This window comes from Eucalyptus grandis, chromosome 5, assembly GCF_016545825.1.
Source record: "Eucalyptus grandis isolate ANBG69807.140 chromosome 5, ASM1654582v1, whole genome shotgun sequence".
Taxonomy (NCBI): domain Eukaryota; kingdom Viridiplantae; phylum Streptophyta; class Magnoliopsida; order Myrtales; family Myrtaceae; genus Eucalyptus; species Eucalyptus grandis.
The window spans coordinates 29,293,850-29,354,797 of NC_052616.1; the positions used below are offsets into that span (position 1 = coordinate 29,293,850).

General features: G+C 40.0%; 3 protein-coding genes and 1 pseudogene across 4 annotated transcripts; 1 reads left to right on the plus strand and 3 right to left on the minus strand.

Annotated features, from left to right (window-relative positions):
• Nucleotides 1-24,390: 24,390 nt before the first annotated feature.
• LOC108956672 lies at nt 24,391-27,248 on the minus strand. Of its 2 annotated transcripts, none has more exons than XR_001982971.2 (2): nt 27,021-27,248; nt 24,391-25,613 (listed from the first exon to the last, which is right to left on the minus strand). XR_001982971.2 is itself a non-coding variant. In XM_018866450.2 (2 exons), the coding sequence occupies exons 1-2, from the start codon at nt 27,189-27,191 to the stop codon at nt 25,239-25,241; spliced, it is 507 nt and encodes a 168-aa protein (XP_018721995.2). In that variant the 5' UTR covers nt 27,192-27,248; the 3' UTR covers nt 24,391-25,238. The 2 variants fall into 2 exon arrangements, 1 of the variants encoding a protein (XP_018721995.2); XM_018866450.2 differs by having other exon boundaries at nt 24,391-25,574.
• Nucleotides 27,249-36,822: 9,574 nt separating this feature from the next.
• On the plus strand, nt 36,823-43,569 carry LOC104427573 (annotated as a pseudogene).
• A 1,118-nt stretch (nt 43,570-44,687) lies between these two features.
• On the minus strand, nt 44,688-48,133 carry LOC120293358 (putative disease resistance protein At3g14460). Its single transcript, XM_039312488.1, has 2 exons — nt 47,051-48,133; nt 44,688-44,876 (listed from the first exon to the last, which is right to left on the minus strand). Exons 1-2 carry the CDS (start codon nt 48,077-48,079, stop codon nt 44,802-44,804), a joined length of 1,104 nt encoding a protein of 367 aa, XP_039168422.1. The 5' UTR covers nt 48,080-48,133; the 3' UTR covers nt 44,688-44,801.
• A 1,546-nt stretch (nt 48,134-49,679) lies between these two features.
• LOC104430353 (TMV resistance protein N-like) lies at nt 49,680-51,556 on the minus strand. Its single transcript, XM_018867064.2, has 2 exons — nt 50,899-51,556; nt 49,680-50,199 (listed from the first exon to the last, which is right to left on the minus strand). Exons 1-2 carry the CDS (start codon nt 51,390-51,392, stop codon nt 49,881-49,883), a joined length of 813 nt encoding a protein of 270 aa, XP_018722609.2. The 5' UTR covers nt 51,393-51,556; the 3' UTR covers nt 49,680-49,880.
• Nucleotides 51,557-60,948: the final 9,392 nt, after the last annotated feature.

The window sequence follows — 60,948 nt, forward strand, 5'->3', positions numbered from 1 at the left end:
CAACTAATGTCATGCTGCCTTGTGCATATTACTAAAATAGGACGAATTCCCATGAATTATCTAAAACATTTTGCCGGTTACATTAGTGAGTCAAAACTATAGTCAGAAAAGTTTACAGTTATCCACGTTTTTACTAAAAGTAATCCTTATGTCTATATGAATCTGAATTGAAACTGTCTATGCGATTGGTGCTAGGGGGTTTGTAAGAGAGTAGGTGCAAGCTATGGATCCGACATGGGCATTTGGTTGTCCAGATTTGAGTCTAAATAGAATTATCTTGTCCCGTGCATGGCGACGACCTCTAGACTGAATAAACTCATATATACCTGGAGGTACGAGGACAATCTAAGAGAGAAGATATTCAGAGGATTTTCAAAGATTTTCAATTCAGGTTACTCCAAACATATAATGAGATTTTTTACAATGCTTAGAATATTCAAAGGATTTCTAATACCACTTTATCATATCCAAATCTGGATGACCAAACGTAATTTACATTAGTCACAGAGTGAAGCATAAGGATGAATGGAGTGAGCAAGCACGGAGTGAGCCATAGAACAAGCTAAGCCAACTCAAGAGAGAGCAAACTAGTGCACAACTGTGAGTGAAGTTACATTGGTAGTAGCATCTCAATAGTAGGAAACAGCCGGCATGACAAGACAAGGCGTGGATAGATAAGGCAATTCAATAAATAGAGTAAGGTAGCAGATCTCAAGCTAGAGCAAATCAAGTATGGAGGTTTCGATGTGAAAGCGCCTTTCTCTCTATAATAAGGATGCATTCCGAGGTGCGAAGTGGGAGAGAAGGGACGGAACACAAGATAGGTTCTAAGGTTCTAAGGCAGATATGTATGTATGTATGTATGTATGTATGTATGTATGTCTGTATGTATGTATGTAGTGATTTTTTTTTCTCTATGAAGTTTTTCATGTTCAGATATGAGAAATGGCGGAAGGAATATTTATTATTTGTATATAAATTTTCTTAATGTCTTAAAATTATTTTAACATTAGATATGAACATGTCCTTTATTATAGAGTCTACCAGTGTTTTTGCATCAAATGTTGATGCGTTAATATTTAGAATTGTGGGAACTTTTATTAATTTAACTTTTAAAAAATAATAGACAATGAAATTCGTGGAATTGACCAATTCCGGGTTTTAAGGTAGTTGTGTGACCCTAAGACTACAGTCCAGCTTCTAAAAACTGGGATTCGATTCATGTAGGGTGGGCTCCATGGAAGAGCAAATACCCTACTTGTCTGGGATCGGTACACGCCTGATTACTACATGCAACAAAATTAAATTTGATGGGCGTGCCAATCTGATTAAGCACATTTATAAGTATGGGAACCACCCAACTAACAGTTGAGTTTGACTTTGGCACTTTCAGAAGATTTCGAATGGAAATGTGAGGAAAGCAATTAAGTTTTCGTTGAAATTATAGATACTAGTTTTTTACTAAAACAAAGTACGGGGACAAAAGCTGTTCTTTCTTATCTATATAGGTAGGGGTAGTCGGCTCTAGGCCTAAAATCAAGAATCGGCCCAAAGCACAGATTTGACTTAAGCCCGGCACTTCCTCTTTGCCATTCTCGCCTTCCTCCTCAACCATATCCTGCACGATCTCTTTCTTCACAAGCATAAAAATCGTATGTTTCTACATAATAAGCTATCTTTGCTAGATTTTCACTCATGCTCTTTTGCTGATAAGCTCTCAGTTCTGAGAATTCCTGCAACTTACCCCCCTAATCAGACACCAGCAAAAGATAACACAGAATATGAGAAGCCGATTGGTATAAGAAATTACGTTCTCATCCTGAAGGTCGAGGGATGAGAATCAACGTTTTCCAGCAAAATTGAGATCCTGACAATATGGCGTAGGAATTGAGTAAGAGTGGTGAAGTGGACAAGAGAATGGAGTATCTAGGAGAGGCGGTCAGCCTATTTAAAGGTAATCAATTTTCAATCCGGTCCAGTCCCACCCAAGAACTGGGAACTGAACGGGGAGGACCGGTTCCTAGTTTCTAGTGTGGTCTAATGGAACTGGTCACTTTGCAATTCCACCTCCAAATTTCAGCATTCTGAAAGTAAATCTTTCCCCTAAAAATGACACATAATGGACCAGGTAAATCTTTTCCCCAAAATAATATTGGTTTGTTGCCTTTTTAATAATTTTAAAAAGTTTCAAAAAAATTAGTCGATCCTATCCCCTCCCATCCCCCACCCCCGCGGATTTAGTAACCGGGCTCATGCCCCCTGGAACTGCCCCGAACCAGCAGGTCCTGACTTTTCTTGATTCAGTCAGTCCGATATGCTCATCCTTAAATCTACTTGCTCAGCTCGGAGCACTCAGACAACTCTGCCTCGTTCGCTGCCAAGCAAACTCGCTAAACCAGCAGAAACAGGTGTGACATCACCTTGCTTCACTTCTGGAGTAGCAATTCTCAGAGTTCGCAATAGCGATTCAGTACTTCGACTGGGACTAACAACAAATCTAAGGCGTTCTGTTGAGGATATTCATCTCTATGCATGAGTTTGTTATTAGTACTTATGTCTTGGGGTAAAATACCGGTTCTTCTGGTCTTGGAACCGAGAACCAAACCTGTCCTTAGCAAAAAGAAAAAAGATTAAAAGGAAAATCTAAATCTAAATCTAAATATAATTAAAAAATCGATTTTTAAAAATATAAAATTAATTAAAGATTTTATTTTAAGAATAAAATAATAAAAAATTGAAAAATAGTGCATGAAAGAAAAAAATTTCCTAACCAAATAGCATCAAATATTTTCTACTTCTTTTTTGGTTTTTGACCGAATACAAAAAAATAATTACATTTTTCTAGAAAATGGTTTCTTGGAAAGTATTTTTTTTTTTTTAAATGCTACATTTTCCACAAAACGAACGGAATCTAAATGTAACACGATTGTACCAATTTGGAGTTTTCGTTGGTATTAGCCCGTTTTTCTATGAAGGTTGTTGCAAAAAAAAAAAAATCAAATTTTAATATTGGCTCGTAGGCAAGATCAAATTAAACTTTTCTTACGCATTATCCATGGACATAATATTTGTAATATAAATAGTTAACAATATTTTATTTTTTTCCAAAAGTTAACAATATTAGAAGAAGAAAAAGAAACAATGGAGAGTAATTTTAAGGGTTAATGTCACAAAAAAGTACATTTATGATAAACTTATCCCAAACTAATTTTTTAACAACCAAAAATCTCAAATCGGTACATCTATAACAAATTTACTTTCCGTTAATTTCTATTAAATTTTACTACCAAATAACACGTAATAGTTGATGAGTATACTAGTTTAGGATGGTCAATTTTTGTGACATTCCAGATTTTCACTACTGTTTTCTATTGAATAAATCGGGCATTTCATCAACACGCCTATAGGGCCGTTCTCAGAGCTAATCACTCTTGAGATAACTAGACTATCTGGGGAAGTCATTAAGGAATTTTAATGTAATAAACTTGAGAATTCGATCAAGGATCGATTACTCAACCGTGCTCATTTGCCAAGATCATTACGGCACAGATATAAATCGATTAGAGATCAGAGCTAGGTCTGTTCAACTGAGATATGTGACTAATCATGGGTGACACCACTAAATTGGAAAATTCTTGTTGACTGACCCTAGACTGATTCTTCTATCGTTTTGGTACCCTGTGTCCGTATTTGAATTCTCGAGATTTTCACAACAATCGAGAGTCGCAGATGTGTCTAGTGGGTTTATAGTGGTCCACGGGTTATTTGCACTAAAAATTTCTAAAAACTACATAGTAGCCTAGGTCACTCTAAAAATGCACCGAATGGAAATTAATCGCCAATTCATGTTCGATTTTAGAAATTAAAGATTCCGTTATGTCACAAAGTCTCAGAAGATTTTTCAGAAACCCGAGACTTTTTGGGAAAAAGTCAACATAGGACTGTGTTTGTTCAAAAAAAGGCCGGGATTATTTTTTATTGCTAAATTGAGATGCAAGATGGATTCATGGGTGAAGAAAAATGTCAATTGAAGCGTTGGGGTACCAATTAATTTTATTGAAGCCAATTAAGGTTGAATTCAAATAGACCAAGCATCCAATTGAAGCCAAAGGTTGCAAATTCGTGTGCCCCCTTTTCCCTAGCTATTTTGGACAATTTCATGAGTTGTAGGGAGAGTGTGGGTGGCTCAATGATAGCCATAGAACTTGGCTTGATGGACAAGCCTTTGAGGAGACAAAAATGTGGAAAAGTGAGGCTAAGGGACCCTCCAACTCTATCCCTTCTCTCCCTCTCTCCCTCTTGCCGTCCAAGCCACCTCCCTCCTCCCTCCAAGCCGTGCAACGCCTAGTAGACCAAGGAGGAGCCGCTGGAGCAAGTTGCCCGTCGCTATGTGCCGTCACAATGCCGCCGCTGCCCCCACGTTGGTCCACACAATCCCAACCCCTCGGCCTCACCTCTCACCACCTCCCAGCTACTGCTCCGGATCTATTGCAGCTCATCCAAAGCCGTCCCGAGCTCGTTTAACCTCCGTGAGTCTGCATCTAGGCCCAATTTGGCCTATCTCTCTTTCCCGAGCAATTCCCGCCTTGAATCAAGTTGTTTGGCTTCTGTTTTCAGCAGGATCAGGCCAGAATTTTGTGGGTTTCTAGCCACCTTGTGAGGCCGTTTTAAGGTGTTTCCGGGCCCCGGAGCCTAGACCCACTTTGGAGAAAAATGTCCCCTGCGACGTTCCCGACATTTCGATCTGAACGAATTGTTAAACAGGTGAGTTTTGCTCACTAATCTCTCATTAGTATGCTAATTATGCTTAGGGATTGATTAGGTTTAATTAAGTGCAATTAGGTGGATAGATTAGATTAGAATAATTAAATTAGGGATTTACCTATGCATATGGTTAGTGTAATTAGCAAGGAAGCTCTATTATTTATTGAATGAGTTTCAGTAATTTTTCGGGCTCGTCCCAGCATCCAATTAGGTATTACGGACCTAAATTGGATTTATTGCTATTTAATAATTAATTTTTGGAATTATTTATTTATTTATTTATTTTCCGAAAATTAGACCGGGATGGTTGACGACCAGAATTTTATGCTAATTATCGTGATGCGGTCTGTTTAATTTATTGAGTGCTAAATTGTGTTGAATTGATTTATTAATGCTTTTATGATAAAAATGGTACTTTGATTGTTTACTTGGAATGGCATGTATATCGGCTCGGTGACTCTATCTGTCATCTTGAGATAGGATAGTATGATCTACCGGCTTGTGACTCTACAGATTATCTTGAGACAGTATGGTATGATATACCGGCTCGATAATTTTACAGATCATCTTGAGACAGTACGATATGATAAATTGTGTGTATACCGGCTTGGTGACTCTATATGTCATCTTGAGACAGGATGGTATGATCTATCGGCTCTGTGACTCTACAGATTATCTTGAGATAGTACGGTATGATATTGATTTACCGGCTCGATGACTCTCTTTGTCATCTCGAGACAGGACGGTATGGTTTGACAGCTCGATGACTCTATATGTCGTCTGGAGATAGGATAATATACTATCTATATATCACCAAGGGCGAGTAGTCTTGGATGTTGATCAGACTTATAAATAGTATAGAAGGGGCCAACCAAGAAATGGTCGTGATGACATGTAATCGACTAAGTCGATTAATCGATAGTTTGATCGCAATTGATTGGTTGATGTGGTTATCAATATTTATTGATTGAACTGACGTGCAAGTAGGGACTGATGCCAAGGTAAGTCCTCTGACTCATGTTGTGCTTAGGCAGCCCTAAGGTGTATTGGCTTCTTAATCGGGTCTTAGAGGATAGAACTTGCTGAGACATAGTCTCATCCCGGTTGTGGGACAACATTTCAAGACCCCAATGAGGAACCTGAAGAGAAAGAACCCGAAGAGGAGTCCGAGGAGGATCCCAAGAATGAGCCGGGAGTATGACCCGAATGAGGACTGAGACCTCACCCCGTTTTGCAAACCATGAGTGTGAAGTGTTATGAGATAGATCAAACTCTTGTTAATGGTATTGTAATATATACTATGAGGTTTGCCTTGTATAAAAGTGTGGTTGTGGTTTTTCAGTTGAGAAAAATATAGCCATACTTTTCTGTGACATCCTGAATTTCTCAACCTGTTTTCTTCTGAATTAATCGGGCATTTCATTTATGCGTTTATAGGGCTATTCTCAGAGCCGATCACTCTTGAGATAACTAAACTGTCTGGGCAAGTAATTAAGAAATTTTAAGGCAATAAACTTGAGAATTCGATCAAGAATCGACTTCTCGACCATGCTTATCTTTAGAGGCCATTGCGGCATAGTTAAAAATCGATCTAAGATCAGAGATAGGTCTGTCCGACTGAGATGTGTGGCCAATCGTGGGTGACTCCACTAAATTGGAAAATTCTCGTCGACCGACACTAATTTGGTTTTACTGTCGTTTTGGTACCCTGTGTCCGTAATTGAATCCTTGAGATTTTCACGACAATCGAGAGTCGCCATTAAGTCGAATGGATTCAAGTGGTTCGAAGAAAATTGACCACAAGTCATTTGTCTTAAAAAGTTCTGAAAACCATCCGGTAGCCTAGGTTACACTAAAAACATGCCAAATGGAAATTAACCATCGATTCAAGTTCGATTTCAAAATTGAAAGTTTTGTCATGTCACAATAAATTCTAGGATCCACGACTCAATCTCGGAAGATTTTTCTATCAATCGAGGCTTTTTGGGAAAAAGTCAGTTTAAGGCCGTTTTCGTTCAGTTGAAGCCAGGGATTGATTCTGATTGTGAAGTTGAGAAGCATGAGGGATTCTTGAATGAAGAAAATAATCAATTTGATATTCGAGACATCAATTGATTTTTGTGAGAGTTAATTGGGAGAAAATCAAGAGGGAATTTGGATGCGGGAAATCGCATCTCGGGGACCAAGTGTTTTAATTTGAAATTTTCTTTGGAAATCTATGAGCTTATTAAAAAGAAAATGGGATGAGAATTTTCTATGTTAGGAAATTCTTTTTAGTTCCCTCCCATTTCCTTTTCTCTTTTTCCATTTTTGGCTAAGCACCATTTGGTTCCTTTTATTTCCTTTTCTTCTTTTCCTTTGGCCAAATCTCTCTCTCTCTCTCTCTCTCTCTTTTCCTTTTTCCCTCGTGCGAATTCCCCTCCACTGACTCCCCTCCTTGCCGGTTTCAATTTTGCTTCTCCATCTCTCCCTTTTTACCTTTGACTTTTCAACTCTTACCTTCTTCTCTCTCTCTCTTATCTCTTCTTCTCTCTCCCTCGACACTCTCTCCCTCCCCCTCTGTTTGAACAGAGACAGAAGACGAAAGACAGAAGCAGCAGCCGCACAAAGATAGGAGCAGTTCGCCGTTGCCGCCCGCGCTCCGCCACCCGCACGCCACCCGCCTTCGCCTCTCCCTCATCCCCTCAGTCATCGTTGCCGTTGTCGCGACCTCTTTTTTTGGCACCCGCGATCGGGTACGAGCGCCTAAGGAGGCTAATGGCTCGGCTAATTTTATTAAGCCCGGACTCTCCCAAGTCCACCAATTCACAACTTTAATAGTTTGAGTTTTTAACCTATAAATAAATTTTTAAAATGAAGTCGCCACTAATCGATTTGGGATGGGTTGATTAGAAACCCAAGTGAAGTATCGGGAGAAATACTCACTCTGCGCAACCGAGAGAAATTAGGATCGGGGACTTGATTACACTAGTTAATCACTAATACCCTTTCGGTACCTAATCTTGTTTAAACCTAAGGATTTTTGGATTTTGAGAGATTTTCCATGCATTTTTGGGAGGAAAAACATTTTTGAGTATTTTTCTCATTTTTGGACATAAAAGGGATTTTTGGTATTTTTGGTATTTTTTGGAAAAATACAAGTCTTTTTGGCTTTTTCTGAATTTTTGGCTTTTTTTTTGGAAGATATGAAATATTTTTTATTTTTTTATTTTTCGAAAAATAAAATATTTTTTAATATTTTTATGATTTTTTTGGAAAATAAATTATTTTTTGATTTTTCTCGATTTTTTTAGAAAATAAAACATTTTTCAACAAATTTTAATATTTTTTGATTTTCTGGAAATTAAAACATTTTTTTATATTTTTTTGAAAATAAAACACTTTTTGATTTTTTTTAATAAAATATTTATTTTTTATTTAATATATTAAGATAATAAAATAAAACCGACCGGGTCGGATCCGCGGGTTGGTTCCGACCGGGTCAACCTAAAGCAAAACGGGCCCGCTTACGCGGGCCCGACTTTTTTTTTAAAAATGACGCCGTGGCCGGGCGTTTAGAGACGCCCGGCCGGCTCGACGACCCGACTCCACAACCCGCTCCCCGGTGAAACCCTACCCGACTCCGGCTCCCCCGCCCGCGGATTGCGAACCCTACCCGATTTTCCGGGTCCGGATTCGCTCGCGACCGGAAAATCGCAAACCCTAGGGTTTGCGAATCCGCGGCGCCGGAGACGGGAACCCGAGCATTTCGGCGGCGACGGTGACTATGGTAGCAGCGGCGGCAACAAGAACGGGACAATGGAGAGGGCTACCTGGTCAAGACCGGCCACCGTGCACGGCAGAGACAGCAACGACGTCGCACGGCACTCGACGCCCTTTTGCCTTCCCGAGCTCGATCTCCCCTCTCTCCCCGATCCACTCCTCCGGCCACACCTCGATTTCCGGCCACGAGCCCTCGGACCCCCCGAAGTCTCTCGGTGGGTCGTCCGGAAATCTGCGACCTCAATCCGCTTCTCTCTCTCTCTCGAGTTCTCACAGATCCGGGTTCGCTCACCGCCGGCCTCCCCCGAAGTCTCGGAGGGAGGTCGTTGAGCTCGCAACCCGACCGCTTCGCCCTTGCTCGCTCTTTGAGTTCCCCGAAGTCTCTCGGGGGATCTCTCGGAGCTCGCAGCCTCTCTCTCTCGCTCGCTCTTCAACCTCCTCCGAAGTCTCTCGGAGGAAGTTTCCAAGCTCGCGATCTTCTCCGTGTGTCCATCAACGACGGAAATGCTCCGCTATTTATAGGCGAGGAGGTCCGGTCGACGGAGAGGCTCGGTCGCCGGTCTTTGGCTTGCCGACCGGACCTCCGTGGCCGAACCGGCGTCCCATCCGCCACCTGTCCTCCAGCTGCCCCCCTTTCTCACGCGCGTCGCCATCCGTCCGCTCATCCGGCGTCGCGCCCTTTGCGCGTGTGTTGCAGAGCGGATGGAGGAGGAAGAAGACCGAAAAGGGCTAGGCCGGAGGAGAAGGAAAGTGGGCCGTAGAGGCCCATGCGGAGGGGGAAGAGAGGGAGAAAAATGGGTTGGCCTTCTTTTTTCTTGCTGTTTTTTTTTTTTTTATTTAATTATCTTATTTATCCGAAATAAAAACTTAATAAAATTAACCTACTTAAAATTGAGGTGTCAACAGCTGCCCCTCTTTGAAGGTGAGCTCGCGAGAGGTTGCATTCAAAGACGACTAATACCTCAATTTTATCCATGCATGCGTAGTAGATTATATTTTACTTGGAACCTATTATTCTACGCAAAAAGGGCAATGTAACATTACATATACTAAGACAGATAAGAAGATACCTGTAGCTACTTACCGGGAGTGAGTGAGATAGGGTGTGAACCCCGAGTTTGGCAAGTATCAAGGCGTCATCTTACCTGGTGATATGAGGAGGTTGCTTTTCCGGGCTCGAACCATTCTTCGGTCGCTGTTAAAACAATCAATGGTTTGTCTAGGACCCGAACCTTTCTTCGGTCGCCTTGACGGGAGATTACTCCTCCGGACTGAACCATTCTTCGGTCGCCTATTGGAGTAGTCAGTGGTTTGTCTCGGACCCGAACCATTCTTCGGTCGCCATGACGGGAGACTGCTCTTCCAGGACCCGAACCATTCTTCGTTCGCCTGTTAAAACAATCAATGATTTGTCTAGGACTCGAACCTTTCTTCGGTCGCCTTGACGGGAGATGCACCGACCTTTCTCAGAGCATCTGTTTTGTTGGGGTGTCTGACTTCTGTCAAAGACACTGGTTGGAACCCGACCTTTCTCGGGAGGATGCACCGACCTTTCTCAGGGCATCGATTTGTGGGGCCTCTGACTTCTGTCGAAGACACCAGTTGGAACCCGACCTTTCTCGGGAGGATGCGCCGACCTTTTCGGGGCATCGATTTGTGGGGCGTCGACTTCCGTCGAAGACACCCGTTGAAACCCGACCTTTCTCGGGAGGATGCGCCGACCTTTCTTAGGGCATCTGTTTTGTTGAGGTGTCTGACTTCTGTCAAAGACACTAGTTGGAACCCGACCTTTCTCGGGAGGATGCGCCGACCTTTCTCAGGGCATCAATTTGTGGGGCGTTTGACTTCCGTCGAAGACACCAATTGGAACCCGACCTTTCTCGGGAGGATGCGCCGACCTTTCTCAGGGCATCAATTATGGAAGATACTTGGATATTTCTGAAGGTGTCCCACCTCTTGGTAATGGGAATGTCGAGGGCATGCCCCGCTTATTCATAAAGGTCTCTCACCTCTTGGTAAAGGGGAATATCGAGGACGTGCCTTGGATATTTATGAAGGTCTCTCACCTCCTGGTAATTGGGAATATTGAGGGCGTACCTGAGATATTCGTGAAGGTCTCTCACCTCCTGGTAATTGGGAATATCGAGGACGTACCTTGGATATTCATGAAGGTCTCTCACCTCCTGGTAATTGGGAATATTGAGGACGTGCCTCGCATATTCATGAAGGTCTCTCACCTCCTGGTAAAGGGAAATATCGAGGACGTACCTGAGATATTTGTGAAGGTCTCTCACCTCCTGGTAAATGGGAATATCGAGGGCGTACCTGAGATATTCGTGAAGGTTTCTCGCCTCCTGGTAATTGGGAATATCGAGGACGTACCTGAGATATTCGTGAAGGTCTCTCACCTCCTGGTAAATGGGAATATCGAGGGCGTACCTGAGATATTCGTGAAGGTTTCTCACCTCCTGGTAATTGGGAATATCGAGGGCATACCTGGGATATTCGTGAAGGTCTCTCACCTCCTGGTAATTGGAATATCGAGGACGTACCTTAGATATTCATGAAGGTCTCTCACCTCCTGGTAATTAGGAATATCGAGGACGTGCCTCGCATATTCGTGAAGGTTTCTCACCTCCTGGTAAAGGGGAATCTTGAGGACGTACCTTAGATATTCATGAAGGTCTCTCACCTCCTAGTAATTGGGAATATTGAGGACGTGCCCCGCATATTCATGAAGGTTTCTCACCTCCTGGTAACATAAACTTGAATGTAGCATGAGGCTTACCTGGATGACCATAGGCACTTAAAAGGGGTGGAACACCTGGATAGCCACAAGTGTACAAAGTACTGGAATACTTGGATGAACACAAGTATTTAATGATATGATCTGGGACCGCTCAGTTGGTCCAAGTGTAAGAAAGCATACCTGGGTAGGCGTAGGCACACAAAGTAGTGGAATGCTTGAACAACTGCTATTATTTGGGGACAACTTGGGCAAGTTGAGTGTCATGAAAAGGAAGTACCTAGACAACGGTGGGTACTTTGACGATATGGGGATACCTAGACAGCAGTAGGTATTCCAAGAGATACTTGGTTAGTCACAAGTATCAATATTCTGGGGACAACTCGGACAGGTCGAGTGTCAGGAAAAGGGAGTATCCGGACGGTGGCCGGTACTCAAAGACAATAGAGATACCTAGACAGTAGTAGGTATTCAACGATAAAGGGATACTTGGTCAATCACAAGTATCAATACTCTTGGGACAACTCAAATAGGTCGAGTGTCAAGAAAAGTGAGTATCCAGACGGTGGTCGGTACTCAAAGACAATGGGATGCTAAGACAGCAGTAAGCATCGAAACTCAAGGGACAACTCGAATAGGTCGAGTGTCAAGAAGAGAGTACCTAGACAGTGGGAGGTACCTGAAAATAAAGGGATACCTGAACAGTCGCAAGTATCAATACTCTGAGGACAACTCGGACAGGTCGAGTGTCAAGAAGAGAGTACCTGGACAGTGATAGGTACCTTAAGACAAATGGGGATAGAGATATGCTTACCTGGCAATATCTCCGCTCTCTGAGAGTATGTGTGCTATTTGCACAATATGCACACATGATTGTATATGCTATAAATTCATGAGTTCAAATGAGATTCATGCATGATAATTTTGTCAGTTCTGCATCTTTTGATTTCCACTGGGGAAGATTTTGAAAAACAACCTTTATTTAGAATGTAGATGTCTTGAGCATGCCAGATGAGGGACTTTCGATCCGAAAGGACTTTTCGCTTACTCTCATGGAAAAGGCTATCCGACCATTGATGCGGGATTTATAAGGACCACACTATCTCACTTGTCATCATGTTAGCGGGGGCCCGAGTATTCTCGCAAAACAACGACTTTACCAATGTGAGAGGTCTTTGTTGAAACCGTGATGAAGTCTTGGTCGGCGGCTCATCGAGGGGGACCATCAAGGTCGAAGCTGATGGACGAAAATGTCGCACGATCATCTCCGGGTTTACAAGTCAAGAACCTTGCGAAAAGAGATAGAGTAATCTTGCTCGTACTTCTTCGAGCGATGCTTATGCACATATGAAATCCTACGTTAATTGAAGTGCCCCTAGTCTGAAGAGACTTTTACAATGGGATGCAAAGTAGGCTTGATTCACATGTAAGAGGGTGAGAGTTGGTGACTGTCTCGGCATTTGTTGCTAGTCTTTCTTGTCATATGGAGGTTCTGTGGACCACAACAACTTTTTCTTGGCTGTATTTTTTTACTGAAGGGCATCGGCCTTGCTTTTACTAGGCATGCTGCTTTTTCATGCCCTTATTTTTTATTCCAGTTCTTCAAATATGGGCATTGACCTTGCTTTTACCAGGTACACTGCTTTTTTATGCCCCTGCTTTTTCATTCTTGTTGCTTGAGAGCTGATCTTGGCAAGCTTAATCGAAGCACCGTTTATTAGACTCTTGAGTCTTCATCTTCAACGGCGCTCGAGCTATAATATCTTCTGCTTTATCTTGATGTGAGGGTAAAATTACAGACTCACTTGGGTTGTACAATGAATACGAGTGCGTAAAGAAAGAATTGCTCTTCATGACTCTAGGGCACTTAAATTAACGCGAGTGCTCATATGCAATAAAGACACTCGAAGATTGATGCAAGTGCAAGCAAGAAAATTTCTATCCCCTTTCTCACTTTGTTATCTGACTTGTTTTCGACTTGCCCCAGTGTGGGGTGGTTCTTTGACGGGAATATGAGAGAAGCTTCACCAGTGTATGGGGCTTAATGGGGTGAGCAACGAAATGCCTCTCACTGTTTTGGTTATCGTACCATTCGCGAGAGAACTCTTTATCTTGCAGCCATGGAATCTTCTGCACTCATCTCACAAGTGTATAGATGGGGGGAACTATGTGTAGGATATGGCTTGCTTTTCATCATTCTGACGTGCCTCACCCAACATGCTCAATTAATCTTGTATTCTTCATTTAGCTGTCTATTCTAATAATTCTCAGTGGAATTAGTGATTTAGACAGACAAAATCATCATGCAGAATTCATCTGGAAATGACATGCAACATTTTAAATATGATGAAGTTTGAACTTTTCAAAACAAGTGAATGGTTTTGACTCAAAAAAGACCCTATTGACAACTTTAGGGGCTAACATAATGGTGTTTCCAAATATGTTAGATTTTGAACATCAAAAGGGTTATTTGCAATGGATGTCGATGGTTGTCCCTATTGATTAGGGATATGACACATGAATGATCAGTCGGGGTTGGGAATCTGATCGGGCATCTCTGCTTTTTGCCCCTGCAGAAGAGAAGATGTACAAGTAGATCAATTAGTCTGGTCAAAATCAAATGTGAGTTGAGGCCTGAAGATTTTCTGTCATTTGCTTTGGCGATTACTCAGGACGCCATTTCGTTTGGGAGAGTTTGTCATGCCTCTCATTGATTTGTTATCTTTGTTTTTGACAGTCAGGTGATCCTGTAACAAACAATAGAGAATGTGTTAGTCATGAACTCTTTCAAGAGTTGAATAACTGGAAGCGATACAACTTTACCCTTCACTGGTTTGCAAATGATTTGATGGACCCTGAAGTGAGATGGGGACACGAAATCCTATGTCCCTCGCTTCATTAGGTCAATTATTCTCTGAATTGGCTCCTAGATGACATGTCTTTTTACACGAAGCCAGGTGAATTTGATGTGGGTCATTTACACGTACTAGCTTGGCCAATATTAATTTGCCTAACCATTGAGTTTGGTTCTTGAGTTGTGATGCTCCCTGTCAAATAGGGAAAATACGTCAAAAGCGGGTTTAGATAGTGGGAGTATTGGAAACGATATCAAATTACCCTTCTCCAAAGTTTGTATTTGTTGATTCCTAATGATGTTTGAATGTCGATGACAGCCTTTTCGTCTTGGCATAGTTTGACATTTCTTTCGATTGGCCTTCCTCACTTGTGACCATATATGCACGATTGCTGGTCGTTGATTCATCTTCAATGCCTTCCTTCTGTGGAATTTCTCCTTGTCTTTAACTATAGCATCATTGGGCAAAGGTCATGTACCTCAAGCTTCTATGGAATCTGAGATGGACAATCAAAACCTCTAATTCTCTTATGGCAATTACTTCTTGCGAGAGCATGCGTCTGAATAGGAAGTCAGGTTTCTAGGTCCTCATTTTGAATACGGGCTAGAGACCGCTTCAACCGTCTTGGAATTCTTTCTGTTGACGGGCCAATTCAAAGAGAGAGAAAAGATCCCCCTTGTGCTTCTGGGCTTGTCGAAGCTAGAAGTCCCGTTGATGGACTCACGACATCCTGCCTCGAGTTATCATGCTATGCATGCTTCAAGTTTGATAATATGCATGTGCCTATTACATCCCATCCTTCGTCTCCTGTAGATGGAAGAGAGAGGATGTCATTTTCGACATTATGTTCAGGGAATAGGACTTACCATTTTGAAGCGTGATGATCCTTTCTGTTTGCCCCCGCTTTCTTGGAAGAGTGCTTTTGAACTTGGCGAGTTCACATGATGTGCCAGGTTCAAATGTCCCTTGGTCACACTAGGTCAAAGGGGTGGGTATGATCTTCGAGACATGAAGTGAGTGAGTTAGAAAGACAAACATGATTTCATAATCTTGTTTTGACAAAAGCTTTTGGCAATAAAACATTTTTTGTTTTCAAAAGTATATATCTTTGGGGGAAGAAAGCATGAGGAAGCCCAACCCTCGGTATTCTTCTTGGATGATAATTTTTCATGGTTGGATAGCATCACCGGGCTGGTTTGGAGTACCGCCTCATGTTCTTAAAACAAAATATTACAACTGTACAATAGAGTACTTGGCATGGAAAATACAACAGTAGCACACTAGACAAGATAAGAAACATGAAATTATAAAAACAAGTAAAACCCATGAAAACTCCGGTGTAAATGAGTGCTTTGATAGTGCTGGTCTTGAAGCTAAGCGTCTTTGAATTCCTCGCCTTGATGGACTCGAAGTATTCGCATGCGATGACTACCTCGTTGAAGTTACAGAAGTGTAACCCATGCAGCCAACAGCGCTGCTTGCAGGACAAAACTTCTATGAACTGCTTCATTAACTCCTCTTCAGCCAGTTGAGGGTGGGTTTGCATCATGAAAGCCCTCCACCTCCCTGCGTATGATCGAAAATCTTCCATTGGTTTTCTTGTGAAGTGAGCCAAGCTCTCACAAGGCAGTTCAGTTCCGATCTGGCTTTGGTACTGATGTAAGAATGTGGAAGTCAGCTCATTCCAATCCTTTAGAAGATAAATGTTGGCTGTGATAAACCATTGCAATGCAGACCCCGTAAGAGTTTCTTGGAATGCCTGAGTTGTGAACGACATCGGGCCATAGTACCGACTCATTTCCGCATGGAGATACTGCAAGTGGGCCACGGGACAAGCTGTGCCGTTATACTTGCGGAGATTGGGTATCCACATTTCTATGGGGCTCATGATCCTATGAGGGCAAGACGGGCTTGATGTATCTTGGTTAGGCCAATGGTTTTCCCACTGCATATCTATTGTAGTGGTGAATTTTTCGATTTCAGGGAAGCTGGACTCTATTGAGATTACCCCATTGCTTTCTTCCTGGTCAAAATTTCCGAATGAGGATGAAGTATTGAAGCTATCCTCATGGTCAGAGGAAGAGCTTAGTACTTCGTTAGGATCGTGGCGGATAAAGACGTATGCTTCCTCTTCTGACGGGCCTTTATCCCCGGATGAGAGTAGGAAACAGTTATACGATGAATCGTCAGTTTCATTGTCAAAATAACGCTGGAAGTCCTTGGGGTTGTATTCTAGGGCCGGGAAGTCTTCAGAGTTGTACTCTTGGGGATGGTAGCCTTCAAAGCTGTATTCTTGGGAATGCTCGAAGCTTTGGTGCGGTGGCTCGTCAGTAGATGCTGAATTGATCTTCTTAGGCTTTCTTTTCTTGGCCCCTGGTCCAGACCTTTTGAGTAAGGCCCTGCGTTTCGCCAGCTCGATTCTGTCAAGGGGAGTGAAAGACACTAGAGCTTCACTGTCTGATTCACTTCCCAAGTTGATAGGGGTTGGTATTCTTTGGACCCTAGCTCTTGGAGTAAGCTTGGGAGTTGTCTTGTCGTGCCCCGGTCTTGAACAGGCTCGTGTCTTGGATCTCGTACAAAGGCTCCTTGCCTTTCCTAGTGGGAAATTTCCCGGTAACAAGGTGTTGTTCAGCTGCCCATTTATCATGCAAGGCTTCATTGACATACTCTTCTCCTATCTCGGCGACTAACGGTTCCTTGTGCTCCGCGATCATCGGCTCTTCGTAGGGCGGGGTGATGTCAAGATTATACTCTTGGTGAAAAACATGAATTAGTTCCCTCCCGTTTTAAGGGGACTAATCTTCCCGACAATGTACCATCGCAAGGCGGGGGCCGTCAAGCTCGATTGGTACGATTGAATCATCCTTCGAACCAGGTAGGCCTGTAAGTAAGTCTCTGGACGGGGGGTATCGGCATACCTTTCGCATTCGGGTGCTTTGAGTTTTTCGGGATCTCAATGCCGGCGTAATTAGACGGTCCATGGGATTACGCCCACTGCGGTGACTTAACTTTTTCATGATCTTTTCAAACTTGTCTATAGTACGCTATTTTCGGCAAATTTACGGTGTCATGACGGTGTTTGAGGCAACTATAGAGTTGGGCTCAGCTTGAGTGGATTTCATTTGTCTTGAGAGTTGTTGAAGGACAATGGACATCTATCCTACGCCGTCTTCAATGTTAATAAGGCGATTTTGCACATCATTCTGATCGGGTCCTATTGCATGAGGCCATTCACGAGCAATTGGTGTTCGGCGATTCATAATTACCTGTTCGTGTTGAAAACAATGAATGAGCACGACAGTAAACAAAGATTGACCCATGGCAATGGTCTAACTGCTTTCTTATTTATCAAAAGAGGATTTTATAGACCGCAGACTTCTGACATCTAGAACTTGAAATTGAAAAGACAAAATGAAATACTAGACATTAAACAAAAGTCCCTAAACAATGGGACAAAACCTTCATAATATTAACACTAAGGGGCACATGATTGCTAATTTATATGTGACGGGGAGCCTTGCTCTTGTGAGGATGCCTGCTTCCTTGGGCTGGCTCTGAGGTGTGCATCCAGTCCATTCCCAAATCCCTCTCCATGAGCTCTACTTGCTCGTGTTGGCTGCTCTCGCTGATCGAGTGAGGGACTAATGGCTTCCATCTTTTCGGGATGCGATGGTTATGGATGTAGGACATGGAGGCGTGGTGGGCTTTTTCTTCTCCCTCAAGCCCTTCGGGTACCACAATCCTTTTGCGATGGCAGCTTGTTCCCGGGTTTCCTCGGCGATAGAAATTTCGAATGCATAGTCACGGCTTGTGTTGAAAAGAACTGGAGGGATCATCCTCTTGAAAGGCGGTGGGATCTCTGAAGGGCTCCATATTGTCGTGCTACCCGATACGGGTAATAGGGAATGGCGCCGGTGAGGCCGAGCAATGGAATTGGGCGGGTGCGTATGTAAGCAAAGCGGGCCCTCTTTTCATGGAACCAACCAGCACACCATTGGAATGCCTCGGGAGCCGGGTCTCTTAAGAAGCTTACCCAATTTAAACAACTTTGATTGGAAATGTATGGTCCTAGAACCATAAATTTTTGTAACGGATTTTCGAAAGCATTTGTTTCAGACGATCGCATGAAGTCTCGAAATTCGCTTAGGTGAGAAAAGAACCAGACTTGTAAAATTTCAGGAGAGGCTTGCATGATTTTCTCCGAGTTGTCTTTAAAACGATTAAATGACAAGAATGTTTCAGTTAAAATCATGTTGACATAATTCCCCCCTCTTAAGATCTGATCAACTATCCATGCCATCTTGGGAGTTATGGCATTTCTTTGATGGGGGAAGATGATGAGCCCGAAAAAGGCTAGGAGGAAAATCTCACTTTTCTGGGTCATAGGCTGATTTTGGAAACATGCATTCATAAATTTCAGTGGGCAGGTATTATGGTTGTTTTCAAGAATTTGCCTCATGACGTGGATTTCAATTCCTAAAAGTCGCGCCAACCCGCGCCACAGGAGGGCGCATGTCGATGGTTTGACGAGCTTTTTCTCAAGAGGCATTCCAGTGATGATGTTGTATTCTTCCAGGGTTGGGGTTAGCTCAAACCTACCGAATATAAAAGTAATTGTCTTCGGGCACCAAAAATGTGCCATGGCTTGTATGACTTCAGGACGAACAGTGATTTGAATCAACGATAGGAGATGACCGACTTTGGCCTTCACGCGCTCTTGGGCAAACTGATCTAACTGACCCCACCATCTGAAGAGCTCCGCCTTGGGAGCGGGGAATGAACTGGATATCGTCTTTCCCCATCGCATATAAATCGGGACTTGAAAAGTTTATCCTAAATTGCCATGGGCCAAATAAAAAGAATGAGTAAAAGTAAAGAGATTACTTTTGCTTTTTAAAGAAAAATGGCAAGCACAAAGACATGCGCGTGGGACGTGCGGCTCGATTTCTAACTCAGAAGGCTTGGTGAGATTAAAAGGATATCCGCCCGTCGCGTAGCTCGCGTTAGCAGCATATCCTCCTAACCTTAGCTAAGAAATTCGGGGAAAAGAAAGGCAACCTCTACATCGCAGTCTCGCGTTCGAGGTCGTATCTTTCTTAACACCATCCTAGAAATCCTATGGCGGCCCAGGTCCGGCGGCCGGGTTGTGTGTGCCATGTGTAGTGTTTAAAACAAGAAAGCATGCACAACAGGTTTATAATCACAAAAACATTTTATTTTAACAGAATAAAAAAACTTTAAGCTATTACCCTGCATAAAAGAAAAAAAAAACCAAGTCAATAAAGCATTTAAACAAAGATAAAATGGCCTAAGTTCTCAAAAGTCCCCAGTGGAGTCACCAAGCTGTCGCGACCTCTTTTTTCGGCACCCGCGATCGGGTACGAGCGCCTAAGGAGGCTAATGGCTCGGCTAATTTTATTAAGCCCGGACTCTCCCAAGTCCACCAATTCACGACTTTAATAGTTTGAGTTTTTAACCTATAAATCAATTTTTAAAATGGAGTCGCCACTAATCGATTTGGGGTGGGTTGATTAGCAACCCAAGTGAAGTATCGGGAGAAATACTCACTCTGCGCAACTGCAGAAATTAGGATCGGGGACTTGATTACACTAGTTAATCACTAATGCCCTTTCGGTACCTAATCTTGTTTAAACCCTAAGGCTTTTTGGATTTTTGAGAGATTTTCCATGCATTTTTGGGAGGAAAAACATTTTTTGAGTATTTTTCTCATTTTTGGACATAAAAGTGATTTTTTTGGTTTTTTTGGTATTTTTGGAAAAATACAAGTCTTTTTGGCTTTTTCTGAATTTTTGGCTTTTTTTTGGAAGATATGAAATTTTTTTGATTTTTTTGATTTTTTTTTATTTTTCGAAAAATAAAATATTTTTTAATATTTTTTGATTTTTTTGGAAAATAAATTATTTTTTGATTTTTCGCGATTTTTTTTTAGAAAATAAAACATTTTTCAACAAATTTTAATATTTTTTGATTTTCTGGAAATTAAAACATTGTTTTATATTTTTTTGAAAATAAAACACTTTTTGATTTTTTTAATAAAATATTTATTTTTTATTTAATATATTAAGATAATAAAATAAAACCGACCCGGGTCGGATCCGCGGGTTGGTTCCGACCCGGGTCAACCCTAAAACGCAGACGGGCCCGCTACGCGGGCCCGACTTTTTTTATTTTAAAAACGACGCCGTGGCCGGGCGTTTGGGGACGCCCGGCCCGGCCCGACGACCCGACTCCACAACCCGCTCCCTAGCGAAACCCTACCCGACCCGACTCCCCCGCCCGCGGATTGCGAACCCTACCCGATTTTCCGGGTCCGGATTCGCTTCGCGACCCGGAAAATCGCAAACCCTAGGGTTTGCGAATCCGCGGCGCCGGAGACGGGAACCCGGGCATTTCGGCGGCGACGGTGACTATGGTAGCGGCAGCGGCGACGAGAACGGGACAATGGAGAGGGCTACCTGGTCAAGACCAGCCACCATGCACGGCAGAGACGGCAACAACGTCGCACGGCGCTCGACGCCCTTTCGCCTTCCCCGAGCTCGATCTCCCCCTCTCTCTCCCGATCCACTCCTCCGACCATGCCTCAGATTTCCAGCCACGAGCCCTCGGACCCCCTGAAGTCTCTCAGTGGGTCGTCCGAAGTCTGCGACCTCAATCCGCTTCTCTCTCTCTCTCGAGTTCTCGCAGATCTGGGTTCGCTCACCGCCGGCCTCCCCCGAAGTCTCTCGGAGGGAGGTCGTTGAGCTCGCGACCCGACCGCTTCGCCCTTGCTCGCTCTTTGAGTTCCCCGAAGTCTCTCAGGGGATCTCTCGGAGCTCGCAGGCCTCTCTCTCTCGCTCGCTCTTCAACCTCCTCCGAAGTCTCTCAGGAGGAAGTTTCCAAGCTCGCGATCTTCTCCAGTGTGTCCATCAACGACGGAAATGCTCCGCTATTTATAGGCGAGGAGGTCCGGTCGTCGGAGAGGCTCGGCCGCCGATCTTTGGCTTGCCGACCGGACCTCCGTGGCCGAACCGGCGTCCCATCCGCCACCTGTCCTCCAGCTGCCCCCCCTTTCTCACGCGCGTCGCCGTCCGTCCGCTCATCCGGCGTCGCGCCCTCTACGCGTGTGTTGCAGAGCGGATGGAGGAGGAAGAAGACCGAAAAGGGCTGGGCTGGAGGAGAAGGAAAGTGGGCCGTAGAGGCCCATGCGGAGGAGGAAGAGAGGGAGAAAAATGGGTTGCTGGCTTATGTTTTTCTTGCTGTTTTTTTTTAATTATCTTATTTATCCGAAATAAAAACTTAATAAAATTAACCTACTTAAAATTGAGGTGTCAACAGCCGTCCTCCTTCTCTTCCCCTTTATTTGTGCGAAGCCCAGTAGAAGCGGAAGCAACAGCCATCGTCGCCTAGAACCGGAGCTGCTGTCGCTGCACGCTAGGTCATTGCCACCGTCCCCCGCCTGCGCGTCGCCTTGCCGCTCGCCCCTCGCGTCCTCACCGCCTAGCAGCACCGTCCAGCTCTTGTTCGGTCTCTGTCCAACTTCGTGAGCGGCTGAGGAAGCCACAAGAGCGCTGTCCAGCTCCGTCCGGCCACCGTTCGGCCTCACCGGAGCTCCTCTCACCCTCCTCTGACCTTGCCTCGCCCTCTCAGCCACTAGACCAGCCCCGGTCATCCAGAGCAACAACCCATCGAGTGGGTTTCCAGCAAGTTCGTGGGCCGTTTTAGGCCGTTTCCGAGCCCCGGATCCATGAGTTGCTTTGGGAAGAAACGACCCTCGTGTCGTCCCCGTCGGATTGGTCTGATTTGCGCGCGATTCCGGTGAGTAATCTCACTAATCCTTATTTAGTAGAATAATGATGCTTAAGGGTTGATTAGTTTTAATTAATTAGGTTTAGGTAGTTAGATTAGTATGGATTAGCGTTTATTAGTCAATTGTGATGTGAATTAGACAAATTAAGTGTGCATTTAGTAAGTAGACGCGGTCTACTATTTATTGAAGGTAGCTCGGGATTTTTCCCAACCCTTATCGGGCTTCAATTTGGCAATTCAGGCATAATTGGAATTTTTAGTAGTTAAATATTATTTTTCGAAATTAATTTAATTAATTAATTATTTTCCAAAAATTCAACCGGATGGTCAGGTGGCCGGAATTTTATGTTGATGATCGTGGTGAAGTTCGTTTATTTAATTGAGCTCCAATTTGAGCTAAATTGGATTTATTGTAATTGATTATTAATTTTTGAAATTAATTAATTAATTAATTTTTGAAATTAATTAATTAATTAATTAAATTTCGGAAATTAAGGTTGAGATGGTCGACAACTAGAATTTTGTGCTGATTGTCGTGGCGCAGTCCGTTTATTTAATTGAGCTTTATTTTGTGCTGAATTGAATTATTTGTGAAATGGGGAATTATTCTTTAACTGAATAATCTTTGGTTATTAATTGAAAAATAATTGTGCATCAGTTGATAATGCCAAAAATATTTAAATGGATTGCAGAAAAGGTGGGAGTTATGGAAAGGAAAATATTATATTTTAGCTAAGGCCAGCCATGTGCCTATGCACGATATTTTATCGGGTATTTTTAATACAAAGAAATGAAGCCAATAGATTACTTTAATTGAGGAAGTTAAGTGCGAGGCGCAATGTCATTGGGCCGTGAGGGATTAATCGTGTGTTGGCTTATAGTTGAAGCAAGATGATTATTGGAAGTTGATGTGATGTGATGTGTGTTGTGTTAAGGGAAACCAATGGATCATGATCAGGTAAATGACTAAGTACTACACAAGTAGAAGACTTCGTGTGAGTCACCTCTAACGCCTTATACCATTGCTTATTGTAGTAAAGGACTAAGTACTACACAAGTAGAAGACTTCGTGTGAGTCACCTCCAGCGCCTTGTACTATTGCTTTTGTAGTGAAGGACTAAGTACTGCACGATAGCGAGACTTCGTGTGAGTTACCTCTAGTGCCTTATACTATTGTTATTTGTGGTCAAAGACTAAGTACCGCACGATGACAAGATTTCATGTTGGGGTCACCTCTAGCGCCTTAAGCCTATATTTGAGTGGGAATGTTGAATTGGAATGTTGAGATTAATTATCGAGTATAGATGGAATCGCCGATATGATTTGATCCGTTTGTCATTTATTGATTGATTGAATTGAATTGGCCGGGGAATGGTCATCGTTGACATGTAATCGATTAGGTCGATTGATCATTGTTTTGATCTGATGTTGTGAATTGATTGATTGAATGGAAATGACCGTGAGTGGTCCTGTTGGTGTGTAATCGACTTGGTTGATTTGATCGATGCTTCAACCAGTGATGTGATTGCTTGGATGCCTATTTGATCTGTGCTAATATGCAGGTGGAATCTGAGGCCAAGGTAAGTCCTTTGACTCGTGTGTGCATAGACAGCCCGGTTAGCGTATTGGTTTCCTAATCGAGTCTTGGTGGGGGTAGAACTTGCTGAGACGTAGTCTCATCCCGGTTGTGGGACATCATTTTAGGCCCGTAGATGAGCCTGTGGAGGAGGAACCAGAAGAGGACGATGAGCCGGAAAAGGATGAAGAGCTTGAAGGATGTGAGCTCAGTGAAGAAAAGTCAGAAGAGGATTAGGATGATCCTAAGTATGACCCAGATGAGGATTGAAATCCCATCTTTTGGTGAACCCTTTATATATGTGTAGATAGAGTGAGACTTTGAAGTTGTGAATAGTTTTGTGAAGTGCTCTGTCTAATGTCATGTATAAAGGTTTGGTTGTAGATTTCAATATGAAAAATATTGCCTGCTTTTCTATCCCATTGTTTTATTGTCTAGGGATTTATAATTGCTTCCGCATGTGCTTAATAAATGAAAGGGTCGGCGATACATAGTCCTGGAATATCGCTTCTAAAATCGACCGAGTAGAAGGATGTGTGCATGCCCAAGGATCGAGGCATGACATTTTCTATCCCATTATTTTATTGTTTGGGAATTTTTATCTGCTTCCGCATGCGTATTAGAATGAAAGGGTCGGCGATGCGTCCTGTGATGTTGCTATAAATCAACCAAGGTGAGGGATGGGCACACGTTCAAGGATCTGGGAATGACAATTTTGTTGTATTTTGTGGAATTAATCCAATCTAATGGAAACTAACGAAGAGTATAATTGTCATAAAGTTTGGAGTAAATTTATTACAAATATACTAATTTGAAAAAAAAATATTAGGTGCAGCTATAATAGCCATGTCATCAATGCACGAGCCCATTTAGTGGATGAAAAGAGGCACTATGGTCCCGCTCCATTAGAAAATTGGAATCTCTCCATCTCTCTCCTTTGGCACTTTGTTTCTCTTCTTCATCATTTCTTTCTTCTTCTTCTTTTTCCTTTCTTTCCCTTTGGCCCGTGGCCATGACATCATTGAGGGCCGAGAAGGGTGTTGCAACCCTTGTCAGCCACATACGAGGGTCGCTTTTGTCAAATTCGATGAGGGCTCGACCCTTGTGGCTAAGATGAGAGTCGCCCTCACCAAATTTGGCAAAGGAGGGCTTGAGGTTGCAAATGACAAGGGCGACGAATGACTTGTGATGAGCATTAGCGTTGCTCGTGAGCCAATCGTCCATAGCTGGCCGCAAGCAATGTCCATGGTTGGAAGGGAAAGATGGATACCCAGGGGATCAATAGCATGCTTGAACGATGCCGACATCGACCATGGATAAGCGTCGACATGCTCATTAGTGGGTTGTCTATGGTTTTCCATTGCAATCCATGGGGTGAGCGTCGTCTTTGGCCTTAGAAGGCAAAAATAAAAGGAACAAAACACTGAAAGAGAAGAAATAAACGAATCATGATTATCATACCTACACCTAATATTTTCTCAGTAGTATGAGGTTTTTAGTGATTAAAAAAAAAGTTTTTATAAATTCATTGTGGGTACAACAATTTAGGATTTTCGTGGTAATAATTTTAATTTTACTAGTGTATATATATAACAGATATATTTAGATATATATAGATTTTGTATTTTAATTTATAATATGCTTTTTTCTTCGGTCATCCATGCAAAGTAGCTAACTTTGGCTTACGTCATCATGGGTCTCGTTCCAGCTTCGAAGCGGGTGGTCGTCTTCAAGTCCAAATCACAGACGCCAACCACCGCCGATGGGAAGTCCCCGCCGACCTCATCCCTCGCCGATCTCCCTCCCCTCCCCACTGCTCTCTCCCCGAACAAACCCTAGCTCCCCCACCGTCGCTCTGCCACTCCCAATGCCACCTCTCCGCTGCCACCTCCTCCGACCTCGTCTTCGTCCTCCGCAGCGCCACCTCCTTCTCCTTCTCCGTCTCCCACCACTCCTCCGGCGACGTCCTCTTCAACACCTCTGCCTCTGACCCCTTGGCCTTCCTCGTCTTCAAGGACCAGTACCTCCAGCTCTCCTCCTCCCTCCCTCCCGGCCGCTCCTCCCTCTACGGGATCAGAGAGCACACGTAGCATTAGTGAACTATCTGTTTAAAAAAAGTAGTTCAGCTTCAAAATAATCATCTACACAACATGATACAGTTTCTACACAAATTGGCACCATGCATGTTTCGACATCCAAAACAGATACTCAGAGACATGAAAAAAAAAAAGAAAAAGAAAGAGAAGTTTCCAGAAAATATCCTTAAAATAGTCAATGACAAAGCAGGACTTTCAATTAGTTGCCAGAGCTGGTCCCGAAAAGGTGCCAGAGACTAGAAACCAGTCCTTCACCTAATATCCAGGTAAAAACTTCAGCAATTAGCATCTTAAGAAACCTCATCACAAGCTATGTCAAGAAACTTCACCCTGGAGCTGCCCTGGATGTTGGGAAAGGCAGCTGTAACAATGATCCTGAGATAGAATCTATGCTCACAGATACACGTGCAAAGTTTCAAGATAAAAAAACCAATGAAACAAATTAATGTTCTTTCACTTTTGTGTGAATAATAAATACAGGAACCTGGACATTTTAAATTGAGGTACCATAAGTTAGATCAACACCCAACTGATTGACAACTAGAAGCGTCTTGAGTAGAGGAAAACGATGAGCTATTGCGAATAAAAAGTACAAAGAATTGCGACATCCCAATTTTACAATCATTAGGGAGGTTAAAGTCTTTTTAATGTAGGTTCACTGACCGCGAATCAAATGTCATCCTGCTAGTCTGCAACTGTACAGTAAGCAGGGTGTACTGGAATTCTTCAAAGCAGCAGCCAGACACTTCACAGAACATTTTCATCTATTCATTTTAAAGGTGTGTAAGCCATTCTCTATGCCACTGAGGCTCCAAGGGATCCACCTTATACACGAGCAAGTCTCTCTCCCCGGTTTTTCTGACGAATTGGTCAACAAGGTCACATGTGCTGGCTTTTAGCTGCACAATTCAACTTTCCAACAGTATCGTGCTCGCAGAAACTACGAATTTCAAGCGCACTCTTGGACAGGACGGTTTCTAGAAAGAAAATCGAACCGATTCGCAACCTTAACCATGAGTCTTGCTGCGAACGACGACTGCAGTCTCAAACAAAACCTTTGCAATCCAATTCAATGGCTGAGCTGAGTTTCCATCGACCATTGCAACCCAATCTCCAATGATTCCACAAACAACTCAGGAGCATAAGATTTCCAACCAATCATCATCATCTAAGACTAAGAGCAACAAATTGAAAGGGTTTGACTGGTTTCACCCTAAGAAATGACAAAGCTCCAACCTTGCACTCACTTTTGGGTAAAAGGAATAAGCTTTCACGTTACCCGACAACGTTCCAGCCGGAAACAGTGTCATCATTAACTAATCAGTCGACCCATTTCTCATTTTTCGTGTGAGATTTGCAAGGAGCGATGCGAAGGAGTCAAGAACGGGTGGGGGATGAACGAGTTCGGCGTTTACCTTGGGAAGAGCGGGTTTAGAGGCGACGGAGAGCGAGGCCCTGAGGTCCGCAGTCGTGAACGAAGAAGCCCAGGAGAGCGAACTGGGTCGTCTGCTCGACGCCGACCGCGTCCCGTCGGAGCGGAGAGGAGAGCAGTGGGTTCGCGATGAAGCCACCACGACCCACGCCATCGTCTTCTCCGGGTGCGCTCCTGCCTGTGATGCTCTCTCTCTCTCTCTCTCTCTCTCTCTCTCACGAAAGAAGACGGCTACTTCCTAAAATTATGGTCGTATTTGTTTTTTGTTTTTTTTTTGTTTTTTATTTTTTACATTTTAAATATCCAAAAATAACTTTTTACTTTTCTGCTAAGACTTTGAATATTGTGAAAATTTTAATAACCATACTATAGCTTAACGAGCACCGGGACCCCAATAATGTTTTTGAAAGCAATGTTTTTGGAATTATATTAATAATAAGAAAAATAATGATTGTTGAAAATCCATTAAAAAATATGAGAAAATAAATTAATTATCTAATGCATGCAAGCACTACACTATTTTTAAGACAATTCCGTTCCATGAAATATGAAAAACAGCTATTTTCCTAAGAAATAACATGCTTTCTTTTTATTTTATATTTTGCACAGAATAATAGAAAGAATATGAACAATTTATATAATTCAACGAAGAAAGAAAAGAAAAAAGGGGAAAAATTGTCTTTTTAATTTGATATATTGTTAAGAATTGTGGTTTGAAGTTTACATTCAAACGAAAAGAAAATCGTTAAAAAGAGACTAATAAATTTATTGATAATTAACAGATAACTGTTATATAACCATTATGAAAAAGGTTCATAAAGAAATATATCAAAAGCATTACCCGACTATTAAAGAGTTGTTATAAAACATTATGCAAATGCTACAATCGTTTCATAGTGAACAGAAATCGTTAACAAAATTATTATAGAATAACTGTCATAATTTGTATCAGGATGCTTGTCCAGGACTTGATTGACGTCGATAGTGAGATTGAGCTTGTACAAAATGAAGTTGAAGAGGACGCTGACGAGGCGGCACCTTTGTCTTCTTGAAAGCCCCCTCCAACTTTAGCTTCTCGCCGACGACTCTCTCTGCCAATGTCCCTGTCGCCTGCCAGCTCCGGTTGCTACTCTCCTTGGAATGTCGTCTGGCCTTCTCTCCGATGGACCAAGCAAGCAGAGCGACTCCAAAAATCCTAACTCTCTTTCTCTCTATCTACACGCACAAACATGTGAGAGGCAGCTGCACCGGTAAAGGCCTTACTCTTCATCGCTGAGGTCGCAAGTTCGAACCTCTGCGTTGCTAACGCGTCTTAAGTGCGGGGGTCATGGTAATGGGGTCATGTGCTAGCCTCCCTTTAAGTATAGTAGGTGATCTCTGTTGGGCTGGTCGGGCCGGCAGCGGCCATGAGCACTAGTAAGGTGTGTCAGGTCGGATTTTGGATGAAAAAAAAAAAAAACATATGAGAGGGTCTTTGTTTTGGGCCTCTTCCTCGACGGCTCTAGTCCTATATACATATTCTAGGATCTTCAAGAGGGGAATCTAAGCGGAGGGGTTGAGGGAAAGAAAATGCAACATCTTTATAAAATTTATATGTGGAGGGAGATTATACGTACAAAAAGAGCATATAAATGCAATAGATAAGTGGTGCAAGATACCAATAGGATTATTAAATTGGCTCTGTTTGTTGAAGATGCGCTTTAACACATACAAATTGCAGCTCCATGGGACGACGTAGAACCCATGCAAGCTTACCACCTTCAACGACTCCCGTGTGAAAAGGAGTTAGGATTAATGGAGGGTCACTAGACGTGGTGGCTTTGCTCGACTTGCGAAATTTGGTGCGATCGAACAAGCTACAAGCCACTCTTCCCTACTCCGACAAGAGCGTATTATGAAAGTTAGATCGGTGGTCAAAATCGAGTACAAGAAATTATTTCAAAAGTTAGATTAAACAAAACGTGATTTAGGTGCTATTGGCAGCTTTGTATTTGGTACCTTAGAAAGATGAAGTCACGCGGTCCATCAGTTCAGGATGATTCTTTCCTCCTCCCTTCATCCATTGACTTAATGCTATTGATCAGAACAAAATACAACATCGTTGAGAGACGGAGACAGAGAGGGAGAGAGAGAGAGAGAGCGAGCGTTACCTTGAGTGAAGTAATTTCTCTGGTAATTGACCAATGATGGGCGTTTTTATCTAATTACAATTGACATAAGGTACATTTCAAGTTCTTATTTGAAAAAATGAAGGCACTTAATGTTCTTATTTTGAATTTTCACTAGTTATTTTTTTGTAAGCTAGCATAAACTCTCCCTCTTAGGCCCTTATGCTATTTTTAAGAGTGTGAGCTCTTCATCTCTTGATGTCTCTGTCACCATCACAAAATTTTATTATCAATAAAATCTCCCTCTTAGGCACTTATCGCCATTATGGAATTTTTGTTGGATATTTCAACCGTTTAAAAATAATTGAAAGTATTTTTTATTATAGAAATTACGATAGTCATGAAAGCCATTATTCTATAATAGATTTGTAACATTTTATAATGGTTTAATTATGTTTATGTAATGATCTTGATTGCAATCAATTTCATAACGGTTGTATACGGGCTTTATAATGGCCGTGTAATGGTTTTTGATTTTTTTCTTCATAAACTATCTATTATATTATAACGACTTTTTAACAGTCATCAATTCATAAATTATTAAGAAATTAATTATTTCTTTCGTTTTAATAGGGCAAATTCCAAAAAAAAAAAAAAAAAAAAAACCCAAAATGTCATCATTTTCTCAAATAAGTGCATAAAGTGGACTTTGTTTCAAATAAGAACTTAAAATGTCATCACTTTCTCAAATAACAGTCTAAAGTGGATCTTGTATCAAATAAGGACCTAAATTGGTTATATTTGTTTTAAATAAAGGTTCGAAGTGGTTATATATGTTTCAAATAAGAACCTAACTTTCTAGTGATAAGGGATATTTTCGTCATTTGATATTTTTCCCTTTTTTTCTTCATTTTTTTTTTTTTTTTTGGGTTCTTCTTCTTCCTCTTTGCTGGTGGCCGGAGGGCTGGGCAAGGGTTTCCCTTGTCAGTGAGGGCCACCCATGCCGGCCACAAGCGAGGGGATCCTCATCATAGGGCCATCCATGAGGTGGGCCCTTGCTCGTGGCTAGAGAGGGCTGGGTGACCTCACTGGCTATTGGTAAGGGTTGGCAAGGCCTCGACAACCCTTACTAGCAATGGTGAGGGTCATCGCCCATTGGCAAGGGTGGTCGAGCCCTCTCCAGGGGTAGGCGAGGCTGATCTGGTGAGGGTGGCCCCACTCGCGATAGGCGGGGGCTTGCAGTCTCTTGTCAGCCCTTACCAACAGCTGACAAGGTCGTCTAACCCTTGTGGATGGCCCTAGGGTGAGGGTCACCTCGCCTGTGTCTGGCGTGGGCGACCCTTGCCCAGCCCTCTGTGGGTACTGTTGGTGGCTAGCCACCGACAAAAAGGAAGATCAAGAACCAAAAAAAGGAAAAAAAAAAGAAAAGGATATCAAATTGATTGATTTAAGGAGAGTAGGGGAGATTGAGCTTCTAAAATTAGAGTGCGAAAAATGAAAGCTATGTGAGTTTCCCTTATGTTAAGATTAATATTGTATTTTTTCATCAAGTGTATTATGTGAGGTTGATAAGCGTATAATAGGATATTGTTTGAGGTTATATTATTTGAGGTTAAATTTGTAAAGGATCCAACTGTCATGGATAATAAGTACTTCGAGAACTATACAATCATTAAAATAAGATAGGGTTGTTGAGGTCTTTTAGAGTACCAAAGCAATTATTCATTATAAAAACAAATCCAAGGCAGTAGAGGATTGAGGGCTAGACATTAAACAATACATATGCATATTATTGGCCTGATAGAAAATGTATGAATGAGTCATATGTTATGGCATCCTTTATAGTGATTGGGTGGCAGTAACTTTGAGAGGAAGATGGTGGCATATGCTAATTCAGCTAAGTTAAGCAGAATATACAGCTCATGCTACAATCGACTATAATTGTACGGTTAGGATGTAGACATAGAAATCTGCCTTAAAGGAAATCATCACAATACGGCAACCGCTATCCACACGAGTTGAAGTTGATGGGAAATAGTATAATTGGTTGGTTCCGTTATAATTTATTTTCTGTGCAAACATGGCAATGTGTATCCCAAATGATTACTTAACTATGCGGGAAAATTTAAATGCCAGCCGTTGGATCGTTGGTAGCCAACAACAATTATATCAAACATGGTTATTAGGTGTATATAGTAAATAGTCAAAAGCACAAAAAAGTTATCGTGTAATTTTTTAACCATGAAGAGGTTCATGTTTAAACAAAGTAAACGCAGTAAACGCACCCTGCTTCTAAGAGGAATGGCAAAACGCATGGACTTTGCTTAAGAGAAATAGTTTATTTCATATTTGTACTACTTGTTAAATATTTGCTATTATATAGCAAATCTTTATGTACAATAAGTAACTCCATATCAGATACATGAAACGTGGAAACCATCGATCATTTAACTCGTTCCCATGTTCTCTTCCTCTATGATTGTTAATCAACAGTCCGCTTTTATGAGACAAAATTCCACGCGGACTACAACATGGAACCAAAGCCAACCTCGCGCTCTCTAACCCACCATAGGATATGCACGGGGACGTCCACCGTAATCTATAGCTTCATAGCCATGCGGTTACTGAGATGGCCGATGTGGGACTGCATTGGGCTAGATAGCACTTGAGGACCATCCGTAGCAATAAAGTAGCACTTCAATCTTATGGAGACTTTGCTGTTATATAGGAAAAGAAAAAACCAAGATATCATAATCAACATGAGAAAGAGAGAGAGAGAGAGAGAGAGAGAGAGATCTTACCAGGGCGGAAGCATTTTTTTTGGTGAATCACTGATCCAACTTTTAATTACATGATGCAAGGTTGGAGTATGTGAGATATGATTGTTGGATTGATGTCAAAGGAGAATTCCATAGATGCGAGTGAGATATGATGCCTAAAACTTTGTTTCGTCTGCATCGCTTAGGACTTGCTTTGAAGCACTCAAAGGACTAGTAAAAAGGAAGAAAAAAGTCAGTTGGCTGTGCCGTGCAGTACTAAAAGATGAAGGGCTCTATAAATAGGTAAGTAATTAGTCATGTTCATTATTGGTGTGGATACACTTGCCCAATTTGCATTTGACAAATTCTCATTCTAAGATATTATCAATGGCAAGTTTTATTAGAGCTCATTTCTCTAGAAACATGACCATATACATCCCTTTGGTGATTACTTAATTAGTTGAAAAAAAAAATTAAAATCTAGACCGCTAGATTATCAATGATTTTGATGGGTGAATAGATCGATAGCAAATTCAAAATATGAAACATGACTATTAGATGTACCCAATAAAGCCTTATGGCATGTAGATAAATCTCTATTTATTCGCTTGGAAGTTATGTTCGTTATATCGACCCGCATTTCTTTCCAATTATACATTAATGTAGTTGCACTTACCGTTGATTGGAAAGATTCCAGAGAGCAATTAAACTCAGCCTTTTTTTGGCGATCATCTTGGCCACGACGGCGTGGAACCTGGAGCATGCACAACTCCTGTTAGCAATATTAGAGTATTGAGATATGTCTTAGAGATATTTATGATATTTCCACTTATTTCAATTTTTCTTTTGATTATACAAATCTGATTTGATTTCTTTTGATTTTCTCTATCTAAACCCATAAATAGGCTTTCCATGTACTCAATTCAATATATCGAAATAATCGAAAATTCCTCAACTCTCTTTTCTATTTTATATTCAACTACTCTGAAGTCGCCCAGAATTTTTCTTTGAATGTTGTGATTGACTCCACTTTGATGTTTCGAGAGAGCGAGGCGAGCAATGTGGAAGGATTAGGGTCTGGGCAGGTGAAGTGCACGCGAGGTCTAGAGAGGAAGACGATCGTGATCTCGTAGGGTCCCGAGGCAGTGGCGTGCCCGGTCTATATACCGACTTCGGAGCTCCGTTGAAGAGGCGGTGCAGCACGAGGTTGTTGCTCGACAACTTCGAAAAATCCGATCCCGGAGCCTAGGACGCTGAGTCTTTTCAAGCAGGGAATGCCAGCGGGCACTTGGGGGTCGATGAGTGGCGTCAAGATGAACTCTGGCTTGGGCACATAAGGGAATAAGTTCTTGAAGTTCTAAGTTGAGGATAGGAGGACAGAATTAAAGGAGGGTGCTGCAAGTTTATCTAAACAAGATAAATGGTAGAAAACAAAAAAAAAAAATGAAAGTAAAAAACTAAAAATATTTAAAAAGATAATGTAAAATGGGGCCATTTTGTCTAAAATTTTCTATATCAAATTGTCAGCTATACTATATATGATGGCAGAGAGCCAGTCCATTTCGGCAGGCGGTGGCCATCTAGGCGTTCGAGCAAGCAAAGATTAGGCTGAAAATCTACATTAGAATATAATCAAAAGGTTTATAGCTAAACTAGTAAAATTAAAAAGTTTATGATAGAATTAACAGCCGTGCAATAGTTTTAAGACTGATTGGATGATTATCTTACGCAAATTCGGTCTAATTGTAAAAAAACCGAAAGCTAATCTTTTTGTGCAAAAAGAAAATTAAAAGATGATAGAATTAACAGCCATGCAATTCCTAATTTTATTATCTTTCCTAAGATATTGTTTTGAGATTTTTGACAATACATAAATAAAGAGAGAAAGGTAAACTTCCTCTTAAATAAATTAAACATATATAATAACTCAATAACATTTTATAGTACAGTCTCTTGTTTTCTTCACAGAATTGTGTATAAACTCTCAAGAAAATATTATTTTCAGAGAAACAACAATATTTTACTTGTTCTAAAGGCTAATATGATGATAGAACATGTTCTATAGTACTAAAATTTGAACTCTTCTATATTACATATGAAGAATATGGCGCATCTTGTTGTTTGTGTTCGAGTATATTGCTAACTTTATATGAAAAGTTATTGCATGTGTCCAACGCAAGCATTTCAAGTCGATTTGAAATCTCATTCTTATTTCCAATAGATATACATGTGTAATAGGTGGTTTGTAAACCCAAATAACATCCACTTAAGGTGGAAAAATGAGGTCACATATTATCTAAGCTTCATTCAGCTGGACAAGATTAAATATATGGCGGGTTACTTGATATATTGTTGATCAAAAGAATAATATATGGCTATTTGAGAATTTATCACTTTGGCAATTCTTATGAATCAATTAGAAATATCTATAACACTTCAAAGCAACATATTTATGGAGATCTTTGTTGTAATTTTGTTGATAAGATAAAAGTATGACAAAAAAGGTATGCCAAGCTTGACATTACCTCGGGGATTAACTTGACCATTGCTTGAGATTCATATTACATGTTTCACTAGTGAGACAAAAAAAAAAAAAATAGAACTAGTTGTGTCTGGAATATGTTATAGTTTATTTTTTTGTGCAAACTTGGCAATGTGTATCCCAAATGATTACTTAAACATGGTTATTAGGTGTATGTAGTAAATACAACAAGCGAAAATGATAAGCTGATGGTACCATCACCTTTGGAAAAGTGATGGTGTAGTTTGCACCATGTATTTTGTCAAGGATACTGGATGACTTGCTTGTCCGGTCTAGTAGGATATCAACAAGATCCCTCGGTGAAAAAAAGATTTGGGTACTTGAGGCCCCACATTGACTTTCCTTGTTACTCTGCACTACACTGCACTACTTTGCAGAGGGGAAAGAGAGAGAGAGAATCCTTAGGATGCAACAGTTGCCTGCCAATTGCATTTCCATTTAGTGTGTGGTCAAAATGGCACCGTTAGGAATAACCGTACCGTCACCAGACTCACCACAGCAGCACCTTACAAAAAATTATAAGAAAGTTATCGAGTAATATTTCTTACCATGCATAGGTTCACATTAAAGTAAATGCACCCTGCTTCTTAAACGATTGGCAAATAGCACGAACTTTGCTTAGAAAAAAATAGTTCATTTCTTCTTTGTACAGCTTGTTAAATATTATCTTTTATATACCAAATCTATCTATACAATGAGTAACTCCATATTAGCGCATGGTTGTTTTTACCCATTCTCAATAATTCCACAAATGAGTGCGTGATATGTTTTTCTAATATAATTTTAAGATTACAAAAAAAAAAAAAGATTACACACAAATTTATTTTGAAAATATCGAAATATGAATATAAAAGAGAGCATACAGAAATGGCCCATCAAAATTGATCCATTTTATTTTTAATTTGATTTATGTATGTTGAAAGCATATTTGAGCTAATGAAGCATTCATTTCAATATGTCATTGTCTCCTAAACTCATTTTCGGAGAATCTAAATGCTGATTTATGATAAACACCAAGATAATTTCCGACTTAAAGCTCTAATGTGTCCATTGTGAACTAGAAGGATTTGCTCACATTTCCTTATATGAGGTTGAATTTGAAGGACCAACATAACTATGTAGAGCCAAAGGTTTGAAATCAAAAAATGGAAAGCTGCAAGAATAACCTCTGATATTTATCCAATTTTCAGACTGGATAAATGTTTAGAAGAGTTCATATTTGAGCAATTGAAGTGCATTATATATTATGGCCTCACTTATTGCAGAAGTATGATTAGTTGTCGAATTAAGAGAAAATTTACTATCTTTTGAATTGGGATTATTTTTTGTTAAACTAATTTATGTAAAGGCATCGTCATGTTATGAGACTCGTTAGGTAGAATAACTCTACGGATTCGAGGCCTCAATTAGAAGAGCTCTTAGCATAAGTATAGGACTCATCGCGTGGTATATATGCTTCACAAGCTAGAGCATATGCATAAGTTCATAAGGATAAGTTCTTTTTGCATTATATGGTAGAAAGCTCTCATACACTCACCATACAAAATGACCGCTTCTCATAAAATTTTACATCGGATACATGAAACGTGGAACCCATCGGCCATTTAACTTGTTCCCATGTTCTCTTCCTCTATGATTTTTCAGCAGCAATCCACTTTTATGAGACAAAATTCTATGCAGACTACAACATGGAGCCGAAAACTCTCTAACCCATCATAGGATACGCAAGCCACGGGACATACACTGTAATTCTTAGCTTTATATCCATGTGGCTGCTGAGTCGGCTGATGTGAGGACTGCATTGGGCTAGATAGAACTTGAGGACCATCCATAGAGATAAAGTAGCACTTCGATCTTTCGGAGACTTTCTCTACTACTAGAATTCTTTCCCATCCTCCCCAGTGCGGCAGTGCCCCATGCTATTATACAGAATACAAACCCAGGATATCATAATCAACAAAAGAAGAGAGAGAAACTAAGAACGAATTTTTTTTTTAACTAAGAACAATATTAGAAATTCAAAAACTCTCATTTTGAAGACCACGTATAAAAATGGCATTTTCGTCGGTTTCACTCATTGATCGCGATACGCAGAGACCAGACGATGTCCACATATCGCGAGGTCTTCCTCCATCGGTAAGCGAGCACGGGCGGAAAAAATAGAACAATTTTTTTTTTTTTTTAAAAAAAAAAAAAAAAAAAGCACGTGATCGAAATGAAATTGACAAACACGTGAGAAGCACGTGAGCGACGGCCCACAAAACGAGCAAATTTTCAGTCGTCCGTGCCCCAATTTGCCCCAGAGAAAAGAAAATATATTTCATGTCGTCTTCGCTTTTTGCCAGTGGTGGGCTGGCGAATGAAGCTGAAGCTCACCCCCACATTATCTCTCTCTCTCTCTCTCTCTAAATGAGCTTCTTCGTGGTCTCCTCCTGATCCCCACCAAAAAGATATGGGTGGAAACAGAGACCGCCATGGCCGCCGCCGCCGCCGTCTCCTCTCCCTCTTCCCGTTGATCTTGTGCCTGCTGTCGCGTCCGTCTGAGGCCAGCGCGCCGGGCGGAGAAGGCGGGGGGACGCCCGTTGTCATCGGGTACGGATACGCGGTCGGATCCGCGGCCGTTGACCCGTCGGGGACGACGTTGACCGCCGAGCTCCGCCTCATCAACAGGACCGCCGTCTATGGGCCCGACGTCGAGCATCTCCGCCTTGTTGCCAGGTCAGAGTCGGAATTTGTCGATCTGCTATTGCTAAGATAAAGCCCTTTTCTCTTGTTTTTTTTTTGTTTTTCCTTTTCCCGAAATGGAGAGCCAGTAGTAGTAGCTCTGCAAGTTGACCGTCTCGTGAGAGTGGCTTTTCTCTGTGTAAAAGCATTATCCGACCACGTAGGAATTGCAAAAAGAGTAGAAAACGTCGAGAAAAACCGTGCTCATAACGGGGTAGAAGTGACGCGAGTGGGGAAATGCCGGGCCTGGAGATCGGGCCTGTGGCATTACATAAGCCCATTCATAACGAGACCTATCAGTATAGGTTATAGGCCCTTTTCTTAACCCGTATTCGATGGGCTAGGTTGTTGCATGGACTAATTATATTTAATAAATGAATCATGAATTAGTCTAAAATGATAAAACCCAAAATAATATGATGTTAATGAGTCCATAACTTACTTAAATTTAACTCAACTTTATTCTATGAATCTCTCTTTACTTTCTCTCACATTTGCTTGATCTCATGCTTGCTTCTCTTACATTAGTTAGGATATGAGTTCTCCTATATTGAGTTGAATATGAAAGTGTTTTATTAATATGAGTCGGATCTGAATATGGATCACTAAATTTGTATTACATGAGATTGAACCATTTTTGACCTAATCCATCAGTTTAATAAATTTTCCTATAACATAGATTACATAGAATATTTGTGCTAAACCTAGATTGGGTGTGTTTAATTTGGTTTAGGAGTAAATTTTTTGGGAAAATGTAAAGACTTTTGGATTTAAGGGTTTTCTAAAATGCAAATAATATTTGGCAGTGTATTCTAAAAAAATATTGGGAAGCAATATTCACTTAAATATTGTTTAGTAAAAACTATAATTTATAAAGAACTTTTGCTATTTAAAAAAAAAAACTCTCAAATTATTTGTTAGCAGGCCAAATTTACCACTGACCAATCATCGGGGGGCTTCATGTAGCTGTCGAGCAACCTCGCCTAAGGTTGTGCGACCCAAGCATCACAAGCCGACAGCTAGATCTAGCCTTCTTGGCCCCTCACCAACGGCCTAAACCCTTATCGGTGGGATTTTGTGAGGTGGGGACATTTTCGAAATCATAAAAATTGAGCAAGGGCAAATTTAGAAGGAAAAAAATTGTATTTGCATTCAAGAATTGCGACATTTCAAAGTACTTCCAACCCTACTTTGGACCAAAGGCCTTTAGAGGCTTTCGAAATACGATTGTATTTCCCCAAAGCTTTGTAAAAAAATTTCCAAACGCCATTTGTATTTGCCCAAGAGATTTTGGAGCCCCAAAGGGTGTTGACAACGTTGAGCTAAATGCACCCTAAAGTTGGAAGCGGGCTTTCTCATGTGATTGTGTTGCCCAAGCCAATAAGGATGGAAGGTGAGCGAGCATAATTGATAAGTGCAACGGGTTTGGAGTCAATCACTAAATTAGAACCTTAATCTTGGGTTAGCAATCTTTATGGTCAACATATTTGCAAGAAATTTTAGGGATGAGAATAGTAGGAGTGCTATAATTTTTCTATAACTTTTTTTCACTTTACTGTAAGTGTCATAAATTTGAAAAATCGATCACTTAAGCACCATTAAAAATTTGCCTCACCAGAAAATTTGATGTTGGTGTCGGTTGTCTTACATGGATAATTTTTGTAATTTTTCACTCAATTAAATGTCATAAATGTGAAAAATCAATCATTTAAGTGTCATCAATAATTTATCTTGCTAGAAAATCCCCTATCGACCTCGCCCCTATCTAGCGAGGGCATTAGCCCTCACTTGAGGCCGATGAGGTTGGGATGCCCCTGCTATTAGTGGAGCGACCAACCACGAAGGCCCTTCCTTGCAATTCGTAATGACTCACCCAAGGCCTTTGTGGCCCCCCACCCCTCGATCAAGGGCAAGGCCTTTGAAGTTGGCGCATAGAAAAATAGAAAATAGAAAATAAAAAATAATTTTTTTATATGCAAAAGATTCATATAGGATTTGTCAAAAGTAGTACTTAAATGATCGATTCTACTTCAATGTGAAACTTAAGTGAGTGAAATATATATATGATAGTTAAGTGAACGTCATATGAAAGTTATGGTACTGTTGTTCTTATCTTGAAAATTTAAATTTCAAATCACTACATTGCGAAATTTCTAATTATCGACCAAAGAAACAAAAAGAAATTATCAAATACACAATGACAATATATAATGTGTACATATGTATATATAAGCGTGAAAGGAGAAATATTTTGAAATTTGAATTTTTTCTAAGAAGGCTATTGCAAAAATACAAAATAAGCAAATTTTAATGCTAGTTCATAGGCGAGATCAAATTGAACTATATTTACAAATTATCCGTGGACACCATATTTTTAATAGTTAACGATATTGGTAAAAGAAAAAAGAAACAATAGATCTATTGGTGGACAACTAAGTATTGGATTTAATAAATAAAACCGCAGTAAATATGTTTTAGATATATAAATCTAGTAGATTAATTTATAATATGCTTTTTTCGGGGTGCCGCGCACTCTACGGGGCTGTCCATGATCTTGAGCATAAAAAAAAAAAAATCTTATTTTAATAAATAAAACAGTATATATGTAGATGTATGAATCTCGTAGATTAATTTACAATATGCTTTTTTTGGGCTGTACGCGCAAAATAGCTAATTTTGGCCGTCATCATGGGTCTCAGCTTCGAAGCGGGCGGTCGTCTTCGAGTCCGAATCGCAGACGCCGACCACCGGCGATGGGAAGTCCCCGACGACCTCATCCCTCGCCGACCTCCGACCCCTCCCCGCCGCGCTCTCCCTGAACAAACCCTAACTCCGCCGCTGCCGCCACCGCCGCTCTGCCGCTCCCAATGCCGCCTCTCCGCCGCCACATCCTCCGACCTCGTCTTCGACCTCCGCAACACCACACCCTTCTCCTTCGCCGTCTCCCGCCGCTCCTCAGGCCACGTCCTCTTCGACACCTCCGCCTCCGACCCCTCGGCCTTCCTCGTCTTCAAGGACCAGTACCTCCAGCTCTCCTCCTCCCTCCCTCCCGGCCGCTCCTCCCTCTACGGTATTGGAGAGCACACGAAGCCGTCGCTCCGGCTCCTGCCCAACCAGACCCTTACTCTCTGGAACGCCGACATCGCCAGCGCGAACCTCGATGTCAACCTGTACGGGTCGCATCCGTTTTACATGGACGTCAGGTCATCCGTGGGCGGCCGCGGTCACCATGGCGGAGGAGTTGGGGCGGGCACGAGCCACGGCGTTCTGTTGCTGAACAGCAATGGCATGGACGTGGTGTACACTGGCGATAGGATCACTTACAAGGTGATCGGTGGGGTGTTGGATTTGTATTTCTTCCCGGGGCAGTCGCCAGAGGCAGTCATGGAGCAGTACACCGAGCTCATTGGCCGGCCGACCCCAATGCCATACTGGTCCTTTGGTACGCCAGTTTCGATTGTTGATGCTGACATTTGATGAATTTGATTTTACTATTGTGCTTCGGCTTCTGTAGCTTATTCTGCAGTAAATGTGAGATTCCGAGCATAATTATGCGTTGAAGAGGATGGAATCGAAGATTCTGAGTTTATTGCCCTTGACTTGCTTTATGAGTTTATTCTCTCATGAAGATGACACTAGTCTATCACTCAACAAATTGTGTCTGTTATGCTCAATAGGGAACGAATCTTAGACACATTGCGTGTTATTTTCCTTTGAAAACCACTGCTTCCCAACCCCCAGCTGATCCTACCACAAGTACTCACTGATGTTCAAGAAACATTGTCTGTTTTCCTGGTATATGGCTAGATGTAGATCACTTACAAAGTTTGATTCATGGTAGATGGCTTTTTCTGCACTTTTTGCTTGACAAGTTTGGAATGTGGTTCTACTGATAAAGTATCTGTGATTTACTTTCTAGGATTTCATCAATGCCGGTATGGTTACAAGAATGTCGCAGACTTAGAGGGCGTGGTAGCTGGTTATGCAAAAGCTAATATACCATTGGAAGTTATGTGGACCGACATCGATTACATGGATGCATATAAAGACTTCACTCTTGACCCTATCAATTTTCCAGTGGAAAAGATGAAAGAATTTGTCAGCAGCCTTCACAAGGACCGTAAAAAATATGTCCTGATACTTGATCCAGGTACACTAGTGCAGAAATGCTTGTGGTTGAAACTTGATCTTTTAATTTCTTTCTAAATTGTCATCATAATATTACTTTCCTTTTCTTTTGAATGGGTGATCTAGGCATTAGCGTGAACGAGACATATGGGACCTACATCAGGGGGATGCAAGCAGACATCTTCATTAAACGCGAGGGAGTTCCATACTTAGGTGATGTTTGGCCAGGCCCGGTGTACTTCCCTGACTTCCTTCACCCATCCAGTGAGAGTTACTGGGGTGGTGAGATAAAGAGGTTTCATGATGTTCTTCCTTTTGATGGCCTATGGCTCGACATGAATGAGCTGTCCAACTTCATAACTTCTCCGCCTCTTCCTTCCATTCTTGACAATCCCCCCCTACAAAATCAACAATTTAGGAGTTCATCGGCCAATCAACAACAATACTACTCCTGCGACATCATATCATTTTGGCAATATTTCAGATTACGATGCTCATAACCTTTATGGACTCCTGGAAGCCAGAGCAACAAACAAGGCCTTAGTCAATGTTACTGGTAAAAGGCCATTCATTCTCTCGAGATCAACTTTTGTGAGCTCTGGCAAGCACACTGCACACTGGACTGGGGACAATGCCGCGACGTGGGATGACTTGGCTTACTCAATTCCTGCAATTTTAAATTCTGGGCTTTCTGGAATTCCAATGGTAGGAGCTGATATATGTGGTTTCTCTCGAGACACAACTGAAGAGCTCTGCAACCGATGGATTCAGGTAAAATCTTTTGAGCCTAATCTCAATTTATATTAACTGAAGAGCTCTGCAACTGAGCTTTAAGATTTTTCTGAATTAATATTCAGAGTTAGGAATTTAAGAATTTTCTTTTTCTTTTTTTAGGGGAAATTTTACCTTCTTTACCTCCTTTTGAAGACAGATATAAACTATATAAATATGCTTTGCGGTGAGGGGAAGTTTGGGTATCTTTTGTGCTTATACGTCATGCTATGTTGAAGATATCTCAATCTTCTACAGAAGGGAAGAAGATATAGTAGAGACTGAATAGAGGTGTAAATCATGTTTTTCTGTCATACATATTTAAGCATTTATTTTAGAGCTTTTACTGATGCAGCTTGGAGCCTTTTATCCCTTTGCAAGAGACCACTCTGAAAAGAACTCTATTCGTCAAGAGCTCTTTCTCTGGAAATCAGTTGCCACTTCCGCCAAGAAGGTGCTCGGGCTTCGTTATCGCTTGCTCCCATATTTCTATACCTTGATGTATGAGGCAAATAGGAAGGGGCTGCCCATTGCCCGGCCCCTATTTTTCTCATTCCCTGAGGATACGATGACTTACAATATCAATTCCCAATTCTTAATTGGTAAGGGTCTGATGGTGACTCCTGTACTAAAATCAGGTGCCCAAACCGTGGATGCTTATTTTCCAAGTGGAAATTGGTTTGATCTCTTCAATTACTCAAATTCAGTGAGTACAGCTTCAGGAATGAATGTGATGCTCAATGCGCCGCCTGATCATCCTCATCTTCATGTAAGGAAGGTAATATATTGGCCATGCAAGGAGAGGCCATGACTACGGAAGCAGCTCGGAGAACACCATTCAAGCTGTTAGTTGTGGTTGATAGCCATGGGAATAGCACAGGACAAGTGTTCTTGGACGATGGAGAGGATGTTGAAATGGGAGGGGAAGGAAATAAGTGGACTCTGGTGAAGTTTTATTGTGAGAAAACAGGGAATGGTGTTGTTGTCAGATCAGAAGTTGTTAATGGGGAATTTGCTCTGATTGAGAAGTGGGTAATTGATAAGGTGACAATTATAGGATTGAGAAAAGGAACTAGAATGACGAGATTGAGAGGGCATGGATTATCCAATGATGTAGAAGCAACATCCGGACAGAGAACGATGAAAACAATGGGAAAATCGAGTGATGGTGGAAAGTTTGCGATTGCTGAAGTCTCAGGATTGTCACTTCAACTGGGGAAGACATTCAAGTTGGAAGTGAAAGTGCGCCAATCCTAAGAGCGTTATCAGAAGAAATTGGTCAGGGTGTAATAAAGAACGAAAGCATTTCTCCAATAAGTTTGTGTGTTTCCAAAATGAAAAGGCACACAGGTATCAAGCCACGTCTTTTCCATCACTAGCTCTTTCTTTTTTCCCTATTTTTATGGGAGGGTGCAGCTTCTGAACTGGCTAAGATCTCTGAATAAAATTTCTTCTTATGTTTTGTCAAGAGAGAATGAAACAAATGGTCTTAAGTTTTGACCGAATGTGCAATATCGCTCATGAACTTTGCATAAGTCATGCGTTTCATACCTTCACTTGAGCCAAAGTTAGAAACAAAATAAATTTTGGCAACAGATTACAATTCATTTAGGGCAAAAATGCCTCTCTTAGCAAAATGTTCAGGGCATTTATACCAAGTCATCCATTCTTTTAGTTTGTCTTCACTTAAAAGTCGCAAATAGCAAAGAGATCGACACAGTTGAATAGAAGTTATCAAGGCTTAAATTTAATAGAGACGATGAAAGTTGCGAATGATTCTTATGTTTTTGAAGTCTCTTTACCCACATACATTTAGTATATTCCTTCGTTGCCGACAGGCTTTGACGAGTGCGATGATGCTTACATTCCTAATGGAACCGGATTTTCCCCTTTTTTTCTCCCCAAATCCCAGGGGATGGTGTCATCAAGAAGGCGTTGGAAGATTACACAGCTATATATCTTTCATGATTCTCACTAATCAAAGAGTTGGGTACATTTCCAAGTAGACATTTCTTGATGTTCAAATCGAATACGTCAACTTCTCAATAAAGCTATCAATTTTCCTCAAATCGGGACATTGATGGAAAGCAAGGCTCTCTAAAACAAGCATCTTGGGAAGTCCCATAAAAGAGAAAGAACTTTCGATTTCACAGCCAAAAGATGAAGGATTGCATATTAGTTATATAGAATAGGAAAAAGAAGAAGAAGAAGCAGCATAAACACCTTGATTAAGCTCCGCAGTTTTGAATCATTTATGAGGTCATAGGCCAAAAATTGAAGAACGACCACATTTGCTTAATTGCGAATTGGTTTAGGAGCCAAAGCCCGAGCCCTAAAAGCAAACACTAATTATAGAAAGAAATGGCATCTAGGCAAGAGAAAATAGGCCACAAATACAGTACAGACAAGGTGATCTTTGTTCCCAGCCAACGGTGACATCTTCTGGGTTTGCTTTGCTAGACGCCATTGGCATTAATCACTAAAATGGACAAGTATACCCTCCATTGCATTTCGAGTGTTTCTGCACTCTCTACCTCTGCTTTCAGCCAACTTCGTTCTGACTTGATGGCGAGCGTCCTCTTTAGCTTCTTTCAGAGAGGGACCTCTCTGGTTCTGGCCAGCTTGCCATCTTCACCAGCAATATCGACATCACAATCTGCTGAACTTCTTGCATCAGAACAACACTCTCCCCAGCCTTCTCCTCTGCTCTAATTCCAGTTTGAGGCGGCTTCTTAATCAAGCCGGAAAAAACAGGGGAGGATGCAGTGGATAAAAGTGTTGAAGTTCAGCCTTCTCTGCTTCTGTACCTGTTTAAAGTGGCTTTTAATGAAACTCTAAAATATTAAATGAGTATTTATGTGCTTTTGGAACGCACAACCCACTCCACATACACATCCAGTTTAAACTGAATTCCATCAAGGACATTAGTTCCTTGATTAGTGGCATAGGTGGACCGTGTAAGCCGTGTTCTTGCAACACCCCGTTGGCAAAATTGTTTCAAGTTGTGCATAAGCATCCGATTCTTTTAATGCTCTATCTTTGCTGTTGAAATCATAAGTGACCAAACTCATCCCCACACAGAAAAAGTAATTAGTAAGACATCGACATATAGGTGGAGTATATTAAATAAAAAATACGCTCAACTAAACAATTCGCTCCGTATCAAATGACAGGAATATTCTAATGAGACTTCGAGCTATTCAGTACGTTTCTTCTGGACATTGAAGGGCTTTCAATGATTTCTGATAAAAACTTACTTTGTTTCACAGACTTGCTACAAATATGGGACTTTCTCATATACGAAAAAGGAAACAAGAACCAAAAAGCAAAACCAAAAAAAAAAAAGGAAAGAAAATGAGGAAACACGAAAGGAGAATAATTGAAAATTTTAATACTAGGTTGTTTGATTGTTTTCGATTTCCCACAGTTGTTACTGGTCTGCCTAAAAACTTGAATTCAAGTTTGTGGATGATTGCATCAAGAACACCTAAAAGAAAGAGAGAGAATGGTTCAGAAAGCCTCATCATATTAACCACAAATCATCCAATTGGCAATTCTCTTAGTGAAATCAAGTAGACAAAGCCTGCCTTCCTCCTCTTCCCTCTTTCTTTGTTGTTTATTGACCAGCAGTTTCTCCACTATTTGAAATTGTACATGCATACGTTGGGAAAGAATAATGCAAGTGTCATAATTTTCGTATAACGCTCACTTGAAGGGTATAACATTTTTTTTTATTCACTTAAGTGCCATAAATTTGAAAAATCGATTATCTGAGTGTTACAAATTTAAAAAATTGATTACTTAAATGCCATTGTACTATATAGAAGATTAGCTACTAAAGGTATCTATCAAGCAGTAGATCCTTTAGATTCAACGTCAACTATGCTAGGTGATTTGCTTTGCCGAAGAATCTGACCTAGACACCGATTGTCTTATGTGGCTTCACTGGCACTAACATGGGGTAATTTTTTAATATTTTAATTATTTTTATTCTTGCTGGCCCTAAAAAAGGAAAAAAAAAAAGAAAACAAAAAAATTCAAGAACAAAATAAAAATTAAAAAAAAATCATGATTTTTCGGAAATGGCACTTGAATGATCGATTTTACTTCGATATAGCACCTAAGTGAAGAAAAAAAATTGTGGAACTCAAGTGAACGCCATGCAAAATTTATGGCACTTGCACTTTTCTTCTCCATGCATGCATACATTTTATCTAGTCAAGTTTCTATAGATCACAGCCTTAAAAACCTGCTTTGATGATACTTATCAATTCAATTAGCAAGTTTTTATGTACATCATACATGATTGAGTAAAAGTGTTGTAGGAGTAGAAAACAAGGAATCATCCTCCATAACAAAAAATAAAATAAATATAAGAAAATAACTTTACTCCACCTGAGTTAAGTTGGTGGACCACGTGAGTTATGCCCTAAGAAAATCACCAAATTGTCTTCTTTTAGCTTCCTATCTTAACTATGAAAATCACAAAGTACCAATCGTGTCTTCATAAAAATAGAATAAATAAGAAATCAATATTAGTTCGAGTCAAAACCGAAGTTATCTAAACAAATTCACTCGTTAGACATGAAACTTTAAAATGCACTTTCTTAATAAGAAGAAACTGAGCGATGACATTTTTTAGATTAATGAGTTTCTTCCACTTATTTTGATACCAATTGACCTTTTCCCCTAGCATATGTAAAATTTTCTGGCTTTCTCATGGACGGAACGGAAATAAAAAACGAAAAGTAGAAAAAGAAAAAAAAGAAAAATACAGAAAACACAATCGGGAAGATAAAACTTGCAAGTGTGCCAAAATTTAGATCGGTGTTAGAACAAGTGAGATCAATTCGAATGCATCTTTGTTTGTCGACGACGTCTTTATTGGTCCGATAACTTAAGCAAACTGAAATACCCAATCTCTCTTATTACTTAATCAAATTTTAACTATGCGAGAGAGAGAAGGTTCAATCAGACTCACCTGGTGCTTGCAGGACTCGAGGGTGCCCTCGAAGATCTTCGTGCCGCCAAAGATTTTTATGTGGCAATGAATTGGCAATTTGGTGCTCAATACATCAATCAAACTTTCCGAGGATCCGCACTTGAGGCCTTCGATATCCCGGAGCGCATTGTTTTCGCCGATGCATAAATGCTGAAGGTTCTTTGAGTTTGACAAACCACCAAGACTTTCCAGTGAAGGACAATCACGAACCTCGAAGCATTCCAACACTTCAAACGTACCAACAATTTGAATCTCGTGTATTTGCCGGCAATTCGACAGCATGAAACTTTGCAACTTATTCAAGGCTCTTGATGGAAGGATTACTCTCGCTTCGGAAGTAATCAACTCATTAGCATATTCACTATTATCCTGTCCAGTTTCCTTCACATAAACTATCCATTTCAAGGATTTGCAACCTCCAATAGACAATGCCTCCAGTGAATCGAACACCCAAGGAAATTGGATCCGATCTAGCGAAGAGCAAAGGCTCACCCGTACGTCTTTTAGCTTCCTCATGCTTGATAGCCTAAGTCTCTTGAGGATGAAACACTCTTGCACTGACAACTCCCTCAAATGTAGAAGTTGAAGCCCATCGAATTCAAATACCTGCCTCTGAATTCTAGAGAGATATAGATGTAACAGATTTCTCATGTTCGGACATAGTGACTCGATTTGACGAATATCACTGAGACCTAGATTTTGTAGAGATGAGGGAAGTTGCGGAAAAGTTTCCATATGAATGGCAGATCTAACATGGTTAAGTCTCAAGCTCAATTTAGTCAGCTTGGATAACCTCTCAATCCACGAAAACCCACCAGTACAATGTTTACCTCTTTCTCCTCCATCATCTAGATACAGCTCAACCAAATTAGTCAAGTTTGAGAGATCTGGGATTACTCGCAACAATGCGGATTCAAATTGTAGGTGGGTTAAACTAATTGGGAGCATCGGCAACTTTTGAATTTGATGACAAGCCAGCAATTCCAATCTTTGCAAGCAAGGAAGCATGCTAATGGTCTCTAGAACTTCACTAACCCTAGTACGTGATAGATTTAGAATTTTTAGGCAGTACAATCTTCCGATTTCGGGAAAAAGTTGACCTTTTAAATAGGGACTATTGACTTGAAGTGTTTCCAAATTTTGAAGCTTTTCAACAGCACTAGGTAACTCCCATAGTTTTTCTGAATCAAGAGTAGGATCGGTTGAAAAGTGCAACTCACATAATGACTTCAACTTCCATATGGAATCTAGGAGTTTCTTCACTTTATGACATTGTTGTACAATGAAGTGCTCCAAATTCATTAGGTCCCCAATTTCTTCAGGCAAATTTTGAAGACAATGGCAAAGAAAATCTTCAAGCCAATCAGATGCTTCAACTTCCCAACGAGACGTCAATTTTCTCCAAATTGGAACAATCTTCGAAAGCAAGCCTCTCTAAATTCAGGCATCTGGAGAAGTCTAGTGTTCTAGTTATTCTTTTACAACTTTTAAGAGAAAGAACTTTCATTTTTTTGGCCATCTGTCACAATTAATGCAATAGTCAATGGATGAACAATCAATTATTACTATCAAAAATAGAATAGGAAAAAATATATCACACCTTGATGAAGCTCAGTAGTTTCGAATCAACTATGAAGTCATTGTCTGAAAATTGAAGGACAACCACATTCTTTAAGTGCATATTGGTTGGATTAGAGTTTGGGGAAGGATGACTCCAAAAATCCATCTTAGCTGGGTAAGATGGTTCCCTAGGTTACCAACAAGGGTTCCCCATTTAGCTTGAGGTACTTTAGATGTTTAAACTTTCCAATCATTTTGCTTCTAATAATGACCTCAGGATGATTTTTGGGTAGATCAAGATCCAGTGCTTCAACATTCTTCTTCATCTACAAATTAAAGCAAGAAGATAGTGGTATTTAGTAACCTATTTAAGAGGAAAGTATTAAAATGGGCAAAAGAAAAAAGAGCATCCAAGTGCAACATAGAGGATCTTCTACTAGAGAAACTATTAGTTCTCTCAAGAATTGCTTTACCTCATTTGTTTCTATTGCATGAAGGATCTCCTTGCAAATCCACATCCGACTTCGCTCTCCAGGATTTGTTCGATTTTCTTGATTAACAATCTCCCTTCCAAGATCTCTGAGCTGATCATGCATCCAAAACTTATGATTCTCCAAAATTACTAAAGACCTGTTAATGAGGACACTAAGTGCAGTATGCAGGAAAATCTCACAATCTTTCCACGCGTAAATTGCACTCGTCTTATCCTCACCAATAAAAAAGCATGCAATATCAAGGAAAATTTGTTTTTGGGCATTAGTTAAGGCATCATAATTAATCTTCAACACTCAAAAAACATTTTCGTGAGGTGCTTTCTTTAATTTGTTCCATGTCTCTTCCCATACTTCTTTCGTCTTGTGGTGGGAGAGGAACAAACCAATTACTTCAAGAGCCAAAGGAAGTCTCCCGGAGAGATACGATTGATCTTGAAAGATCCTTATAGTATGAAGGAGAGTCTCTATTAAATGCATGCCTACTAAAAAGCTCAAGCGCATGATCATCACTCATCACCTCCATTTCATAATCTAAAATCTGATACTTTGTTCGTAGATCATCTTTATTTCGAGTTGTAATCATTATTCTGGATCCTGAATACAAAGTACCATTTCCAACTAAGTACTTCACTTGTTCACTGTCATCAACATTATCAAGTACAATAAGGACTTTCTTATTGGAAAGTGCTTCTCCAATCCTCTGCATTCCGTATTCGATATTGTCAATGGTCCTCGTTCCTCCATGAACGCCGATTTCATATAGTAAATTTTTTTTGCAACCCAACTAAACCATCACTTCTTGATGACTTATCTTGAACATCCTCAAGGAAACAACAATTATGTCCAAAATGAGAAGAGAGTTGATTAAAGACAGCCTTGGCAAGAGTTGTTTTACCAATACCCCCCATACCATAAATTTTAATGAGTCGCACACCACCGGAACCAATGTCTAATAATTTGTTTACTGCTTCTACTCGATCATCAATTCCTACTAAATGTTCAGTAATCGATCTATGTTTCGTCTTTAGCTTTTCCACGACCTCCTCAACTATAAAATTGATCAGTTCACCCTGGCTGTCACAATGAAAAACCATTTTAGCAGGGGTAAAACGCGAAATCACAATTACCTAGCTAGAAGTGATGATAGGATAAATTCTGAGACTTAACAATCTAGAAGTGATTTTCTAAGAGTCAATATTGGGCATAGACGTCATTCCACACAGAAATTTTGTGAATTATGTTCGAGCAACGACCGTAGAATGCACTTGGTAATGTATGCCAGTTGACTTCATTCCAATATGAGGTGAGGAATCTTGGGATGATGTTGATAACTTTCGCGCAAAACAGTTGTAAAAATATTTATATATTTGACATTAATATTTTGTGAATTATGTTGGAGCAACGACCGTAGAAGTTGAGCATCGTGTTTAGAGAGGAGAAATTTTAGAAAATTGAAAGATTAAATGTTTAGATAAAAATGTGCATGGAATTTCATTAAGCCGTTCTTTTTCCTCCCACTGCCCACAATCAAATCTTAATTTAGCTACGTTAGCTATTAATATCAGTATTCACCCATTATATAAGACAACCTTGTTAAGCAGTTTCACATTTTTTTGACGAACGTAGTATATGTTCATCATTTCGTAATGCTATACCAGCAGTTCCACCACAATTGTACTGGAATTTTTTTACCAATAAAAATTATACTGGAATTGTCACATCTATGATTAAATGTTAAATTGGGAACAAGCGACTTGAAAGGAGTTAGCTTACCCTTCATAATTCTTCACTTCCCATCCTTTGATCGCAGCAACCTCCACGAGAGCCTCTCTCCACACAAGTACTTGCCCATTGCTCAATTTCTTCTCACGCTTCAAATTGAATATGGCATCTCGATACAATGGAGTCTTCAGCTTAACATCGTCAGGTTCCACATCGAAGAAAATAGGTAGGATCTCTTTATTACCTTCCGATTTGTTGGTGTTTGTCACAATCTGTGCAAGCTCATGGAGGCACCATTGGCTCGAAGCGTAGGTATGAGAGAAAATGGGTATGTAGATCCTGCACTTGTTGATTGCATGCTGAAGCGATCCATTGATCCTTTCACCAACATGAACCTCTTCATTGTCTCGGAAGACTTGGATTCCAACATTGATCAAGCTACGGTAGAGGCAATCGGTGAATCCAATGCGAGTGTCGGGTCCTCTAAAGCTTAGGAATACTTGATACTCGCTTCCGGACAACATTCCTGCATTTGAGCTCGCCATAGCAGCTGTTTGTTAACTTGGCGGGATCTAAATCGATCTCTCTCTCTCTCAGCTTAGCAAATATCCGACGAATGAGATTATTGAGACTTGTACAGAAGATAAAACCGAGTTGTCAATTATTTGAGGGGTATGTTGTTATCGTATTAGTAGATGCGATTATAAAAATGTTAGTTGGGGGAATAGATTTTTGGGGAACGCGGATTCCACGCACAAGAACAGCTCAATTTCTTGCAAGACTGTCCTTCCTCACTGATTGTTATTTTCACTTTAAAAAACGTTTACAATACCTGCAACAAATGATGGAAAGGTCAGTGGCATTCAGAAAACGAACCCGTCAAATAACAAGCGGGGTATATTAAATATTGGTCATGGAACGGGTGGGTTTTCAGATAACATTTCTGATATGTGAACATAATATGGTCGTAACAGATAACATAAATTTTTGGCGACGAAGACCATCAAATCAAATCCTATTGGTCGATGAGAAAGACATACACTGAAGATGTGGCTAACTAATGGCCGACATAACGCAAACTGGGAAAATAGCAAGATTGTTCAGCTCTCTAAACAAGTGCAGGGTGAGGGTGAGCATGGTTTTAGAGTAGAACTGAGAACTTAAGAACCAGACCGGTTCTGCACGCCTTTGAGACCTCAAAAAATGGACAAATTCATCTTCCAAAAATTAGGGAACCTGTTCCAACATGTAGGTTCTAAATGTGATGACCCCAGCACATAATAACTAATGTGAAACTACTAGCACATTTATCTTTTTGTTAAGCTTTTTCTTAAGCATGCGAAAGCATAAAGAACTAAAGAAATCCTAGGGTAGATGGAACAACTTCATTTCTTATGTATATATGATAGACGACCAGTTGGGGATGCTAGGGAATAAAAGGTTAGTACTACTGACTACACCGTCCTACAAGTCGGTTGCCCTATCCCAACCTAACTATACATGTGGAGTTTTCAGCTTAACATCATTAGGTTCCACGTCGAAGAAAATAGGTAGGATCTCTTTATTACCTTCTAATTTGTTGGTGTTTGTCACAATCTGTGCAAGCTCATGGAGGCACCATTGGCTCGAAGCATAGGTATGAGAGAAGATGGGTATGTAGATCCTGGACTTGTCGATTGCACGCTAAAGTGATCCATCGATCCTTTCACCAACACGAACCTCTTTGTTGTCTCGGAAGACTCGGATTCCAACATTGGTCAAGCTACGGTAGAGGCAATCTGTGAATCCAATGCGAGTGTCGGGTCCTCTAAAGCTTAGGAATACTTGATACTCGCTTCCGAACAACATTCCTGCATTTGAGCTTGTCATAGCAGCTGTTTGTTAGCTTGGCAGATCTAAATCGATCTCTCTCTCTAAGCTTAGCAAATCTCCGATGAATGAGATTATTGAGACTTAATACAGAAGATGAAACCGCGTTGTCAATTATTTGAGGGGTATGTTGTTATGGTATTAGTAGATGCGATTATAAAAATGTTAGTTGGGGGAATAGATTTTGGGGAACGCGGATTCCACGCACAAGAACAGCTCAATTTCTTGCAAGACTGTCCTTCCTCACTGATTGTTATTTTCACTTTAAAAACGTTTACAATACCTGCAACAAATGATGGAAAGTTCAGTGGCATTCAGAAAACGAACCCGTCAAATAACAAGCGGGGTATATTAAATATTGGTCATGGAACGCGTGGGCTTTCAGATAACATTTCTGATATGTGAACATAATATGGTCGTAACAGATATCATAAATTTTTGGCGACGAAGACCATCAAATCAAATCCTATTGGTCGATGAGAAAGACATACACTGAAGATGTGGCTAACTAATGGCCGACATAACGCAAACTGGGAAAATAGCAAGATTGTTCAGCTCTCTAAACAAGTGCTAAACAAGTGCAGGGTGAGGGTGAGCATGGTTTTAGAGTAGAACTGAGAACTTAAGAACCAGACCGGTTCTGCACGCCTTTGAGACCTTAAAAAATGGACAAATTCATCTTCCAAAAATTAGGGAACCTGTTCCAACATGTAGGTTCTAAATGTGATGACCCCAGCACGTAATAACTAATGTGGAACTACTAGCACATTTATCTTTTTGTTAAGCTTTTTCTTAAGCATGCGAGAGCATAAAGAACTAAAGAAATCCTAGGTAGATGGAACAACTTCATTTCTTATTTATGTGTATATGTTAGATGACCGGTTGGGGATGCTAGGGAATAAAAGGTTAGTACTACTGACTACACCGTCCTACAAGTCAGTCGCCCTATCCCAACCTAACCGTACATGTGGTTGTCTAACCTAGGCCCTTGACTCTGTCAAAATATTCCCAGCTCCAAAAATCATGCTTTCCTCTGACATGAAGTCAATTGGCACCCCGCAACGTAGCATAGGGGAGGCAAGTAAAAGAGCTACTAGTCTATACTACATGAGTTTAAACCCAACATTCTATTGATATGAAAAGATGAACTCAACAATTAGTGAGTTTAAACCCAGCAAGCAAAAGAGCTACTAGTCTATACTACACGAATCGATCACCATACTGGCAAAGAAAGCTTCAGCATAAATTATCGCAATCATCAACTTACTTGAGAACCTTTTTCAAAATAATATAATAGATTAGCAAAAGTATTACTCAATTTATGTACCAAGGTTATATTCAATAGGAATTTTCTACTGCTATCATCATCCAAGGAACCCCGTCACCCTCTAGGCTTCTCACACTTATTTGGCATTGCAAGGACATCTGGGGAAATCGTGTTACATCCCCCAAGCATCCGGAGGAACCTAGTTAGCCCTCCAGGCATCTCACACCCATGGCATTGCGAGGACATCTGGGGAACTGTGTTACACCCCCAACCATCTAGAGGAACCGTGTTATGCCCCTCAGACATCCCTACTACAACCCAGGCATTATCGTCCCAAGGACCGACGACATTCTTAGTCACACCTCCATATCATGATGTAGTAATTTTACAATTCAATTTAAAAAGCATGTTGACATCACTACTATTGAGGGACTCAAGCATGTATCAAATGAACCATCAATAATTTTTATCCACTAGACTAATATAAACTCACTCTTGCCGATGTTAGATGAGCTGTCAAAATATTTCTGCATCCTAGGACTTAAACTAGCCCTATAAGGCATTTTGCACACCTTTAGATATGGAAGTTATTGTCTAGGTAAACGGGTTTAAAAAATTATGAAACTTTAATATGAGGTAGTCAGGACCTAGAAGGACATTTTTCATGAGGACTCAAAGTCCAATTCATCTTCTATAGTTCAAAATAATTTTTGTAAGCCGGGTCCAAAACAGTAACATTTTACAGAATGCAGTTGAGATGGAAAACACTATCCAAATAGACCGAAAAATTATGAAAATTTAATATGTGGTAGCCTAGGATGTATTCTATAACTTTCATGAAGGTTTCATTTTTGAACACTGGACCAAAATATCTATGGAAAATGGAAAATGAGGAGAGGTCGGTGTAGTGAGTCCAAAAATATTTTTTGAATTCCAAAGTTTTTCAATTTTTTTTTTGTCATACATAGTCCAAAAATTCTGAAATTAAAGTATGTCATAGAATAGCCAAAAAGGGATGAATTTTGTGAAGAGCACCTCGTGAAATTTATAAAAGATAAGTCAATACAAAATGAACAAAATCAGAGGTCGGACTAAAACCAAACCTGTCATGAACAATTGCTTCCTATCTCGACGTAACCCTTCGGTCCTTCAGCCCAAGTATGTGCGCTAATTTCACATAACCCCCCTCCCATAACACATAAAACATCTGCGGCTAAAGTTTGAACTTTCTAACTATATATCTTTATTCGAACCTGCGACTGGGTGCAAACATCTTCAAAAACACTAGATTCAACTAATTTTGTTGGAAGTTTGTTTGTAAAAAACAAACTAAGTGCGTTTTTTTTCCTTATCCCACATAGGAAAAGTGGGAGGAAGTGGACCAATTAATAAGTGTGGGGTTTCTTTTGTGTACATAAAAGAATGATTGGGTGTGGGCTAGACCCCACCATACCCGCATGCGGGTGCATGATTATTTGGCGCACTTTGCACGATTACATGCCCGCGGTTTGATTAGCATTAACTCATTTGTTATTTTATTTTTCTTTCATATGGTTATCTTATTAACTTTAATCAATTCAAAGGTTATTTTTGTTTATTGAGAATTTTCGGAAATTAAAAAAATCGAAATTTTATTTATTAAAAAAATAATTATAATATTTTTTTATTATTCCAAATTTTTGTTTATGTCTTTTCAAGACAATCTTTGGAAAATATACTCGTTCAGTTTGCAAATTTTCCCGAAGGTTTGCAATTGTTTGTTTTTTCAATTTCTTCTAAATTGACGCCTTTGTTCATCTGGGCAATTTTCGAAAGGATACATTTGTTCGCTTTGAACCTTTCACGAAGAGTTGCCTATATTTTAAGATATATTATAAACATGTCAGTTTTCATAAGAACAAGTGTGTGATCATTTTATCATTTCGAGAGCCTTCTTTCTAAAAAAACTGCAGCCATCTTTTCAATTGTTTCCTAGAGAGAACCCAGAGAAATACTAGAATTGCTATCGAGTATTCTCATTTAAGACTTGGTTGTATCTTGGAGGAAATTTGCTGGTAACCATTAGCAACTTTGTGGTGCAAACAAATCCTTGAAAAAAGTGATATCACGTCTCAAAGTCCAACTTGAGTACTTTAAAAATCCGAATTCATTGTTCTACCCAATTCGAAGTCATATTTTCCCAACAATTTTAAGGATTTATTTTGTTCAACAATGGAGTTGAAGACAATCAAAGTCATGAATCAAGACATGATCAAACTGGACCAGTTTGATGGGAACAACTTTGCTCGCTGAAGGGACAAGATGATATTCTTACTCACTGCTCTGAAGATTTCCTACATACTGGATCCTAATTCGGTGCCTATAGAAGATCCGAAGCCTACTAGCGAAGGAGGACAGCTAAGTGCAGAAGCCATTGAGAGGGTTAATAAAGAGAAGAAGAAATGTGCAGATGACGAATTACTTTGTCGATGACACATTCTGAATACTCTGTCCGATCACTCATACGACTTATTCACTGAAATGAAGTCGGCTAGAGAAATTTGGAATGCACTAGAATTCAAATACAAAGCGGAGGAGCAAGGTACCAACAAATATCTAATCACAAAGTATTTTGATTTCAAATTTATTGATACTAAACCATTGCTAGAACAAGTCCATGAATTGCAAGTGCTTGTGAATTAAATTTGTGCCCTCAAGATTGATATTCCGCTTTTCAAGTTGGAGCAATTATTGCAAAATTGCCTCAAAGTTGGAAAAACTATGGAACAATGTTGATTCACAAGTCAGAGGACTTTACTTTGGAGCAAATAAAGAAACGTCTTCGCATTAAGGAAGAGTCATGTTTACATGATAATTGTGTTTTGTACAATTCCAAGGTGAATGTTGTGGAAAGAAAACGGAAAATTGGCCAGAACTTCAAAGTAAAAAGCAGACATAAATTTAAGAGAACACAGAAGAAGAAAAATGGTTGTTCTTTTGTCTGTGGCAAACACAGATACTACGCCAATGAATGCATTCACTGCAAGAGCATTTCAAAGGACAAGAACATTACGACGGTGAAGGCAGATGCAAATCTGGTTGAAGAAAATTATGTGGCCATAATTTCAACTATGTTTTTGAACATGAAAATTTTTGAAGTTAATGATACGATGGCTATGATTTCTGAAATTAATTCTACCACTGTCCAATCCGGTTGGTGGTTAGATTCTAGAGCAACAGTCCATGTGTGCAAAGACAAATATCTATTCAAACAATTTGAGGAGATTGTTGACTCAAATGTTCAAGAGGTCCTGATGGCGAATAATGCTCTTGCAAAGGTTGCTGGAAAAGACACGGTGGAGATAGACTTTGCTTCTGAAAAGAAGATTATTCTTCTTAATGTGTTATTTATACTCGAAATTAGGAAGAACCTAGTTTCAATTGATTTACTTTGTACGAGGGGGTTTTGGGTTTTATTTGAACCCGACAAGGTTATCTTGTCGAAGAATGGTCTGTTTGTTGGAAAGGGTTATGCCAATGATGGCATGTATCAACTGAGTATCAATAATAATATTACTAGTTCTACTTATATTGTCGAGTTTTCATTTTTATGGTATAGTAGGTTGGCACATATAAATATTCGTTATTTGAAGAATATGAAGAAATTAGACTTGATAAATTTCAATGGCAAATTTGATAAATGTGAAATATGTGCTAAGTCCAAACTTACCAGGAACAATTTCCTAGTGTTAAAAGAAATTCAATTTTTGGATTTGGTTTATAGTGATATATGTGAATTCAATGGTATGCTAACACGTGGAGGTAAAAGGTATTTTATTACCTTTGTGGATGATTGCAGTAGGTTTCTATATGTTTATCTCATGAGATTGAAGGATGAAGCATTTATCATGTTTAAGAAATATAAGGTTGAAGTAGAAAATCAATTAGAAAAGAAAATCAAAGTTCTACGATTAGATAGATGTGGAGAATATTTCTTAAATGAATTTTCTTCATTTTGTGAAGAACATGGTATTATTCATCAAGTTTCGGCACCGTATACTCCACAATAAAATGGTTTGGCTGAAAGGAAAAATCGATCTCTTGGAGAAATGGTTAGTTGTATGCTTTCAAATTCAAAGCTACCAATTAATCTTTGGGGAGAAGTATGACTTATCGCTATAGTTAACCTTCAAAGAAAAATGACATAACCCCTTATGAAGTATGGAAACGTAGAAAGCCAAATTTGTCATACCTTAAAGTGTATGGGTGTTTGGCATACTACCGAGTACCAAATGCTAAGAGAACAAAGCTCGGTCCTAGAGTTATCAAAAGTGTTTTTGTTGAGTATGCTGAAAACAATAAAGCTTATAGGTTTCTTGATTTAGAGTCCAATGTCATTGTAGAATCGAGACGTTAAATTATTTGAGAATAAATGTTTTACAAGTTCTGAAATTATTGAAAATAATTCAAAATCTTTGGAAACTCAAAAGGTTCGCAAGAGAAAGAAACGAATGATTCTAAGACATGATTGATCCAAAGAGAAATACTAGAGCTAGGAAACTAAAAGACTTAGGTCCTTATTTTATTACTCATGTTTTTCTTATTGAAGAAGATTGAGATAATAACATAATAAATAAATATCATTTAGTATTAAATTTAGAAGATGATCCTAGAAGCTTTGATGATGCTCTGTCTTCTAGAGATGCTTCTTTTTGGAAATAAGTTGTAAATGATTAAATGGACTCAATTAAGTCCAATAATACTTGGGTATTAGTAGATTTACTGAAAGGATCAAAACCTATTGAGTGCAAATAGGTTTTTAAAAGAAAATATCATTCGACAGTTCTATTCAAGCTTTTAAGGCTAGACTTGTGGCTAAAGGATATAGACAAAAAGAAGGAATATATTATTTTTGATACGTATGTTCTTGTTGCACGTATAATTTCTATTCGAGTTCTTTTTGCTCTAGCTTCCATTTATGATCTTTGTGTTCATCAAATGAATGTTAAGATTGCTTTCTTAAATAGAGACTTAAATGAGGAGATTTACATGGAACAACCGGAGGGTTTCGTTTTTCCTGGAAATGAAAGGAAATTATGTAAATCGATTAAGACTCTTTATGGGCTTAAGTAAGCTCCTACGCAGTGGCATGAAAAATTTAATTCGGTTATATTGTTAAATGGTTTCATCCACAGTAGTGCCGATAAGTGTATATACTCTAAATTCACTAAAGACTCTAGTGTCTTAGTGTACTTGTATGTTGATGATATGCTTATCTTTGGAACGAATATGACTGGAATTATTGAGACTAAGAAGTATCTAACTTCCATGTTTCAAATGAAAGATTTGGGTGAAGTAGATACTATCTTAGGTATTAAAATTAAGAAGCATAGTTGGGGTTATTCTTTAAGCCAATGTAGTTATATTGAAAAGTTATTAAATAAATTTCAACATCTTAGTTTCAAGGAAATAAGCACTCCATTTGATTCCAGTATTAAATTAAATTATAATACTGATAGAGCGGTGGCACAACTAGAATATGCGAGTGCTATAGAGTTTTTATTGTAGGCGATGCATTGTACTAGACCCGATATTGCTTATTCTATATGCAAGTTGAGTAGGTATACTAGTAATCCAAGTACAGAACATTGGAGAGCCATTACCAGAATTTTTGGTTATTTTAAGATAACTAAAAATTTATGATTATTCTATAATAATTATCCGGCTGTATTAGAAGAATACACCGATGCTAGTTGGATTACAAGTGTGGGAGATGAGCGTTCCACTTTTGGATGAATTTTCACACTAGCTGGAGATGTTGTATCTTGGGCAAGTAAGAAACAAACATGTATAACTCACTCAATAATGGAATATGAATTTATTGCTTTAGCGGCAACTGGGAAAGAGGTTGAATGGATCAGGAATTTGTCGTTGGATATCAAATTATGACCTAATCATATGCCTCCTATTTCTGTTCACTGTGATAGTCAGGCTACTTTGGCAAGAGCCTATAATAGCACTTATAATGGTAAGTCTAGACATATTAGTCTAAGACATGAATATGCGAGACAATTGATTAAAGATGGTACCATAACAATTGTCTACGTGAGGTCAAGTAATAATCTTGCTGATCCTTTGACGAAGACTTTACCAAAACACATGGTAATAATGATCTCACAAGAAATAGGGCTGAAACCCTTTAATGGAAATCACCAATAATGGTAACTTGACATTTTACTAGAATATCACTAGTTATAAGATTTAATGGGTAACAACAAGTTATTGAATATGATTGTTTGATGCTGACATAGCCCTAATATGAGAAGTCAGTATTGTCTGTTACATTTTGTAGGTTGGATTGAATTCTTAATGAAGTATAGTACAAACTTGTAATGTGTTAATAGTAACAGAAACATATGGTAGATACTTCACCTATATGAGCTTAGAAGTGGTGCCGTTTCTTACAAAAGTGAAGGTTGCTTTTTAGAGAGCTCATGAAACAGAATCAAGCACAAGGCCATAATAGTGCAGTAATATAGAACTTCTCACTGAAATAAGAGGTTAGTGTATGTGCGGTATATCCGATTCCATTACATAAAAGTACAAGTTTAAAGCCGAGCTACTTGTCACTTTGATAGAGCTTTGATATACTTGCATTAAGTAAATATTTAACTCGAAAGAGACCTTTTTGTATGTATATTAATCTTATTGAAAATTTGGATGTACCGTTTTAAAATTTTAATTTTGAAATCTTTGTTTTACAAATAAAGTGGGGATTGTTGGAAGTTTGTTTGTAAAAACAAACTAAGTGCATGAACCAATTAATAAGTGTAGGGTTTCATTTATGTACCTAAAGGAATGATTGGGTGTGTGAATAATTGCACGATTTTGGTGCACTTTGCTCACTTGCATACCCACGGTTTAATTAACACTAACCCATTTGTTATTTCATTTTTTTTATTTCATACTACTATCTTATTAACTTT

What these genes read in the sequence shown, in the direction of transcription:
- LOC108956672 (XM_018866450.2), bottom strand. Translation starts at nt 27,191, where the DNA reads ATGGCGTGGGTCGTGGTGGCTTCATCGCGAACCCACTGCTCTCCTCTC. An exon ending in CTAAACCCGCTCTTCCCAAG is followed by an intron (nt 25,575 to 27,020) that starts GTAAACGCCGAA and finishes CTGATCCCGTAG; the next exon opens with AGGGAGGAGCGGCCGGGAGG.
- LOC120293358 (XM_039312488.1), bottom strand. Translation starts at nt 48,079, where the DNA reads ATGCTTCCTTGCTTGCAAAGATTGGAATTGCTGGCTTGTCATCAAATT. An exon ending in TCGAGTCCTGCAAGCACCAG is followed by an intron (nt 44,877 to 47,050) that starts GTGAGTCTGATT and finishes CACTTTAAACAG; the next exon opens with GTACAGAAGCAGAGAAGGCT.
- LOC104430353 (XM_018867064.2), bottom strand. Translation starts at nt 51,392, where the DNA reads ATGGCGAGCTCAAATGCAGGAATGTTGTCCGGAAGCGAGTATCAAGTA. An exon ending in GAAGTGAAGAATTATGAAGG is followed by an intron (nt 50,200 to 50,898) that starts GTAAGCTAACTC and finishes TCATTGTGACAG; the next exon opens with CCAGGGTGAACTGATCAATT.